The following is a 72,089-nucleotide window of genomic DNA, read 5'->3' as shown; positions in this document are numbered from 1 at the left end:
CTTTTATTCTTGGTTTGCTTTTGTCAAAGTAGTTTTTATCTCTTTAGTTCTCTCAGTCTCAATGAATGATGTGGTGATAAGAAGGTCAGATATACCAGTGGGACATCTCTGCTTGTAGAACTTTATGACTTTTTAATGGGACTGCATTCACTCCAGCCTGCTTCAATCACAGCCAATTAGCAGCTCCTGCTCGTTAACACTGCTCACAACACTGCACTAATTCGAGGTTAATTTGGTTTGATTGAGAATTTTTTTTGAGATACGAGGGCGTGATGATAGATGACCGCAATCTTAAACATGCTTTAATTATTTTAGGGAAACACATGTGGGCGCCATGTTTGCGAAAGCATGTCTGTTTGGAGGGGATTATGGGAAGATATACTCCCTCAGCTCATGAACCATCATCCTACCACATCCTCAGGCAGGTATAAAGAGGTCCAGTCTCTCAATTTTCCTTCCATCAAAGGTCTGAAGAGTCAATACTTATACTGTTTCCACAGCCAGTATGTCACATGGACATGAAATGAAATACACAAGGTACATTTCACTAATATTCATCGCAGAAGTGATTTCACTTCCAGAAAATTATTAAAAAAAAAAAAAAAAAAAAAAGATGCAGTGTTTTTTTATTTAGTTTAGGAGATTGAGGCTTCTAATTTGGCTTGACTCAAAAATGTAGATAATTAATTTGCAATGATTGAATGTCAGGATTTGTATATCAGGAAAGAAAAATATTTGGATAATTTTGTGACTTTGTATCTGTAAGCACCTTAAATAGTTCAATTTGAGGCTGGTCTGCTCAGTAGTCTATAACACTCAAAGTGTCAAAATTATTGAAATGAACGATCAAATCAAAGAAGGTGGGCTTTACTGTTCACAGAAGCCAATCATGAATTCCAGAATGACACTTCAGTTTTAACTATTTTATAATGTAAGCAGCAAAACATTTCATATTTGATAACTGTTTTATGATAGAAAAGTTAAATGACGGAGTGTAATATCCTGTAATCCAAACCACTCAACTTTTTTGTTACATTTTGCTCTTTTGAATTGAAAATATAGGCAATTATTTATGAATATGATTCATGCTATTCATTTTAATGAAACAAGAAACCATTTGCCGTTTTATGTTTATTCATTATTTGGCATACAAATAGGAATGAATGTGTGCATATATTAAAATACAAATATTTGCATATAATTGGATGACTTTACGATAAATTATAGTTATTTTACTGATCTTCTTTAATTTTCTTTATTTCCTTTTAAATTATTCAATTATTTAATGCAATGTGTGTGTGTGTATATATATATATATATATATATATATATATAGATAGATAGAGAGAGGAAGACCACACTGCTAGATGATTGATTGAAAAGTGGACAATTTGTTTGATGTCCTCAGATTTTTGGCAAGATAGGATCAAATATATACAGTAGTAACAGAAAGTATTCAGACCCCCTTAAATTTTTCACTCGGTTATATTGAAGCTATTTGTAAAATCATTCATGTTCATTTTTTTCCTCAATAATGTACACACAGTACCCCATATTGACAGAAAAACACAGAATTGTTGACATTTTGCACATTTATTAAAAAAGAAAAACTGAAATATCACATGGTCCTAAGTATTCAGACCCTTTGCTCAGTGTTTAGTAGAAGCACCCTTCTGATCTAATACAGCCACGAGTCTTTTTGGGAAAGATGCAACAAGTTTTTCACACCTGGATTTGGGGATCCCCTGCCATTTCCCCTGGCAGATCCTCTCCATTTCTTTCAGGTTGTATGGTAAATATTGGTGGACAGCCATTTTCTCTCCAGAGATGCTCAATTGGGTTTAGGTCAGGGCTCTGGCTGGCCATTCAAGAACAGTCACAGAGTTGTTGTGAAGCCACTCCTTTGTTATTTTAACTGTGTGCTTAGGGTCATTGTCTTGTTGGAAGGTGAACCTTCGGCCCAGTCTGAGGTCCTGGGCACTCTGGTCCAGGATGTCCCTGTTCTTGGCCGCATTCATCTTTCCCTCGATTGCAACCAGTCGTCCTGTCCCAGCAGCTGAAAAACACCCCCACAGCATGAAGCTGCCACCACCATGCTTCACTGTTGGGACTGTATTGGACAGGTGATGAGCAGTGCCTGGTTTTCTCCACAAATACCGCTCAGAATTAAGGCCAGAAAGTTATATCTTGGTCTCATCAGACCAGAGACCTTCAGGTGTTTTTTTTTTAGCAAACTACATGGGGGCTTCCATATGTCTTGCACAGAGGGAGAGGCTTCCGTTGGGCCACTCAGCCATAAAGCCCCGACTGGTGGAGGGCTGCAGTGATGATTGACTTTCTACAACTTTCTCCCACCGCCCGACTGCATCTCTGGAGCTCAGCCACAGTGATCTTTGGGTTCTTCTTCACCTCTCTCACCAAGGCTCTTCTCCCCTGATAGCTCAGTTTGGCCAAACGGCCAGCTCTAGGAAGGGTTCTGGTCGTCCCAAATCTCTTCCATTTAAGTAATATGGAGTCCAATTTGCTCTTAGGAACCTTAAGTTCAGCAGAAATTTTTTCGTAACCTTGGCCAGATCTGTTGACCTCATGATTCTCATTTGCTCTGACATGCACTGTGAGCTGTAAGGTCTTATATAGACAGGTGTGTGGCTTTCCTAATCAAGTACAATCAGTATAATCAAACACTGCTGGACTCACATGAAGGTGTAGAACCATCTCAAGAACGATCAGAAGAAATGGACAGCACCTGAGTTAAATATATGAGTGTCACAGCAAAGGGTCTGAATACTTAGGACCATGTGATATTTCATTAATGAGGAAAAAATGAACATAAATTATTTTAGCAAATGGCTGCAATATAACAAAGAGCGAAAAATTTAAGGGGGTCTGAATACGTTCCGTACCCACTGTATTTATATAGAGGTCCAAATAAAAGTTCAGATTGATAAACAGTGAAAAATACTAAACTGAAACATTAAATGTTTCATTATCATAATAATTCATTGAAGTCTTGTTTCCTGTTGCCTGTGGCACGAGAATCAACAAGCGACAGACATTATAAGCAAGTGTGTACGATCATATGGTCGTTATCTAAAAATAAACCTGACAGAGTCATCAGGAGGCATCTTGTACTTAAATAGGTATATTATGGTATAATTATCATGTAACATTATCTCACTTATTACACAGCTACTTATGGAATATATAAATTAATAGACAGGAAAAAAATAAATTTGACACACACATTTCACACACACACACACACACACACACACACACACACACACACACACACACCCAAATAAATATCTCTCTATATATATAAACACTATTTTTTTTTTTATTATGTTAATTTATGAAAAGTTTTTACCAGAGGCAATCTGGATGTGCATCGCGATCTACTAATTGGTGACCTCTGTTCTAAAGGCTTGTGGCTGAGGCTTGAGTTTTAAAGAGAGAAATCACAGCTGTTATATGAATGAGACTGGGCTTCCGTTCAGCCCACAGAAAACTGCCTGTGAATGAGACAATGAGCAGGTTCAGCCAACTGTGACAATCACACCAGTTGTTCAGCAGACTGTCAGATCATAAACTTCATGATTTGTGTTTACACACACACGTTTTCGCATGCATGCGCCCAGCCTTGGCTTTTCTTTTAGTCGGTCATTTGCAGCAGACAAAAAGGTTGCATAAATCAAAACAGATGAGTATCATAAATGTCATTTTTAAAATGCCAGTGGAAATAATGCACTTTTTCTCAGTGATGCTAGAGATCTGCGACTTCTGAAAGTGCTGAGCTGATATACCACTGAGGTCAGAGGTCAAGTTTTTAATTGTATTTTTGATGACAGGTGGGGTTTTGCATATGCAAATTCTCACATTTCTCCCTATGCAAAGAGAGCGATAGACTTGACATGTGGTGGGAGGCTAGATAAATGGCAATGAGGAGTAACAGAAAGACAGTTCTTTGACATAGTGTTTTAGTGTAAGCACTGAATTTTGAAGTTTACATGTCATGGTCCCTGTAGGCTTCAGTGTGTGTGTGTTTCCAGAAGACAGGCAGCATTTAGAGCAGAAACCTAATCTAAGACTATGTTTTTCTGATGTTTTGGATAAATAAATAACATCCACGCTGGTATCTTTTTGTTACTTTTTCCCTTATTGAATTCTGTCCCTCGTCTTCAGATATTATGTTCTGTTTCCCTTTTAAAGGGAATAATTAAATATGTAAAAAATATGTAAATAAATATGTAAAATATTTTTTTTTTTTTTTTTTTTTACAAAAGTTACCTACAGCACCTTTAATCAGAGAGTAAAAAGCTCTGAATCACACACACGCTCCTGTGGAGTCAACGAGAGAAGTAAAGGTCATCTTAAACAAGTGTGTCCCTTGCGGTTTCTGATTTTTCCATTTGTGGTAAATTTGGGTCTCTTTCTCATTTTCTTTCTTATTTCATCTTGTTGTCACTGTCTTCTCTAGTAAACAGGTTTAATAAATAATTGGTTAATTATTCAAGTGACCCAGGGAAGAGAGCACATCTTTATCCTCTCTATTCCTCTCGTTTTTTTTCTTTCACCAGTCTTGTAGAGTTAATCTAAGATAAATGTAATGTTCCTTGGATTTTATTCTTAATTTGACTAAAATTGATGTGGATTAAATATAAACATTTTATAAAGCAGGTCAAGATGGAATCTGTACAGTCCTCTGCCCCCCACATTTTCTGCCCTGATTCTAGGAGTAAATATGCAGAATTCTGCAGAATGAAAAAAAGTCATTTGAAAAATACAAAAACATAAATAAAAATGGGTGCCCATTGTTGCACTCTATTCTGCATAGTGTTGTGCAGAATTCTGCAGGTACAGATTTTGCCCAATAACCCTCTGCAGAACATTCCTGTGCAGTGTGTCCGACTCTTGCAGTGATAATAACCAGTCCGTGACACTCCTCAGGAGGTGAGGCGGTTTTCAGGTGGATTGTTTTTATGCGTGTATTCGTTGGAGGGGGATGTTATCGGATCTGTGGGGTATCCGGATCTCTAACAGAACTGCCATTCTTAACATTCCCTTAAACCCCTGAGACTGGAGGAGAGGGTGGCTGTTAGAAACTCATCGATTGAACAGAGCCACCTGATGGGACTGCAAACTAATCAATAAACCACCATGTAACCCCTGTGAAAATAGGAACAGAGGAATGTAGGAGAGGAGTGTGTACTCCCACAGGAGTGTCTGATCTTATTTCTGTCCATTTACATGGGTCACCTGACCTCTCACTTTAATTCACACTGGTTTGTTTAACTTTCACTTTTCTGTCCAACTTTGTTCTCTCCTTAATGACTTGGTGATAAAATTTGAGCAAGAGAGAGAGTCTGGTCTAACATCCCCGCTTCTCCAAATTTTCAGATGCTTGTTGCACTTTTATTTATTTCTTTTTGTTTTTTTAGCTTTGCTGAGATTGTAGGCCTCAAAAAGTAATGACATTTTGTAGATTGGAAGTCACTTGCAGAATGCTGAAACCTTCTATTGATTTCCATTAAGAATGCAATCAAACATTTCATGATGTCTGATACGTGAGTGAGGGAACTTTTGCAAAAAATAAAATAAAAATAAAAACTCTTATTGGCACTTCTATCTTTTCTGTTTTGCTGTTTTGAGGAATGGTGAAAGTGATGGGCTGTGTGTCTGTAAATGTAAGTATGTATGGTTGTGACGAGTGGGGCGGGGCCGAGAGATGTGGGAACAAGGAGTGAGGCCAGGTGTAGTGATTGGAGAATTGGCGCGGAGAGAGCGGAGAAACGGAAGCATTGTCCCCTCCGGCAGCCACAAACCCCGCCCCCCTGGGCAGGGCCCTGGGACTCGCGAAATGGCCTTGGTCAGACCCGCCCCGCCCTGCCCCCATCGCGAAGGGTCGACCGGAACCGCTGGCGGTGTTGTTCGGGCGACCGCCCGACCCGCTGGATGACGGCCCTCTTTAGGTCGTCAAAGACCAGGAGGTTCGCCACCGGAAGTTGTTGGGCGGCCACCTGGGCCTCTCCGGAGAGCAGGGGAATGAGGCGCACCCAGTGGAATGAGTCCACTGCTCTCGGGGCCACCCGCAGGCCTCTGCCGACTTCTCGAATAGCTCCAGGAAGGCCTCTGGATCGTCCTGGGGCCCCATCTTGTGCAGCGGTAGATGCATGGGCGCGGCGGGCGGCCCGACGGCCACGGCGCGAACCTCACGATCGATCCAGCTCTGGAACCTCTCGCGGTCCTCCTGCTGGGCCTGGACAATGGTCTGGAAACGCCTCTCCTGATCAGTCCTCAGGTCCAGCAGGGCCTGGTGTTGTTCCCGGTGAAGGACCGTGAATGAGGCGATGATGTCCGCAAGCGGCATGGCGGCCGGACTTTGCATGGCGGCGGCGACGGTCCTACTTCTTCTCGGGTTTCGGCACCAGTGTAGCAATAATAACTCCATAATCGTCAGGAAGAAGGAGGCGGGAACGAGCGCACCATCAAATGAAACTTTAATAATCACAAAGTAAACAAAACAGCGCATCAGCCCCTCACGGACGACTGATGCGCGCAAATAAAAAGCAAAACATAAAATAAAGGCCCAGGCCTGGTCCTCTCTCGTCCTTCACGGTCGTCGCTCCAGTTTTATATCCTTCCATCTCCTACGTGGGACTCGAGACCGGCGGTGGGGCGCAGGTGCAGCGCATCTCCAATCACTACACCTGGCCTCACTCCTTTTTCCCACGTCTCTCGGCCCCGCCCCACTCGTCACAATAGTATAGGCTTGTTTAATAACCCATTCATAGCTTTAAAAATGGCATGTTTCTTTATTTGAATGGGATCAGTTTTTTAATTTTATAGCTTTCAAGTACATGTTTTCTACTGTTCAAAGGTTTGGGGTCAATAAGATTTTTAAATATTTTTGAAAGAGATATCTGATGCTCATCAATGTGGCATTTATCTTTTTTTTTCTTTTTTTTTTTTTACCAAATACATTAAATATATATATATTGTGAAATATTAAGATAACAATATTTTATTAAGAAGCACGATTCAATTTCAATAATGGTATATATATATATATATATATATATATATATATATATATATATATATATATATATATATATATATATATATATATATAAGAAGAGCCTTTATTTGAATTAAGTCTTTTGTAACATTATAAAAATCTTTACTGTTACTTTCGATCAATTTAATTTAATGCATTCATTTCATCCATCCTTGAAACTTCAGTTTCCTCAAAGATATATTCTTACTGACCCTATCTTTTGTATAGTACGGTATGCATGTAATAAGGCAATCTATAATGAAAGTTTACAAAACTGATGAGAGAGAGAGAGAGAAAAACACATTTAGAGTGAAGAATAGGGTCTTTTTCTTATTGGAAAGTGGACCAAATTTTTTAAGACTCATCCTACTCAACACAACCTGTGTCTGTTCAAATAACGGTTTCATTGGATCTTCAATATTGTGTAAGTTTAGTATAAATATCTTTAGGGTTTCCAGTCTGTTCAATTATTCAGTCTTATGAATATGAAAAATTTGTTATGCGTGAATGGGATTTTATTCATTCTAAATCTCTGTTTATGCAACATTTTGAACAGTCTGCAGTTGCTTTTTAGATAATCACTCTGAATCTACTGACTAAACCCATAAATCAACTCCTGTATAAAGTCTGGACAGTAGGGAGCCATGAATCGATCCTCATATTAGCCCTGAGTCGATGGTTTTAAGCTGCGAATCAACTCTCTGCTTGTTCGCGAGTCGATTGTGTGAACCATGAATCTCCCCGGAGCAAGAGCTTGACTATCTGCTTCAGGGCCAAAACATTCTTGTCCCAGTAAGCCATGGCAAGAGTTATAATATGTGACAGAGAGGAGGGGAGAATGGTATTAAGCATTTAATATTTTGGCAGGTCATCTAGCGGTGGAATGGATGATTCTGCTCATGTACATTTCTCTCTCTTATCCCTCACTCCAAGCCTCATTCCTACCCTTTGCAGTCTCACCCTGGCCTGTCCATCACCATGTTGCTGTGGCGAAATAAACATTTTTGGGTTTCTTCCATGCTCAGGCAATAAAACAACATTAAAATATTACATCTTTTCATCAACCCCCCTCATAAATAAAGCCATAAATTACCACTCGTCTCATAAATGAAGGAGAGACAGAAGATAGAGGTTTATGGGGAGGTGGTGCCGATGTGGCAGTTTCACACTCTGATGGCCATCACTCCTTTCTACATATCCTTTTTATTTCTCCAGCGACACTTGGCAGACAAGATGCTAATGTGTGAAGGTCATAGTGCTCTGTTGTATGCATTATTAACAGTCTGTGCTTGTTTTAACTGTGGCTGTATGATCTATTTGATTTGCTGTTCTATAAACATTGTTGTTCTCAATTAGATATTTTTTTGTTTTACACCGTTGTAAAATTTAAACGATTCTTCTGTCATCTCTAGTGCAACCAATTCAAATGGGAAGACATAGAAATTGTTAAATTGGTGTATGTTGTGGATTGAAACTTATTGGGATGGTTGTAGTATAAAGGAAAATTCTGGATGATCCAGCTTCTGTTCAGTCAATATTATGGCATAGAAGTAAAATGAAAGCTTCAAGCAACACAGTGAAAAAATGTACTGTAAATAAAAATATTTTATTTAAATCCATAATTAAGACGTGAAAAGAGTGCAGCACAGCTGTAAATAGTGTTGTGAGGGTAGAAATTAAAATGAGTTTGGAAGTACTGGAGGGAAACCTGATATCCTTGGGTAAAGAACAGCGTCTGTTCAACCCGTGGTATCGTCTAATAGCCAAGCTCACTCATCCCTGCCACATTGCCGTAGTGATCAGAAGCAGGAATGAAGAGGCAGGATGAGAAGAGCTTTGCCCATGATTAACACACCTCGGTGTGCAAATCGGGGAAAAAAGGCAGCCTGCTGCCATCCACCAGAATGAGGAGGAGCAGGGAACGTGGGGACTCCTGTCGGCTGCCCAAACACGGAGGAGCTGTCGCGTCCACCGAGCAGCGGAGGGGTGTCGTGCCATCCACTGTGGGCCATCCAGTGCTGCCACCAGGGGGAGTTTATGATTATGAAGTGCCAACTGTTCTGTCTACACAGCCATAATGCTCGTTGCTCTATATATCCCTCCCAGCTCTTTAACAGGAACTAGGAACTAAATGAACTGTACAAGCTCATCAGTGAGCAGCAGACAGCCCACCCTGATGCTTTTCTTATCCTATTTGTGGGATTTCAACCACTCAGACTTAAAGAGTGTGTTCCCAAAAATACACCAACACATTGACTTTCCAACACGGGGGAACAACACTCTGGACTTTGTTTACACTAGGGCTGTCACCTTTAGTTCGAAAATCGTTTGCACAATCGATCGGACTGTAACAAGGTTCAATGATCAAAGAGGAAGGAGACCGGGATCGGCGTTCTGAGGCTCGTGGGTATTTATTGAATAATTTAAAAAGAAACAGAAAATAAAATCACGCCACATGCGCACACGTTTAACGTCTTTTCACTCTATGTGACTGCTGTCTACTTTGAGGCTTCTCCAGCTCGCCTCTGCTCGGATTCCCCACGAGTCCTCAGCTCTCTCGCTCTTTTCTGGATGTCGTGCGGCTTAAATACCGGTTCCCCACGCCAATCACTGCAATGAGATCCAGCTGTTAATCGTTTCTCACCTGAACCACTTACCACCGCTCGTCTCTTCATTTGCTCTCCCGTTGCAGACTTCGCTAAACCACGCCTCCGCCGCCACATACCCCCACTCACCGACTCAGGCCGGGGAGCCATCCGGCCTGCAGCCCCCCCCCTATTCCTGGAGAGAAAGTCGGCCACAGCCATCTGCGCCCCCAGCCTGTGAATCACCTTGAACTTAAATGGCTGTAAAGCTAGATACCAACGGGTGATTCACGCGTTGGTATCCTTCATGCGGTGGAGCCACTGAAGGGGTGCGTGGTCCGAGCAGAGGGTGAACTCCCGTCCCAGGAGGTAATAGCAAAGGGTGAGAACCGCCCACCTGATGGCCAAACACTCCTTCTCTATGGTGCTGTACTTAGTCTCTCTCTTTGAGAGCTTCCGACTAATGTACAGCACCGGTCGGTCGTCCCCCTCCACCTCCTGGGACAGGACCGTGCCCAGCCCCCTGTCCGACGCATCCGTCTGCAAGAAAAAGGGGAGAGAGAAATTAGGAGAGTGCAGGAGCGGCCCGCCACAGAGGGCAGCCTTAACTCAGGTAAAGGCCTGTTGGCACTGCTCCGTCCACTGGACCGTATCTGGTACCTCCTTTTTAGTGAGGTCAGTCAACGGGCTGGTGAGGTCCGAATAACGAAGAATAAACCTCCAGTAATATCCCGCCAGCCCCAAGAACTGCCTCACCTCCTTTTTGGTCTTGGGCCTGAGGCAGGTTGCAATTGCTGCCGTCTTATCAATTTGGGGACGCACCTGCCCTTGGCCCAAGTGGAAGCCCAGATACTTTACCTCCACCTGCCCAACTGCACACTTCTTCGGGTTGACCGTCAGCCCAGCCCGTCTCAGCGCCCTGAGGACCGCCCTCACATGCTCCATATGCTGCGGCCAGTCCCCACTATAGATGATAATATCATCCAAGTAGGCCGCGGCATATGCAGCATGGGGCCGCAGCACTCGATCCATGAGGCGCTGAAACGTAGCTGGGGCCCCGAACAAGCCGAAAGGGAGCATAACAAATTGGTGTAATCCGAACGGCGTGGTGAAGGCTGTCTTTTCTTTGGACATGGGAGATAAGGGGATCTGCCTATATCCCTTTGTTAAGTCCAATGTCGAGTAAAAGTGAGCCATGCCTAACTGATCGAACAACTCGTCAATTCGCGGCATTGGATAAGCATCAAATTTAGATACTGCATTCACCCTGCGATAGTCTACACAAAACCGCACCGAGCCGTCCGTTTTAGGTACCAAAACTATCGGGCTCGCCCAATCACTGTGTGACTCCTCGATTACTCCCATCCCCAGCATGGCCTCTAATTCAGTCTGAACTACTTTTTTATTGCGTTCAGGTAACCTTTATGGCCGGCTGCGAACTATGACACCCGGCTCTGTCTCAATGTGGTGCTGAATCAGGTCAGACCGACCAGGTAGGGGCAAAAACACGTCTGCAAATTCTACCTGCAAACGCGCAATGTCAGTGAGCTGCGAGTGCAAGAGGTGATCTCCCCCTAGGGCCAGTGCGAGGGATTTCTTTTTGTAACCGCCTCTGGCCCGAGATCCTCCTCCCCACTCACTGCCGTCGCTAGCAGCACTGACTCACTGACAGGAGGTTGAGGTGGTAGATTTGCCGTGAGTTGCCTCGATCTGTTCATACTACCTCATATTTGAGATCTCCTATCAGCCGTGTGACCTCAAAGGGTCCTTGCCACTTGGCTAATAATTTGGAGCTAGAGGTTGGCAGTAATACGAGCACTTTATCTCCCGGTGCAAATTCTCGCAGCTTAGTCCCCCGGTTATACAGCTGGTTTTGTCTGTCCTGGGCCTTAAGCAAATTCTCCATAGATAGCCGCCCCAGTGTATGGAGTTTTGCTCGCAGGTCTAGGACGTATTGAATTTCATTTTTGCTATCCGAGCGTCCGTCCTCCCAAGTTTCATTCAGGACGTCCAACACCCCCCGGGCTGACGTCCGTAAAGAAGCTCGAAGGAGGAAACCCCGTGGAGGCTTGGGGGGCCTCATGCACAGCGAATAAGAGGGGTTCTAGCCAACAGTACCAATTTTCCGCGTCTTCTTGTACGAACTTCCGGATCGTTCGACCAGGCCGTCCGTTTGTGGGTGATAGATGCTGGTACGCACTGCTTTAGTGCCCAACAATCCATACAATTCGCTTAATGTGCGTGACATAAACGTGGTGCCCTGGTCCGTTAGAATCTCCTTTGGGCTTCCCACGCGGGAGATTAAGCGAAACAGGGCGTCCGCCACACTCTTCGCCGAGATGTTGCGGAGCGCCACTGCTTCAGGATATCGTGTCGCGTAATCCACTAAGACCAACACGAAACGATGTCCCCTTGCCGATCGTTCTAACGGCCCGATGAGGTCCATACCAATTCGTTCGAAGGGGACCTGCACTAGCAGAATAGGGCGCAATGGCGCTTTTGGGGTGGCCGGTGGGTTTACCAGCTGACATTCCCGACAAGACGCGCACCACCTGCGCACGTTCTCATGAATGCCCAGCCAAAAGAGTCAGGTCGTTAGACGATTTAGTGTCGCCGTTACTCCTAAGTGCCCTGCCATAGGATTACAGTGCGCCGTCTGGAAAAGCATTTCCCGACGGCTCAGAGGTACTAACAATTGGGTTGTATCTTCTTTTGTCTGAGCGTCGCGGGTCACTCGTTTTAACCGATCCTTGATAATGGCAAAATACGGATGGGCTAGCGGGTGCTCAGGATGGAGGACCTGCCCATCGATAGAACGGACCTGCTCGAACGCATGTTTGAGAGTCTCGTCTTGGGATTGTTCCAGGGGAAAGTCATCGCGACTGGAAAGGTTTAGCCTCACCACGCCGCTCGGATCCCCTGAGACCACCCCGCTAGGTCCTAGTACAGATTCTCCCACCTGAGCGCTCGCCCTGCCCCCCGGCCGGTTCTTCCCCCCGATGGCATCCACTGTTAAACACCCCAATAATTGCTGAAACGCTGGCCAATTAGTTCCCAAGATTAACGGATGCCGGAGGCGCGGACTAACGGCTACCTCCACATTATGCTTTTGGCCCCTAAATTTAATGGCTATGGCCTTTACGGGGTATTCCACTATATCGCCGTGCACACACCTTACCTTAACCATGCAGCCTGTATCCAATGCCCCGGATTGTATCAGGCTTTGATGGATGGAGGTTTGGTTACAACCTGAATCCACCAAAGCCTGATAGGAACCCCCCTTAATACTCACAGGTATTTGGTATAGCCCGGCTTGATCGGGGGCGGCCTGCGGGTCATCCAGAATCCAGACCAGCGTCCCCACCTCCATGACCGGGCACCTATCCACAAAGTGACCCGGATCCCAGGCCTCCCCGCCGCCCTAGTGGCCAGAAGTGGTTTGGGGAATTGGCGTGGGGAAGCAGCAGAGGGCTCCTCCGTCACCCTTCGTTGGGGCGTGGCCATCGTGCCCCGGCTGTGGGCTCCATCCCCATCCTCCAGCGGGTGCCGGACCTCGGTGGCCCCACCCAATGGGACCTAGGTAGAGGGACAGATTTCGGGGTGGGGGGGGGGAGGGGGAGACAGGGGAAGAGAGAGAGGGAGAGAGAGACAGCAGGAAGGGCCTCGCCGACCCCGGAACACGCCGCCAGCTGGTCTTCCGCCAGTTGGATGGCCAGATCCAACGACGCCGGGCGGTGGCACTGGACCCACTGGGCGGTCTTCTTTGGAAGGCGGGAGATGAACTGCTCCAGCACCACCGCGTTGATGATGGACTCGGCGTCGCTGCCTCCGGCCAACAGCCACTTGCGGCACGAGTCCCGGAGCTGCTGTGCCAATACAAAGGACCGGCCCGCTTCGCTCAGCTCCAGCGACCTGAAGCGCTGCCTGTGTTGTTCGGGGCTGAGGCCGACCCTCTGGAGGATGGCTCTTTTCAGGTTGGCATAGACCAGGAGGTTCGGGACGGGCAGTTGTTGAGCTGCCTTCTGGGCCTCCCCCGACAGCAGTGGGATCACCCGGACGGGCCAGCTGTCCATCGGCCACCCACATGCCTCGGCCGTCCTCTCAAATAGGTCCAGGAACGCCTCTGGGTCATCTGTGGGCCTCATTTTCACGAGCGGCATGTGGGGGGTGGGGCCAGCGCTGGGGGAGGCCACACCCATCCGACCCTCCTGGGCCAGCAAGCTCCGGAACAGATCGCGGTCCTCCTGTTGGACCTGCATCATGGCCTGGAAGCAATGGTCATGGTCGGCTCGCTGATCCAGCAGGGCCTGATTATGTTCCTGGTGCAGGCCCGCGAGCGATGTTATAATGTCCGCAAATGGCGTAGGCGATGGTCCTGACGGAGACTGCATGGTGGGAGTGTTCTCCTTCCTCCCGGGTTTCGGCACCAGTGTAACAAGGTTCAATGATCAAAGAGGAAGGAGACCGGGATCGGCGTTCTGAGGCTCGTGGGTATTTATTGAATAATTTAAAAAGAAACAGAAAATAAAGTTGCACCACATGCGCACACGTTTAACGTCTTTTCACTCTATGAGACTGCTGTCTGCTTTGAGGCTTCTCCAGCTCGCCTCCGCTCGGATTCCCCACACTTACCACCGCTCGTCTCTTCATTTGCTCTCCTGTTGCAGACTTTGCTAAACCACGCCTCCGCCACCACACGGACCAACCAAAAAAAGTTTCAAAAATGAAAATAGGGAATTGATTTTAACCAAATATGTACTCTATTAATTTTGAAATAATAAAAAAATATAGATGCAACAAAACTCACAAACAAGCACAAAAAGAAAACAAAGAATTCCGAAAGTGCGAAAAAGTGCTTGCGAAAGCTAGTCAGAAAATACCAGCAATTTTATGCACCTATAAGACCCAGTGATGTCGAAAGCGACCTTTTATGCTGTGTTCACAGCAAACGCGAATGATTAAGTCAATGTAAAACGCGTTTACGCGCATTTGGAGGTCTCACGGTGTGGGGGACGCGAATTCGCCTCATTTGCGCATCTAGTTACAGGAGATAGGCTGCGGGTTTCGTATGAGATCTTGAAAGACAGCTTGTTTAAATATCAAAAAACTGTAAAAATGGAAAAGTCAAGGTATTTCTCAAATGTCATCGCAAATAATTCTCATAAACCTTGTGTTCTGTTCAACACTATTAATTCTGTTTTAAATACATCTCAACAAACAAGTTTGGAATTTTCCAAAGAAACATGTGAAAACTTTTTGCAGTTTTTTAATGACAAGATTGTGACTGTTAGAGCCAATATTGTTCACCCTTCTTCTTTCTCTGTGTGCTCCTTTGTATTCAATCAGTTTGAGCCAGTGTCTCTTGCTTGTTTAAAAGACATCACTGACAAAATTAATCCATCTGTTTGTCCCACAGACATTATTTCCCCAGATTTCCGAAAAAAGGTTTTTGAAACCCCTGGCCCTAAAATACTAATGGTTGTAAATAGTAGTCTCATTCATGGAGTTGTACCCCTACATTTTAAACACACAATAGTGGAACCACTGATGAAAAAACCCAACCTGGATTAATCAGTTCTTGCAAATTTTAGGCCCATTTCGAAACTCCTGTTTCTTTCCAAAATATTGGAAAAAGTTGTTTTTAAATTAATTACTGTCCTTTCTAGACTTGCATCATTTGCAATAAAATTATCAATCTGGTTTTAAATCACTTCACAGCACAGAAACGGCCCTGTTAAAAGTTAATAATGATTTATTATTGGCCACTGACACAGGTAACTATGCTGTTCTTATGCTGTTAGATCTTAATGCTGCTTTTGACACCATAGATCACAATATACTGATCTCTCGTCTTGAGCATTGTGTTGGTGTAAAGGGTGCCGCGTTACAATGGTTTAGATCTTATCTGGGTGAAAGAACTTTCTTGGTACCTCTTGGGGAATTTGTGTCTTCTACTGCATCTCTTGTATGTGGAGTCCCTTAGGGTTCCATTCTTGGACCCATTTTATTTTCTTTATATATATTACCTTAAGGGTCCATATTTAGGAAACATGGCATCTCGTTTCACTGTAATGCAGATGACTCGCAACTCTATCTGCCTTTGAAACGTAACAATGCAAACTCTATAACTCCTTTGTTGAGATGTCTTTGGGATATTAAAGCCTGGATGGACTCCAATTTCTTAAAGTTCAATGAAGATAAAACTGAAATCATTTTGTTTCAACCTGGTGGTACCATCAATACCCCTGATGTAGATCTTGGCGACCTAAAGTCATATGTGAAGCCCGTTGTAAAAAACCTAGGTGTTTTAATGGACGGTGACTTTAAACTAGATAAACAGATTAATTTGGTGGTTAAATCATGTTTTTATCAGTTAAGACAATTATCTAAAGTCAAGTCATTTGTATCTTTTACTGATTTTGAGAAGGTCATCCATGCTTTTATATCATCCTGTCTGGACTATTGTAATAGTCCCTATGTTGGCATTGGTGAGGCATCTTTAACACGTTTGCAGAGGGTACAAAACGCGGCTGCACGTTTATTAACAGGGACACGCGAAGAAGACCACATTACACCTATATTAGCTTCCCTTCACTGGTTGCCAGTTCGTTTTAGAATTGATTTCAAGATTTTACTTTTAGTTTTTAAATCATTAAATAACACTGCTCCTAAATACCTCTCAGATCTATTACAGCCATATGCTCCATCCAGAGCACTTAGGTCTGCTGGGTAACTGCTTTTAGTCTCCCCCAATGCAAGATTAAAGAGCAGAGGTGACCGTGCCTTTGCAGTAGCGGCCCGAAACCGAATAATTTACCTTTGTACATTAGGCAGGCACCTTCACTTGCTGTTTTTAAATTACATTTAAAAACATATTTATATAGTACTGCATATAACACAGTATGAGATTTACCTGTTAGGAGTTCTTTTTAAGTGTTTGTTATAAATCATTATTGTATGTATTGCATATTTTATTGTGTTTTTATTTATTTTATTTTTATTCTTTTAAGTTTTACTGTTTATTTTATATTGTATGTACAGCACTTTGGTTAACACCTGCTGTTTTAAAAAGGTGCTCTATGAATAAAATTTGTATTGAACTTTGAATTGAATTGAGATTCTGAGTTATGAAAAGGACCATTGCAAGCTGACAGCCTTTGTGATGGAAAATTTGCAGTAATATCCCCACCTTGCGCAGCTGTACGTGAGTGTCCCTGGAACATCAGTGCTGTTGAAGCACGTCTTCTCAACAGCTGGACATAAGTTTAATTTTTTTGAACAGTTGTGTGAAATGGATTGAATCATTATTTAAAATAATCTTGGAGATTTTTGAATTGCCTAAATCATAAATGCAGCCGGGTTGAAGCCTGCAGTGATGTTTTTCTTTTGTTATGGCAGCCGTCCTCTCTGCATATATATTTTTTTCGAGAAAGTTGTACTCCTGTTGCTGTTTGTTATTCTGCACGAAACTTCATGCCAATAAATAAGAAATATTGCTGATTTGTGCGTTTCCAGCACTCTCTTTACGTTCTTCCTTTATTTGACGTTGAAAAAGGAAAAAGTACATCTTTTTGTACTTTAGACATGGAAAATCGATTTTACAATCGAGTCAATGAACACTTATGTCTTAAAAATCGAAAATGATTTTTTTCACAAAAGTGACAGCCCTAGTTTACACCACACAGAAAGCAGCCTACAAAGCCCTCCACCAGCTTGGTGCCTAAGACCACATCACTGTTATGCTAATGCCTCCATCCAGACTGCTCGTTAAAGTCACCAAACCAGTCCACAAACAAATACAAGTGTGACCGGAAGGGTCGTCAGAGGCTCTTCGAAGCTGCTTTGACACCACTGACTGAAATATGTTTAAGCAGGCTGCCACATACAATAACACCACAGACCTCCAAGAGTACTCTGAGACTGTCACTGCCTACATGTGTATTGATGATGTAACAGTCACAAAGACCATCACTGTCCGGACCAACCAGAAGCCGTGGATGACAGGGGAGGTCTACAGACTCATGAAGGGTCGGGATCCTGCCTTACTGCACAGAAGACTCCACCTCCTCCCAGTGACCAGGTGATGACACTTGTCCCCAGACAACGTGAGGAGATCCCGCAGCAGGATCAAAGCTGAAAAAGCTCCGGGTCCTGACAAAATTCCTGGGCGTGTACTGAGAGACTTCACAGACATTTTCTACATCTTGCTGAGTCAGGCATGTTGTCCCCACATGCTTCAAAGCTACCACCATCATGCCAGACCGGAAGAAGCCATCACCATCCATCCATCCACCATCCAGCTTCAATGACTACCATCCAGTTGCACTTACTCCTACTCTCATGAAGTGCTTTGAATGGCTAGTCAGGCACCATATCAGGTCATCCCCCCCCATCCCTGCCATCCACTCAGCACTCACACATCTAGAGAAAAAAGACTCATGTCAGAATGCTGTTCATAGACTTCAGTCAGCATCCAACACAATCATCCCTCAACAGCTCATTCACAAACTAGTCCAACTGGGGCTCAACACTTTGCTCTGCAACTGGCTGTTGGACTTTCTGACTGGAAGACCTCAGGCAGTATGAATTGGCAGTAACACATCCAGCACCATCACACTGAACTCCAGGCCAGGACCAGCTGAACTCCCTCCAAACCTTGCCTCTCCTCCACTCTTTTGCCCCAGTCACCACTGAACTCTAAACCCCACCCCAGCTCCCACATTCCCAGGTCCTTCCACACCCACAAACTCTGACATGCACCGATCACTTTGTGCAGCATTGGTCTGCTCACTACCTCATTCAACTACCTCTTCATTTTAGTTTAAATAAAGAACTGCTCTCTGAGCTTTTTGTCACTTTATATCACTCTGAATAAGCTCTTTGCGCAACAATCATTTTATATGCACTGTTTGTTTACTTCACTGCTTTGCACTCTATCTGCAATGTGCCTTGTGCTGCTTTATTTAACTGTATTGTATTTTTATTATTATTTTTTGAACATGACCTTATTTGTATAGTTGTGTTTTATATTTAATTTGTATCTCTCTGTATTTTATGCTCTGCTGTTAGTGTTATCTGTATGTACCAAGGGTCTGAGAATAACGTAATTTAAATTCTCTGTATGTATGTATGTGCTGTACATGTGGAAGAATTGACAATAAAACCAGGCTTGACTTGACTTGATTTTACCTTATCATCATCTCGGATGTCTTTATTTGTCATTGACCCTCAGCTGAAATATTCACTCCCCCCGACACCATCAGCATTTCTGCAAAGGCGACAGCGCAAACACACACACACACACACACACACACACACACACACACACACACACACACACACACACACACACACACACACACACACTGTCTGTTTAGTATGCTTGATAGTCTGCCATTGGTGAAAGTGTCTTGTTCCTATGAGACCAGCGGAGGGTGGCAGCCCCTCTAAATCTTCCCGTCCACTGGTGCTCCTGTCATTTTTCTCCTTCTCTTTCTGTTGCATCTCTCCTTCGAATTACTTGCTCCCCAGCCTGCATCTCTCCTTCCCTCTCCCACTGACGATCTGTCCATCCTATCTCTCTCTCTTTGGTTAATTAGAATAGGGGGCAGAGGCACACTTGAGTAAGCTCACTATCAGATGATTAATTGCTGGGGATAAAGGGATGGAGCAGAGGGACTCAGTGCTGAAGAGAACACAAGGTTACTTATTCACGATCTCCCTCTCTTTTTCCCTCTCTCTGTCTCTCGCTCAATGAGTCTTTTTCAATGCATTTCATTATAGATTTATTTGTGGAGTTGTCGACATAACAGCATTCGCAAAACAATTAACAAGAGAGGTGTGCACGTGAATGATAAACTCAAGAAAATGAACTGATAAATTTGCACTTGTTTTGTTGCTGTTGTAAAAGTTGAAGAATTCAAATATCATTTTCCTGTTATTGTGTGTTTTGTTTCTTCCTGCTGATTTCTCCCCTTATGCTTACCAAGGCTGACTTTTTCATAAAAAATACAGTGAAAAATATTGATATATTGAGAAATATTATTAGAATTTAAGATAACTGTATTCTGTTTGTCACATGATCCTTCAGAAATGACTTTAATATGCTTAATTGTTTTTTCGAGAAACATTTATCATAAGTGAAAATAGTTGTGCAGTATTTTCTTTTTTTTTCTTTTGGAAACATTATACATTTTTTCAGAATGCTTTGATGAATAGCAAGTTCAAAAGAACAACATTTATTTGAAATGTGTGTGTTTGTGTGTAACAAAATATTCACTGTCATTTCCAAGAATGTAATGCATCCTTGCTGAATAAAGATTTTTTTTTTTAAATGAAGAAAAAAAGGTCATGTTGTGTTAAGTATTTTTGTTTACCTTTGGCATGTCTCATTGCAATCCCACAATAACAGTTAGCAACAAAATATCCTTCTTTCATATTCCATATTAGCATTTCTCTGCCCATCTGCTTTTTTCTTTTCCGAAAAGTAGATTGGTGTTATTTGTCCTTGACATTTCAGGCTAATTTTGTTGTCCGTCTCTATGTGGCATTCGCTATGCCTCAGTTTCTCCTTGTTTGGAGAGTGTTTTGACCGCTTTTTGGTCATTCATTTTCACAGAACTCAGCCACACTGCTTTTATATATATATGTATATAAAAATGTCTGTTTGCAAACATGCTCAAAATTTGTTTTGACAACCTGAAAAACACAAGTGAACAAACTTTTGTCTGTTATTGCTCCTCATTTTTACTCTGTAGTGCTGTTAATTTTATTCATTCCCACTTGTCCTTTTTGTTATATTTCTGTTCTGTAATTTTTCACCAGTCTTTTATTTGTGCAGGACTCTCCTGTCCCTCTCTCCTTTGCCTGTCACCCCTCTCCCCATCGCTCTCGCTTTATTATTTGATGGATGATCTGTGTGTAGGAGGACATTCTGGCTGTAATAGACAGACACGGACAGCTAAATGTTAAGGGCCTCATAAAATGTGCTTGGCCTCCCCAATGTTCTCCATCCTTTAACCTGCTCCTAGCGTCCCTCCATAACTCGTTTTCTCAATTTCACGTCCCCTATTCCTCCTCATCATCTCTCTTTTGCTTGTCCATTCTTTTGCAACCTTATTTTTGGATATGAGTGTTCATTGCAGATGATATTGATTGTCATTGATTTCAGGAATTACAACTACATTAGAATATGGGAATGAATCCCTTAAATTATCGCACTAAAAGGTGAATTGACAACCGAATTTAGCCGCATGAGAAAAAATGCTTTGTTTTGGATTTTTAGTATAAATTAAAATTTACCACAATATTTGTTGTTACAAATTGCAGTATATCACAAGTACAGAGTGACAAGCTGTACTGAAAAATAAACACCAATTTCAGTTGTTTTGTCTCTCTTTTGCTTAAGAATCCATAAACTCTATAAGTTTGTGTAAAATCTGATGATTTGATGTTCTAAGAGCAGCTTAAGCTTCAGTCGAAGCAATAATATTGGACTTTTTCAAATATTCAGTCATTTTATTCAAGACAGAGCCTTGAAGAATTGTAAACAATATGTGTATTATACCATCTAATATTACACACATACCAGTATACATGTTATATTAATAAATATACATTTTATAGCATTATTTTGTAGGGTTTGTTCTGGGATTTTCAACTTTCAATGTAAACATTTATATGCAAAAGTGACACAGTAATGCAAAATATATGGTAGGTGTGTGCTTTCAAAGTGTTTGTGTGTGTTTGTGTGTGTATGTGTACATATACTGTATAAATGCTTTTATAGCCGGTGGGGACTTGTTGCTTTTCTATCTCATGACTTGTGTCACCTTTAAATTGAGGTCCTCATGGAGAAACAAGCTTATAATTCATACAGAATGGGTTTTTTTAAAATGTAAAAATACCTGTAGTTTGTGTGAGAGGAAGGTTGGTTTAGGGTTAGTGTAAAGGGATAGAAAATACAGTTTATAAAGTATAAAAACTATTACGTCTATGGAGAGTCCCTAAGGATAGTGAACCAAACATGTGTGTGTTTGCATGTACTGTGAAGAAGTGTATTATTTGATGTGAATCAGTGATCTCACTATTAATCCCTTTATAATTTATAATGTATGAGCACTGCTATATGTGTGTGTGTGTGGAGTATAAATGTGTGTATGCTTCATATCACTGTGAATACAATTACACTCAACCCTTCTTCACCTATTTTACTCTGCCCCTGTTGCATTTCTCTCTAATGTCTTCAGTTACCTTTGCTTCATTTCCGTTTTCAAATCTTTTTAGACCTGTATTTTTATTTCTATGGGATTAATTTTTTCCCTTATTGGCTAGAGGAAGAGCTGTCAGTCTAGAACTAGTGGACCAATGATGATGCTTAAGCCCATATATATATATATACATAAGTTTGCATTAATATTTCAGTTTTGTGCAATATGATTTTAAATGTTTAAATGATTCATGCTTATTATTTTGAATGTGTTATTAAATTTGTACATAACAATGTAATAATAATGGCTGCATGCTAAAGCCTGATGCTGATAAGAGCTATGACTTATGGGATTGTGTGCAGTGAGGATGATGGAATGGAGGCATGAACCAGGTTTATTTTAGTGAATCACAAAAAATGATTGTGGTGTTGTGCATTAGGGGTATTATATGACTAGTATCTCCCTCTCTGTGTTGTCTTTGGGTTTTTAACATACTTCATCATTATTCTGACAAAATTCTATGGTTTAGTGATAATTCAAACCAGGAACAAAACAGATGCCATGCAACAACAGTCATTAAAACATTCTAATCTGAAGAAAAGATCTCAACCATTTGCTCAACTGTCCCTTCACCTGCCCTTCCATCCTGGGGTGCTATTGTGCTTTTTCACTTTTCAACATTAGTTAGTCTTTATTGTTTCTGTTTGAGCATAAAAAATATCTGCAAAGTTGCAAAGCTCAAAACCCAATTCAAAAGAAATCAGAAATCACTTTCCAAAAACTACAACGCACGGCTCGTTTGCACTACAATGTATATTTTCCGGGATTTGTAATATCACAAATACTGATGAATGGGATGAAGCTGCATGAAGACAATGAGTGTTATCACTATGTCAAAAAAGAATCAAGAATCAATAGAAACAGAAGAGCATAATGAGAAGAATTGGTGTAGCTGCTGTTCATAGATTTTCAGGAAAAATATGATGTGTATTTGGTTTAATTTCATCAGATATAAATACAGTACAAGTTCACGAGAATCATTATCTATTATCTATAAAGACTTTAGCATCTCGTCGTCTCTGTGTCAGGGGTGTGAGTCAACATTGCCTGAGTTAATATAAAACATTAACACTCAATTTCTCGCAAGCAGCTCTCAGAGCTCGAAAGAAAGCGAGCGACAGTGTGAAAAAACCTTTAATGTGCTCTTTGATTCTTTTCTGCTGTGCCAAATGTTCTCTGTTTCTCTCTATTATTCACACGCATCTCTCCTCGTCCATGGGATTTCACACCTTCACATGAAGCCTATGACAACTCACCTTATTCTCAAAATGAGTCATGTCACTTTCAGACTGTCAAGACATCTTGAACCACGCTGACAACACAGAGCTCAGCGTGTGCTGCAGTTTTTCGTGGCTGTCACAGGTGGTGACATTTGTGCAGACAGGCAGGTTGGTGGTTTCTTACGGCTTCATTAGAAGTTACAAGGATACATAAGACTGTCATGAGCATTTTACTTGTACATATCTTTTGTATGTATTTTCATATCCTTCCTTCTTTTCTCATTCTTGCACAGCATTGTGTTGTTATTAAGACGGAGCTGGCCCTGCACCCCAAGGTGCCATGTGAGATTCTGTTTATTAGGAAAGAGGACCAATGGAGGGAATTGATGGGGAAAGACTAGAGAGATAAGACGAGGAGTGTTTTACTTGAGGGATTTTGACGGTCACCCATTAAAGAGGAGGAAAGATGGTGAGGGAGGATGGGATGTGCAGAGTGAGAGAAAATGAAGATTGATTGAGGGATGTAGAAGGAGGAGGGGAGAGAAACACACAGTGGATGCTGAGTTGGCATATCGAAGCAGCTATGAAGGAAATAACTGAGGTACTATTGTGTGCAGAAATAATAAAATAAACACAAACATTTTCTTGAGTCAGAAAAAAGCACAAAAAGACACTTTTTCATTTCTTTATGCCTTCCTTTCTATTTTTGTTTTGTCCTGACGTTTTTGCTCTGCTCCTAAACTACAGAGGCAGCATTATAAGGTATCATGGGCATGTCCCTGACGTGATGGCAACGAGGTACGCAACTTAATTATTTTAGACAAATTCTATGTCAGCGCTGCTGCATCATTAGTGAACAAGCTGTTGAAAAATAAGTCCAAAATGAAGGATGAGGCGAGAGAAATCTCAATTATAAATGAACTTGCATTTCATTCAATTCTTTAAGGTATTGATGAACAAACAGTCCAGTGTAATTAAAAATTGATTATTTCACCCAATATGTGTGTGATATATTTTATGCTTATTGGAGAATTGTGCTATAGGCTTAACAAGGTGTTAAAATCAGGTGCTTGTGAGGTTATGGTGCTGCCTGTGTAGTACTGGGGTTTGGAACAATGCCTGTTTTCCTGCCTCAGTAGTTCTTGTAGGCAACATTTATACACACATTTTTATATACAGTAGTTGGATATACAGTACCTTGTATACAAGGTACAATATTGATGTGTTAACAGCATCAAAAACTTAAAAGCATGTGTATAGAAATGTTTTAATTATGTAGTTGTTTTGTTTTTGAGGCGCTGAGGCTCTAAACCTGATCACATCTCAACAATATAACAATATAATAGAAAGATAAATTTTTTTGTTAAACAATAATGTTATATGTCTGTTTAAATAATTATCATTCCTTAAATACAATAAATTCATCATATTCGTTCAATTTTCTATAAGCTTTAACACAGTTATAAACATTTTTTAAGTTGCTCAGATGTAAAATACGTATTATTTAGAAGCTAAAGTTGATCAGAAGAGACAGTAAAGACATTTATAATGTTGAGTAAGATTTTTTTTCCTAATAAATGCTGTTCTTTTGATCTTTCTATTCATCAAGGAATTCTAAAAAATTAATTGCAAAAAATATTAAGCAGCACAACTGTTATCAGCACTGATAATTATAAGAAAAATGCAGCAAATAAGCATATTAGAATGAATTCTGAAGGACCATGTGACGCTGAAGACTGGAGTTTATGATGCTGAAAATTTCTGTGACAACTTTGCTATCACAGGAAAAAAAAAATACATTAAAATAGAAAACAGTTAATTTCATTTGTAATAATATTTCACAGCATTAGTGTTTTCTGATGTATTTTGATTAAATAAACGCAGCCTGTTTGAGCATATAAGAAAAAAGAGAAAGACAATTTTGACCACAAACTTTTGAATGTAAATGTATATGTACGTAATATACAGGGTATATTTAACTGACCTCTGACTTTACAGTACATACACAGTCAGTGTGTTTATACAGTATCAGTCGTAGTTGTATACTGTATATCACTACACACATATACAGTTGAGAAAGACAGCATGAGGAGCTAGAGAGAGACATGTGTGGAGGAAGTGGTGCCCTGAGGAACTGTCACGTGTGTGTCTGAAGCACGGCTTCCCAATAAATGTCACTTCCCATCATGCAGTAGGGCTGTCACTGTTTCTGACTACTACTGAAACTATGCCACTTTATTTCATAAAAGAGAGAGAGAAACGAACAAAAGAGAGGTAAATAAAAAAGGGGTGTCCTGAGGAGGGTGGGGAGAAAAATAGCACAAAAGAAAACGAACGTGACTGACAGATAGAAGAGGATGAGAGAAAGAAAGAAGGGCCACTGTAAATGTGTGGTCATTCTGCAGATGTTTATTCAAAGAGACAGTGAGCTTACAAGATGGAGAGATGGATGGATTGATGATAAAAACGGGATAAGGAGGCAGATATTGTCTGACTTCAGGTATAGACTTTCTCTGTCTTCTGTATCTTTCCCTTAAAAAAAAACATATTTTTTTTCTGTATAGTGAATCATTTGTCTTTCATGTTCTTGACCTCTTCCTTCAATCCTTGTGTCCTCCATACCTTCCTTCCTTCCCTACTTCCTCTCTTCCTTCCATTTACATTCCTTCCTTTTTTTGTTTAGCTCTGATCTCTAACACTCATTCTTTCTCTTTCCTTAGTGGATGTGTAGAGAGTTCCTAATGGGCCGGGACTCAAATGTAAAAAAAGGGCATATAAGTCCCTAGCATGTTTTTGAGCTTGAACTGCTTACACTTCACATAATAGACCTGTTGATTGGTGGCATCTGTTAATCAACTATAGCTAGAGTTTTGAGCCATTCATTACTGTTTTCTACACACATTGTCATAATAATTATAATTCAAATGCATTTTGAGTTCACTCTTCATTCGCTCGCTATTGTTCTTTTTTTTTTTTTTCTTTGTTCTTCGCAAGTTTAGGGACAGTAAGGCTTTTTTTTAACAATTCATACTCTTAATTTATCAAGGATGCATTAAATTAATTAAAATTGAAAGTAAAGACTTTCAGAAACATTTAGAAACATATTATAATGATTTCTGTGACATCACTAAAATAAATTAAATTCTAAAGTATATTAAAATAGAAAAATAAAGGTTCTTTAAAATGTTTTAAATATTTCCCAATATTACTTTTTTTCTATATATTTTATAAAAAAAAATGCAGCCTTAGTGAGCATTAGAGCTTCTTTCAAAATATAAAAAAAATCTTCCTGAGCTCAAACGTCTTTTTATTTTTATTTTTTCAATTTTTTTGTTACAACATACTGTATACTGCAGAGGCTTCACAAACATTCATTAATTATGGAGCACTATATACTCACCTCTGCCTATAAACAAGCACACCCAATAACAAGTGCATACTCAAAAGAAATCCCTTCACTCAGATACAAAATTCATAGTATGTCTCTTTCCACGCACTCGCTCACGCACCTAGGCTTCTTTAGTCGAGTGAATAATTACTTTGCCAAAGGGCACAGCTATGATCCCAGGCTGGCATTTAAAGTCCTGTCAGTGCATTTAAATCACTTCCTCTGATTCACAGCACCTCACTCTGAAGTGGAGATGTCCTTTACAACTGTCCCACTGAGAGAGAGAAAGAGATCTGTACTGTTGTCACAATGATTGACTCACGATGCCTGTTTTAGCTTTGTATGTCTGGAGGCATGTAGGTGTGGGGTGTGAGATTGCAGCGCTGTCATAGGTTCTGCCTGACGCAATGTAAAGCTTGTCCAGGTGAGTATAAAGACAGGTTGCTTTAAAACGGATAATTCAATGTCAGGAGACACACTTAAAAATTGATCATTCCATTTCTGCAAAATCTACTTTAATTTACAACTTTCTATGTTGTAAAATCTTTTTTTTTTTTTTTTTTTTTTTGGACTAACCTACATCTTTCAGGCAATATAATGCTAATAAATACATAATACAAACAAATTAGATTATTATTGCACACACTATTTCCTCAATGCATAAAAATTTATTTAAGGTTAAAAATATTTCATTAACAAGGATGTTGGAAGAAATGATTATGTGCTGCTCTGAACCATCTGTTACAATACTCGTGCCTTTTTAGGTTTAAAAAGGTTTCAGATCTTTTGACGGCAAGATTAAACTCTTCATTATTACAATTTAATTCATCCCATTATGTCCATTGATAGTTCGAGTTTTCAGAGCAATGGAATATTGCACTTGTACTGTATAATCCAGCCATTAATTTAATTTAGCAAGGTCTGTGGCAGATTTTTCTAATTAAATTAGAATGATTAGTTTATTCATGTCATCTTATTCTGGCCTCTGGAACTATTTCTCTTCCTTTATTCCTAACAGCCTCGCAGATGCTCTTTTATTTTGTTTTCTCACACCAGATCTCTCTCTCTCTCTCTCTCTCTCTCTCTCTCTCTCTCGGGCTCTCATATTTTTTCATTGAGTTTTTGGTCTTCCTCTCCATCCATTCCACTTTCTGGCCAACTAAAACATAGTGCTGTGCTTTCTCTCTCTCTCTCTCTCTCTCTCTCTATCTTCTGGTGTGTGTTTGAGTAAATATTGAGTATTGAGAAAGGGCTTCAAGTAGCAGTTGGATTCAGTGGTGACTTTATCTTTGTAAGCCCAGGCTGTGCTAATCTCTGTTGTTGACGTCACAGTCATCTATCCCTGTTTTGACACTTTTCTGGCGTCATGTCGATCTGGAGAATCTATTAAAATGCCCATACATGGAAACCCTTCTGAAATGTTTGTGCTCAACGTTTTGTTGTCTGCTCACAATATTATTACTGATAGAACAAGAGAGAAAACAAATATTCACACATATTTGAATTTGATGAGCAGAGCTATGCTAATGACTAGCCTCTGGACTATTTTGGTTTCCAGGTAACTGTTCTCATAATTGGTTTCCATTGGCATGGAGGTCTTCGTCTTCCTACTCATTTTGCTCAGTCTCTCTTTCTTTCTTTTTTTCAGAATTGGACTGCTTTTCGTTTGATGCCTTTTTTCTTTGAGAATTTGTGAACCTTTTTGTGGATCCTTCAAGTTGGATCATAAACTAGAGAGAGCACATCAATATTGATGATTCGTTATGAAAATCAGGCCAACAACTCATTGCAAATGAAAAATAGCACACACCACCAGATTCTGCGTTCTTATCATCTCTATTCCTGCAGGTCAAAATTCATAACAGACTAGACTAGTCTTTAGTTTCCATATGAATACTTACAAATAATAACAATTATTAGCATCTTCTGCCATGGTCTTATATTAATGGGATAGTTTACCCTAATATCATTTCTTTTCTTTCTGCTGATGCATCTGTTTCTATTGTGTGCCCTGCTGTTTGAGTTTGGATCCCTTGGATCTTTGCAAGAGATTATTGGTCAAATGAAACCATCTTCTTGTAGCCTGGACATTATTCCTCCTTGGAAAAAAAAAAAAGCTTTTGAAACCAATTGGATTCAAAATTCAAACTTTTTTTAATAGTAGTCTTGCTTCGGGAGTGGTACCTCGTTTAAACATGCAGTTGTGGAACCAGTGATCAAAAACATAATTTGGATTCATTGGCCCTTGCTAAGTTTAGGGCCATTTTAAAACTTCTGTTTCTTCTCAAGATACTGGAGAAAGTTGTATTTACACAACTGTACTCATTTTTTAATTTACAAGGTCTCCATGATGTATTTCAGTCTGGTTTTAAATCCCTACACAGTACAGAGACAGCCCTATTGTAAGTTTTTAATGATCTGACTCGGGTGACTATGCTGTTCTTATGCTCTTAGATCTAACTGCTGCATTAAACACTGTAGACCATAACATCTTGATCTCTCGTATGGAGCACTGAGTCAACATTAAGGGTACTGTGTTAAAATGGTTTCGATCATATTTGTCTGGCAGAAGCTATTCTGTTCGCCTTGGGGATTTTATGTCCTGTTCTGTGTGTTTCTCCTGTGGGGTCCCCCATGGCTCCATTTTGGGGCCTGTTCTATTTTCTTTATATATACTTCCTCTAGGATCCATTCTCTGGAAGTATAATATTTTGTTTCATTGTTATGCAGATGATACACAATTATATCTGCCACTGAAACAAAAACATCCAAATTATATAGCGCCACATTTGTGTTGCCTTGAGGAAATTAAAGCCTAGATTTTTTAAAATTGTATGAGGAAAAGACGGAAGTTATATTGTTTACTTCAGGGGGTGTTTGTGGGTCTCCTGACCTGGATCTAGGTGTTTTAAAATAATTTGTGAAGCACTATGTAAAAAACTTGGGTGTTTCAATGGATAGTGCTTTTAAACTTGATAAACAGATTAATGGGGTAATTAAATCTAGTTTTTTTTTCTAGCTGAGGCAACTTTCTAAGCTTAATATTTTCTGAGTTTCAAAGATTTTGAAAGAATTATACACATTTTTATTTCATCCCGTCTTGACTACTGTAATGGACTTTATGTAGGCATTAGTCAGGCCTTTCTCACCAGACTGCAGAAGGTTCAGAATGCTGCAGCTCGTTTGCTAACGGGAACACGAACGCAGGAACATATTACTCCAATATTGGCCTCTCTTCATTTGATTCCTGTGCATTTTAGAATTGATTTTAAGATTTTAATCTTAGTTTTTAAATCATTGAATGGTCTGGCACAAACATATCGCTCAGACTTAATACAGCCATATACTCAGTCGAGAGGACTTAGGTCCACAGACCCTTCATTGTTGGTTGTGCCTCATGCAAGGCTGAAGTGCCGGGGTGACGGTGCGTTTGCAGTGGTGGGCCCTAGACATTTGGAATAATTTGCTTTTACATGTTAGAAAAGCCCAAACACTTACTGTTTTTAAGTCTAGCTTAAAAACCTACAGTACTTTTATAATATGGCATTTAACACTGTGTGAGAGCTGCTATTTTATTTTATTTTATTCTATATTATTTTATTATTTTCTATAATATACAATTTTTTTTATTTTGGTATTCTATTTGTCAAAAAAAAGTGCTTTATAAATAAACTTGACTTGAAAATGAAAATTCTGTGATCGTTTACTCACCCTCAAGTTGCCACAAACATGTATGAGGTTTCACATGCATCCATTTAAAGTAATGTTCTGGATTGAATATAAGTTGGTCTTAAGCAACAGCATTTGTACCATAATGTCTATACCACAAGGCATATTTTTAACATGTTCCAGATTGTAGACAGATCCGTACAGGCCAAAAAATTCTTACAATGAAAATGAACTGAGCCAGTGGTTCTAGAAGGTTTGAAAGGAGAAATGTGAAGCCCATATATTGGTACATCCTTTAGTGAATTATTCATTAAAACCAGTTTATTGTTTGAATTTATTTTTTCAGTCAAGCTTCTTTAGTTGGCAGCACTTTACACTTTTTGAGGTGGAATGAAAAATGTGGTTATGCATAGTGAAGATTTCATAGAGTTCTGCACATTCAAGGTCACAAAGCAATTCTGTTTCGTGCCAATGTGCATAATATTAATCTAGTGTTTATATTTTTCAAACTGTGTATTTATTGTTTATTGGTCTGTATACTTCCAAGTGACTTTAATTGTAATTTAACCATTCAGACCAGGGACAATAGCTATTTAGACAACAACAATGATAACTATTAACGTCCAAAATAATGCATGATAACATGCTGCTTATGATAAGTATACACTGACGTTTTGTCATCTGTCACTTTAAATGCTCAAGCTCTTTAAAGCACGATGAATTCTGATTAGCTGTCAATGTATTTTATCATTCATCAGCTAATATATATATATAAAGATTCTGTGATTTAGTGGATGTACCAACCATTATCATCAGCCTGTGTAGTACCATCCAACAGATTTGTGCATAATAATGTGTACTAATGTTTTAGTTTACTGAGCATCTTTCTTATGATCGTCTGAAAGTGCTTCTCACAGATGCTTCAAGGCCTGCCTGTAATTGTTGTTGCGGGCTTCCTCTCGATGCGCTCTGCAGGATGTAGTGTTATTCCTGATTTCACACCTTTTTTTTTTTGCTTCATGCTTTATGGACAGGTTTTATACTTTGTGAAATATATATTTATATGTCAAAGTTGTTAATGCTTTTAGATGAACTTCATAATTATAACCAGTTTATTAAAGGCCTGGTACATTTCTCCAGTGGCAAAGCTGACAGCTTTTTTTTAAATTGTAAAATATATGCATTATTATTATTTTATCTTTTTTTTCTTGTAATGTCAATGTAAAAAAAGATGTTTCTTGTGATCAGAATTGTATCATGATTTTCTTGATTTTCTCCCCATTGTCCTGGCCTATTGCAAAGCATTTAATTGACGCCTCAGTCTCTTGAGTTGACTAACAGTAAAACTCACCACTTGTTCAGGGTGCCTGTAGTGTCTACAATGGTAACGTTAAATTTGAAGTGGTTTATCACTTACAGACATGAGGCAGATTTTATATTGCACTTAGTAATGGCTTTTGTGACCTCCAGAACAAGAGAAAACAAAATAGTAAGGAATAAAACTTATATAAAGGCATATTTCACTCAAAAATTTAAATTCTGTCATGTATTACTCACCCTCATGTCATTCCAAACCTGTAAGACCTTTGTTTGTCTTATTAAGACAAATTAAGATATTTTTATGAAATCCAAGAGCTTTCTGATCCTACATGAAGCTCTTAAATTTCATAAAACATATCTTAATTTGTGTTAAAAGGTCTTAAAGGTTTGGAATTACATTTTTGGTTGAACTAGGCTGAATCCAATTTTGCTTAGATCTGGGAAAAAAAGTATCTTATCTTACTTGTTTTTGAATCACTAAAAAATGAATAATAAGACCATAATAAATAATAAGAAACATCTCTGCATTAGGAATTCTGTATGGCTGCTTTTAAACTTGAATGGTTGATGAATGATTGTATTCTTAAAACATACTGTAACATCTTATTGATCATGTTTCTTCAATAAATGTATATGAATGATGTCTGTCCCCAATTGGAAGTGACCAGAAACAAAATTGTATTACATCAAATTCCGTTTCTGAAGGCTGCTCATTTGTACAAGTTGCTCTCTTATCATCAGATTGCTTCCAGATTCATTTAATGATCGTAGGCCTTGTCGTAAAACTGCTGGATTATGCAAAGGCAATAACCCAAAGTGGCAGTCTGATATTCTGTTATTTATTGATTGTGTAGATCTTTAAGAAATATTTCAACTATGTTCAATAGCCCACTGTCTTTCTTTGCTCACCTCCTGTATTTGTTGTACTCCTTCCCCCTTTAAACTTGTTTATCTCCCTCTTATCTTGTACTATTTTGTCAGTCTTTCTTCATCTGTTTTGTTCTTGCTTGCTTTGTGATGTGCTGTGGGGCGCCACTGCTGCTTTGTTTTGAATTATGTTATTAACGTTGGGTTGAGCGGGAGCACACAGCCCAAATTAGAGCAGTTTCATCACTCTCTCCAAGGTTATCCTTAGGCAGGCTGTGCAAGAGACCGGATTGGGAGATGAGAGGAAAGATGAGAGACGAGAGAGCGGAGGACGTTTAGGGACATAACAACAAAACAACATATACAGTATAAAGACATAATGAACAGAAGGGGGAGCTGAAGCTGTTGTCGTGTTGTAATGGATCTGCTTTACGACAACATTATTTAAGGTCATTTTCATGCTATGGAATGTCAAGTTTAATTGTGATCCTGGACACATTTGAAGCCAATTATGTCCAAGAACTAAAAGAAAGTAAGAAACTTTGTAGCAGTAGATGATTTGGGTTCATGGTGACACTAAGTGTAATTTTAGTTTCATTGTTTCAGTATTTCTGTCATCTCTTTTTCTCTCATTCCATCTCTTTTTCCATGTCCCTGTGGACTGTTGCCTCCTGTTTTCCCCGCTTCTTGCCATAGGCACTGAATACAAGTCATGCGCATGACATCCCCTTTGTCAATCAGCAGTCAAAACAAGACGAGACCTGAGACGACAGTCACTTTAGCACTCTGAGCTCGGGAGCCAAACTCAGTGCTTTCCTTCTAATTTATTCTTTTTCTCTTTCTTTTTTTTTTTTTGTCAGATGTCAGAAAACCACAATAAATGCCACCATTGTCATCCATACACTATATCAACATGACACGCACGTAAAATAAACAATGTAAAAATATAGAAATAAACTGTAAACCTCAAATGAACCAGAGAAAAGTCCACTGTATGTCTGACATGAAATACAGCTTCATCCAGTTCCAGGGAGTTGGATTATTGTATACATCTGTATTCATATATATAAATATTTCATATGTATATTTATAAATATTCATTTATTTATATATTTATGTGCAGTATATGTCTGTTCAGTATGTTGTACTGCATTTCATTATACAATTTGTTGCTTACAGAGGCTGCTAGCTCAGTTCTGGTTCTCCGGATTGACCAGGTGTCCGATGCTCCATCCAAACCCGACAGGCCAGCCAAAGATCCTGTCGCTATGACAACTGAAGAGTTCTTCCACTTCAACTTTTATCCTTGCCTTGGCAACGCCCAGCAGTGCGTGACAGTGTAGTCTCCTTTTCCCTCTTCTGCAGTCAGAGGGAGATTCTGAGTTGTTTTGGAGACATTTTCCCAGGATATAATGGTATCTGTTCCTGTAGGGGACTGTGTTGTGTGTGGGTATTGACAGATTTGCAGCCAGCTTTGTGGGTAAGTAGCATTCAAAGTGCTACCAATTATACCTGAAAGCAATTATAGAAGCAAATTAGAATTGATTTCCAAACTGTACAGTTTAGTGCAGCCCTCTTGTGCTAATGTTCAGTGGTTTAATATAGACGCACAATAGTCAGCAAACTCTTGTATGAAATCACCACAGGAACACTTAATGTTATGTTGTTAGCTAAGTGTGAGAGCAGTATAGAGGAGGGCTCCAAAACATCCTGCGACCATGAGAAGAGTGAAGGGAACCACTAGGGGTTTGCTGAAGATGTTACTTGAGGATCAGACAGAAAGAGAGAGAGAGAGAGAGAGAAAGAGAGACAATGTGAACGGGAAAAAGAGAAAGAAGCAAGAGTGAATGAAGGAAATTGAAAAATGGAAGGAATGAAGGAAGAAGAATGACACAGAGAAAAAAGAACAAAATGTTAGCTCAGAAGAAACTGCAACAGGAAGTAAACAAAAAAATATATAAAGATTGAGCAAAAAAAGAAATTTTCTTTATATTTTAAATAGAAAGAGGGAGAGAAGGAAGGAAGGTTGAACTGAAGAAAGTGAAAGAAGGAAAGAGAAAAATGAAGGAAGATCAAATGATAGAAAAATTTATTTGAAGGGAAAAAAACTAATTTAAGTGAACAAATGAAAAGATAATGAACGAATGCAAAAGAAAGTGAATGAACAAACAAAAGAGAGAGGAAGAATAAACGTTAAAAGCCAACAAGTAACATGACTGAAATAATGAACTAATGAATGAGAAACAATGGATTAAATGAAACTGAACAGACAAACAAAAATAAAAAAAGAGAATTATCAAAGGAAAGAATGAAGGAAAATGAGTTACACTGTTGAACGACTGAAAGAATACGAACAAAATGGAACCATTAAAAAAGAATGAAAGATTCCTGCAAGTTGAGCAATTACACCATTATGCGTGTGTGTGCACTTGTGTGCAGGCAGTAGTGTAGTTAAGCTGCAGGAGATTAGGAAGCTCAGTCCAGACCAGCACCTGAGGGAGAAGAGAGCAGAGAGCTGTGAGCCCCAGCACTCAGTTCACCAGCAGGGCAGACGGGACATGCTGAACTGAGCAAAGCCTGGAGCACTGACAGAGGGCTTTCATTTTCATGTGTCTGGCTGAGAATTAGACTGAGGCAAATTTGATATGTCCAGTCTGGCCAAACATTTCTAAACGGTTTAGGAAGCAACAGAGACAGATCAGAGCATCAAAGTGTGGATCAAACGTTCAGTTACACAGATCAGACACAGACCTGTTAGGGCAGTCACAGGTGACTCTTCTTCTACCTTCTTTAGTGATTACAGGATACAAACTCTGAGTCAGACTGTAAGAATTATAGTCAGATATAAGTGATGTAAAATCAAATCATCTACTAAGCTGAATGGTGATAATGACTTTTCATCATCATACATGTAACTGTTTTATTTTTATTTATTGCTGTTTTACCAAGAGATGGAAACCAGCTTATATATGATGCTCCAAGTTTCCAGATGACCTGCTGGTGATACTGTCGGGTAATTTTGCCCTTGTTATTAGAGTAAGGACCCTACACACAATGACAGTGGTACACAGGATATTGTCAAGGTATTGTGCAGCTTTGCCTGCATGTAAAACAATATATTTCAGGTCAGAAGGAGATGAAAACATGGATAAACTCATCTATCCAGCATGATATTTCTCTCTAAATTACGTGGAAACCCACAGGGATATTCACTATACTGAATTTAACTTCAGACAAAGATTTATTTTTTTTACCTTACCTTTGTGGGTTCATAAACAATCCCCCCCCCCCCCCCCGCACCGAACTCTCTCAGTGAGTCGACACTTTGATGTTCCCTATTGTGCTTTTATGTTACTCTATTTAGCATCCTGAGTTTGTTTTTCAGTCTTTTCTATGATTCTCTCCTCTTCCTCTCCCCTGTACTCATTCTTCCCTTTCTCATCCGTTTGTTCCCAGGCCAAGGCCCCATATCCTCATTCATTCTCCTCTTCACTCTGTCTTGTTCACCTGCTCATCACTGCAGACGTCATAACTCCCACTGCTGTCTTTTACATTCCATCCTTCCTCTCTGTCTTTGCTCTTCCGTCATTTCTCCTCTGAACTCGGTCTTGATTTGGCTGGTAACATAAAAGGTTTGCCCATGTTTGATCTAAATCCACTTGAATTTTATATTACTGATTTCCCTTCACAATAATTATCAATAAACAGTGTCTTCAGTGAAGGTCAGGTTGAATGCTGTTCATCTAATGTGGTAATTTTACATCCAGAGAAGTTATTAGCCAGGTAAATCTCAGAATGTTATGCAAGCTTTCCCAGTGTAGTATGAGTAAATTATGCAAAATTAACAATTGTATTTTTCTTTTTTCTCAATGATAAACCAGCTGACTGTTAGGGAATGTTCAAACAAGGATGAAGCAATTGTGCATTCAGCAGAACAGTTATCACAGCACAAAGTCAGGAATCCTGACCAAACAAAACATCTTTTCTGCTCTTCCCTAACAGTCAGAACAATAGAGAGATTGGGCTCAATGCAGACTCAACATCTCTTTTTTGGAGCTGTACTTTTAATTAAAGTGCTTTCTGTCCTGTTTAAATTCTTTCTCATTTATATTATGGACGGAAGGCTTTTATCTTTTTGTGAAATCTGGTAATTTTGCTCTTAGACTTTTGCATTTTGCATTTACAGCACTGGCTTTTTTGTGTCATCCTTTTTCTTTTTTTGTGCGTAATATACAAAGGTGAAAAAAAGTGTCATCGAGGCATGCTGCTTTAATTTAGTGTGTTAGCTATTTGTTTTTGGAAAAACAAGCTACACTCTTAAAAGTAAAGGTTCAAAAGGGGATTTGTAGCAATGCCATAGATCAACAGTTTTTGGTTCATCAAAGAACCTTCAAGTGATTTGTTCTTTTTTCTTTAATAATTTAAAGAACCCTTTTCCACTCTAAAGAACCAGTGCAATGGAAACGTTCATTGGATATTAAAGAACCACTGATGCCATAGAACCACAGGTGCTTAAAAAAAATTACCATTATTTTTTAAGAGTGTACACCAAATCAGCAAGCTCTTCCACCTCTGCATAACAGCCTGTGGTGACCACCATATTTTCTTGTTCCAATGTGTTAATTAGAAGACCATAACACTGGCCACTGATAAGCACAGCCAATCAGGTACTCAGACTGATGTAGCCAACACTCCCACCCTGAGCACCTGGGCCTGACCATTTGGTTTTGCATAATTATGTTTTTGCAGGTCACATTTGCCAGGTTGCTTAAGAGGTTCTTCCAGACATCAACTGCAGCACATCGAATACTGTACATTCACCTTTTAGAGAACCAACTTTGATGTTCAGGTCATGAGGGGGGTGTTCCATATCAGCTCAATGATAAGTTTCTGAAGAGTCTTTAGTTAAGGACTTCTGCATCCTTCAAAAAAAACCTCCTAAATCAGCATTTCGCATTCATCTTCACATCCATTATATATCTGTTCCTTTGTATACCAACCCCCCCCCTCCCCCAACCAATCCTCCTTGCCCCAGTCAATTGCTCCACAAAGCTCTAGCCTGAGGGCAGGTAGGGCAACTCATTGTGGTAATTATAGTCTGGACAGACTTTCTGCACCAGACGGTAGTCTGTGCTGTAGAAGGAAATGTAGATACAAATGACCTTAAAGGGTTTGGAGCAGATCCAGGACACGTGGCTCTGTGTCTGCTCCTGGAAGCAGGTCTTGGAGGGGTCATAGTTGCAGAGCGATGTGCGTTTGCTACGGTCCACCTTCTCGTAGTCAACGCGGCAGTTGAAGATCTTTGAGTCTTTAGGATAGACCACACTCTGGCGCTCCAAGTCAAACTCCACTGCCTTCACTGGAGGTACCAGGCTCACTGAGATGTTCCCCTGACCGGTGGAATTGTGACGGAAGTAGACGCTGAAGGTGCCATTCCCGTGATCCACTATCTTACCCGTGATAAGCAGGTTGAGGCGCACCGTTTTGATGTTGGAGTAGAAGTCACCCCAGCCAAACATTTTCTTAAATTTGCCAGTTTTGACGATCGGTGGGTGCCGCTTGACACGCGGGTTCCCTGATGCATCCGTGTCAGATTTCAGGAGATCGCTGCCTAGCATTTCCCAAAATTCCTGTTTGGAAAAGGGCTCCGGCGATCGATAGGGGAGCTCCATTGTGGAAGTGTTGGCAGCACGGTTGCGGCTGTGCATCACCCAGCGACTCAGGGGTGAAATCGAGCCCTGAGATCCCAGAACCCCCAGAGTTTTTGAGGAGTCTGCTGAGGAGGAGGACTTAGACGTAGATGAGGAGAAGGAAGAAGATAACGAGTGGGTATCTTCCTGTCCTAGAGCCAACTGGAGGATAGAAAAACAGGAGCAAGAGTGAGCCGGTGACTGAAAGTATAATAGAGAAGATGAAAAATGTGACATTTAAAGAGAGAGGAGGTTACACAGACAGGAATTTGAATAGGATCTAGATTTGCATTTCCTAAAGGAAATACTGGTGTTTGCATAGCAGCAAAAGAAGAGTGTTTCCATTTAAATATAGGCTTAGGTTTTAGACTTCATTTCTGCATAACTTTGATGTTGTCATGATGTTCAGCCTCTGCCTTGTTTTCTGTTGACTGGTTCAAGCTGAATTGATTGAATAAAATTGTAGAGAAAATTTAGAAAAATGTGTTTGAGGAATAGCAAAGAGAACAGCGATACATCCTCAGCACTTGAATCAACATTCATCCATGGCGAAGCATCATTGACACCTCACTAAATTGTCCAGGCCACATTAGACTGCCGTCAACAGGAATGAATCTCCATGGTCTGACCGGTACTCTACATTCATTGGTTTATGATATTGCTCTAGATATTGCATGGAAATTATTTGATCCCTTTATGTCTTATCTATCTTTTACATGAGATCTCTAGGACTCCCAGAGCTAATTTAACTAAGTGAGAGTGAGAGAGATTGTGAGATTTGAACTCCTTCATTATCAAGAAACACATAAATCTTGTATTCAAATTAGCACTAATAAATGAATTTTAATGTATTTTAACAGTTTATTTATTAAGGACCTACTAGACATAAACATACAGAAAACATACAATAGAGAGAGGAAGAGCTCTGGAGTTGAATGGAGGTAGTGCAGAAAGCATGTAGTATGTTGTTAGATGATATAGTGTGTGTTTGTCTCATTGTTTGTACAGTATATATAGAGAGCTGTGGAGGTGGATGAGATGCCTCTCTACGTGGGCTCATGGATGGGCAAAGAGCCCCAGAGTAGGTGTAACTGGTAATTACTAAATGGTAATGATATATTTGAAACACCTCATACACAGATGATCCAACAAGAGCTCTTATACCTTGGATCAAACTGTTGGATGTGACTCTTCACAGGTTTGGTTTGTGTGTGTGTGTGTGTGTGTGTGTGTTGCAGAGTGTCAGAGAACAATGCTTTGATGTATTGTTTATTATCTGATGAGCTCTAAATTCTGTTTGGTCTGTTTCTCTGAGCCATGGGCCTGAGCTGCATTGTATCCGCACTGTCAGGTTCAAAGCTGAAACTCCCCCAAAAGACACATTCAATTCTAGGAAACAGTCTTATGCGGTACAGAAGCTCTCTGACTTCGCCAGAGACAGAACTCACTTCCTGGTTTATGGATTGCAGAGACCTTGCGTGTTGTGGTGGCATGGACCACAACCAAGAAAATTAATTCCCACTTTCAATGGTGTCCTAGTCAACTGATGCCATCTCACATAACCTTAAGTCATGTGACCTTTCGTCTTCACCTCCATCTGTTCCAGGAAATAAAAATATAACTTGATATAACAGAGACTTGCCTCTGGAGTGTGAAGTGTCTCTGAACCTGAGGTAGGTTTAAAGAGAGGACACAGATTTAGTAAGCCATTTTTATTTTATTTCTTTTGGATTCTCTAAGGTGAATTTGTTTTATGATGTTGACAAGTTTGATTCATTTTAGCAAAGCAATTTGTTTAGATGGTGAGTTTCAGTTGCTGAAAAATTATTCATCTATTTTACTGCCATTACTTGCTTTACATGCTTTTTATTTTTTTTGTATTGAAAAAAGTTAAGTGCCAAAAGACTAAATTAGAATTTATGTTTTTAAAAAAAGTTACGTAATTTGTGTGAAGTGTTGTTTACGGTTCCATCAGGTCATACTGCAAAAATCCATAAGAAATTCACGTTTACTTCTATTTTGAATTACACATTGCATTGTGTTGCCTTTTAGTTATCAGGGTTAGGGTTACAAAAACGTCTGTAAACTTTTCCTGTAATGGTGTGGAGGATGTTTTCTTGGCACACTTTTTGGGCATTGTTTAATTTCCACGGCCTACCTGAGCATTGTTTCTGACCATGTCTATCCCTTTATGACCACCATGTACCCATCCTCTGATGGCTACTTCCAGCAGGATAATGCACCACGTCACAAAGCTCGATCATTTCAAATTGGTTTCTTGAACATGACAATGAGTTCACTGTACTAAAATGGCCCCCACAGTCACCAGATCTCAACCCAATAGAGCATCTTTGGGATGTGGTGGAACGGGAGCTTTGTGCCCTGGATGTGCATCCCACAAATCTCCATCAACTGCAGGATGCTATCCTATCAATATGAGCCAACATTTCTAAAGACTGAAAGCCAAAGGGGGTCAAACACAGTATTAGTATGGTGTTCCTAATAATCCTTTAGGTGAGTGTATATATGTATATTGTTAATATTAATAATAATCCACATTGATCTATCATTGCTCACAAGACATAGGCATGAATGAGAACATTGATATATAGTGAGAGAGTGTAGAGCTGTAAAACTGTTGTGGGTAGCATACCTGGTTTGGTAAAACTTTGATGTGAAATGTTCATTTCAATTGCATTCTTTTAGCGAAACTGAGCACAGTTTGAGACATTGTTGAGATCCCTAGAGAAATTACTGGTGTGTTTTTCTCAGGACTAATATGTTATTACTATTATGTCCCCCAGTTATTCTTGTTGTTTACTAAACACAATTGAGATATTAAAGATATATTAAAGAGATGTGTGATTTTCCTTTTATATGTAGATATGTGGTATGTTGGTTTTTTAAGTGTAGAGTGTGAAAAGGAAAATCAGTGAAGTGAAGTGAAGTGACATTCAGCCAAGTATGGTGACCCATACTCAGAATTTGTGCTCTGCATTTAACCCATCCGAAATGCACACACACAGAGCAGTGAACACACACACACACACACTGTGAGCACACACCCGGAGCAGTGGGCAGCCATTTATGCTGCGGCGCCCGGGGAGCAGTTGGGGGTTCGATGCCTTGCTCAAGGGCACCTTAGTCGTGGTATTGAAGGTGGAGAGAGAACTGTACATGCACTCCCCCCACCTACAATTCCGTCCGGCCCGAGACTAGAACCCACAACCCTTCAATTGGGAGTCCAACTCTCTAACCATTAGGCCACGACTTCCATAGAAGTAAAGAAAGAAAAGAATAAGGTAGTGCGTTAAGATACCTTATTTGAAACCTGTCTTTATCTCTCAGCATGTTGGATTTATATTCCAACCAGAATATATGCCAGTCCACCCTCAAAGTAAATGTATGCAGTCATAGTCAGTTTTTGAGGATTCTTTGTGTGTGTGTGTGTGTGTGTGTGTGTGTGAGAGAGAGATATCCCTGCCAGACTATATAACCATGTATATTCAGACAGTGTGTAAGTGTGTGTGTGTGTGTGTATGTGTGTGTGTATGAGAGAGAGAGATCGCTGCCAGACTATATAAACATGTATATTCAGACAGTGTGTAAGTGTATGTTGTGTGTGTGTGTGTGTATATGAGTCTGTTCTCACTGTCAGGACAGGCCTGATCCACTGAGCTTAAGAATCTCTCTCCTCCATAATGCATGCTGTCCTGTCTAAACCCTGATCTTTTAGCCCCCTCTGATGCTTCACGGCCATCTCATCTCGTCTTATGCAGGCTTATTCTGGCTTAATCAGGCTTACTCATGCCTGATACTCATTTTACTTTACTCTAAGTGCCTATCTCCAATCTTGGTAAGGCAGATTTTATACAGTGCGGATTAGCGCAACATGCTCTGGCTAATTCAGTCTTCCGTAGCCGTGCTCGTTTTGCTCTGGGCTCTCAGTCACTTTGCTTGGATCTTGTGTGGACTTCTTTGTGCCTCTATAAAAGAATGCGTGGATTAATAACTGTCCTTGACGAGCATACAACGCCTTTTCAGACTGAATAATTCTACATTAGCTCCGTTGCAGATCTGCTAATCTGCTCAGCAGCTATGCAGAGTGGGTCCTGCATGAATGTCATGCTGGCTAATTGGGAGTATAAATATTAAAATGCATTATTCTGCTTATAAATACCTGTCTCGACAAGCCTATCTATTTAGTGCACATACAGAATGGACTAAAAGTTTGTCAAATTCTACCAAAACTTTACGAAAGAGTCTATCTTATTTATTTTCAATTTATTTTAGCACCTCCCAATTACACTGTCAGTGTTTATTTTGTTTTAATTTTAATTTATTTTAATGACCAGCTAACTGTACAGTTACTGTCAGTCTGAATTAAGGGTTTATGGTATTGATTGAATGCCATATGTGTGACTACAGTGTGATGAGTCTATGTTACAGTCTATTTGGCAGCCTTCAGTTAATTTCAGATCTGTTTGTAAGAATTTCTTAAAAACACTCATTTCTTTTTATATCTAATATTGGGTTAAAAACAACTACTGCTTATAAATGGCTCACATACACACACACACACACACACACACACAGTCACACATGCTCTTTGCTGTATCCCTGTGCTGAATGACGCAATGTTGTTTTCACCAACTAAAAGCTTTGTTCTCCATCCCATCATCCTCTGAGGAGTAAACACTCTAGTCTGGATACACTATTCTGATCAGTCAAGTGTTGTCACTTTCTTCCAGAAGGCAGAAGTAATTCCATAATGTCCAGTAAAAGCAATTAATCAGTCAGTCCCAGTTCTTCATCTCTATGAATCCTTTTCTTTTTCTGTGCTTTTTTTCTTTTCTTTTTTCACTTGTTCTTCTAAAACCACCATAAAAAAACGGCACACAGTAGGCCCAGCAAGTGAATCCCATTTCTCCCATATCTCCCTGGAGAAGCATCTCGGCCCCAGATTAATAAAGAACAAAAATCAAAAGCAGGTAGACATATTGATTTTAATCTATTCAGACTTCACTCTCATTTTTTTCTCTATCTTTTTTCCTCACAGAAGAGAGGATGAATGTGAGGCGGGTTCAAGAGAGGAAGGGTGAGGAGGACCAAACGTACCATTACCCCTTGTTCCTATAACCTGATCTCTGTCTCTCTCTCTCTCTCTCTCTTTCTATGTGTATGTCATTTACTCCCCATATGTTGGGAAATAGTTGACTTCAAATATAGATTTATGGCAAGTTTTCTCCAACAGGCTTGCAAGCCTTGACCTCATCAAGAGCAAGTGGAAAGCTGAATAAGAAAGAAAAGTTAAGATTTTAGAAATGTCAAAAAATGTTTGTTAAGTTTAATAGGAACAATTAATTACTTATCACGTCATACACTTTCCTTGTTTTAAAAGCTGTAACTTTGCTAATAATAGCACTTTTGAGCACTGCTAAATTTACTTATTCTCAAACTTACTGTATTTGCTGTACACAATGCCAAGTTTAGAAGATTAGATTAGTACACATGCTCGAGCAGAAAAAATTTAACGCAAAAAAACAAAAACAAAGATAAGATTGTGTGGTTAATACTTCACAAAAAAAGTGGTGCAACTGTTTAGTGAAGAGACAGGTGTAAAAAGTGCTTCCTGGGTCTTAAACAGAGACTTCCTTTTTCATTTTTGGTTACGGAAACTTTATTTCTAGGGCTCTGTTGACAAATTTCCAACCGTAAATAAATAACATGGAGGGGACTGAAGGGAATTGACAGGATATTATTATCCACACTATACTGTATATCAAGTAACCGAAGGAAAGCATCTCTGAATGAGATGAATTGGATTTTATAACTTCTTTGCCCTCCATGTGAAATTAATGACATGATTTATCCAGTCTTCTGCACCTCTTAACAGGGATGTTCCTCTGTCTTTCATTAATAAGATTTGTAACTACATCAACTATATCCTCTCCCTGCAGACTTGATGTGGTTTTAACTTCATTCCTTTCCTTGTACCATTTAAAGTTAATGGTGCATGGCAGCTGAGACATTCTAAACACTGCGGATAGAATAACACAGTATGTTTTTTGCCAAATGAAACACTCATGAGAGGGGAAGACTGCAGCTGGAGGCGTTGGTAGCATACACAGGACTGAAAGTGTAACGGCTGTCTAGACTGTCCAGCTCTCTAATCCTACACTCGACTTTCATGTGGATTATGGTGGGTCGAGAAAGAAAAAAATACTAGATGTGAAAAACAAAGGCAGGGAAAGACAAGACATCTTTAAATTATATCATACCGCTCATGATAATACCGTTATAGATTTGTAAATGATAAAAAAAAAGATTAATATCATGATATCAATGTTATAGCAATGCAATGACGTATGGTGGATATACGTTCCCTAGCGTGCACAACAAAAACACCACAAACTCAATAGTGTGTTCGACTTGAAGCATCGCTTTGTTGTGAATGAAAACAAAGTATCGCGAGGGGGGTTCTAGAGTATATTTGAGCACACTCTTACCTTCACAAATAGGCGAGGAGCTTATATTTAGTAAAGCAGCGTGGAGAGAGGGGAGTTGGCCAATGACTTCCGCCGACTGCCTCAGGCCAGTGCAAAAAGACGGCCTGGCGCCATCACGAAAGCTTATCAATTGCACGTTTTAAGCTTTGCCAATTTAAATGTTCAAAACAAAATTCAAGAATTAAGAATTCAAACAGCAGACACGGAAAAACTCAACAGAGAGTTTGTGCCCCGAGTTTGTTGTGCATACAGAGCGCCGCGCAAACACCAAACTGAGCTCTTCTTCGCTTCATCACATGCCTGAATAAACGAATATACTTCGCCAGTTTAAACATACAACCACAACAAGACATGAAAAACTTAATTCAGCACCCGCGCGTTTTTCGGTGCGTATAGTGTTCATGCAGAGAGCTGCGGCTACAGCCATTAAACACCAAAATGTCTCTTCTTGCTCTTGAAACGACAAATACATACAAAATTGACACCTCGAAAGTAACCCGGAAAAAACGGTCAGTTATGTCTTGAGTGAAAGTAAACAGTTGCGAAAGAAATGGAATGTGTATAGACTATGCAATGCTATTTACATTGATTATTCAGTTTCTGTACCTGGACACCTATAAACTTGGAAAAACGTAAATGTTGTTTAAATTTTATATTTGTTTATTTGTGCTAGTTACACAATTTCAAACAGGACCACCGGTAAAACCTGTACCAGAGCCCCATAAACCCCAGCTACGGCCCTATACAATGATCAGTCTGCTTCAAGTCGAACACACAGCTGCTGCTGCCACCTTATGACAATAGATTTACACTTTAAATAAGGTAGTCTGTCATCAATGACAGTAGCTCATTGGGAAAGGATTGAACATACCCTTCATTTTGTTTGCACTTATACATGCTGCTGCCTGCCAGCTGCAATCACAAATAAAACATTGTTCCGTGTTTTTATGAAAAAAATGAAAATTTATTAAATTATGAAAATTTTGAGGCTATATCGCCCACCCCTACTTTAATATAACAACAATGTGTGGTAAAAGCACACTGTGCTGAGCGCAGTAAATCCCATTTATTCATAGAGTATTAATTTGTATGAGTTCTTTATGCACCAGTGACTTGCTTACGGGATCCCAAGTAAATTTGGACTTTAATGAGTATATTGCTATAATAGTTGGCTTGAGCTGCAGAACTTGTTTTCTAAGAACTTATGCACAAGAACTAATGGCACATACATTTAAACACAATTAGTCTTTTTTTTTTTTTACACAATTTGTCTTTTTTTTTTCAGACAGGTAACGTTCTCCAGGTATATGCCAAACCCAGACTCAATTATACTGCTAAACAGACAAGCATGATTTGTCACTCCACAGAACAGGTTTCCACTTCTCCAGAGTCCAGTGTCAGCATGCTCTTTACGCAAACCTATTAAGAGGTGTGTCCAACTACTGTTGTCAATATAGTATAGATTGCAAAAGTACTGAAGAGGCAGTGATCGTGCAAAAGATAAAAGATTATAATGAATAAATGAAACTCACTTAAAGCGAGTAAATGAAACTGTGTTTATTAAGGGCTCCGGGTTTGGATGGTCAGCATGGTTCAATTAACCTCTGCTGGTACATTCTGTAACTACACCATAGTGTTTCTTTTGTGCTTTTAGCAATATAAGAGCCTCGCCAGTCTGTGTGTTTAAGGAGACCTAATGGATGATTCACTAGTTCACGCTTACATATAATTAGCTAAGGTGTGGTATGCGTGTTTGGCGTGCTGTCCGGGGAAGGGCTCTGAGCTCGGGAATGGCCCGAACCTAGAGTACCCCCCCTTTCCCATCTATTTATAAAGTGAACTCAAAGTGAGGAGATGGGGTGGAGGAGGGATGCTGATAAACTGTCAATGGATAGAGGTAAGTCAGCGATATTTATACTGTGGGATTGATTACTTGATTATGGTCCACCTGTGTCGATTAGGCTAAGTATCTGACGCGCTCCTCCCGAATCTTGTTAATAAAAACATCATTTAGCAGGGTGATAAAACAAAAAAGGAAAAGAGCACCGCTTTAGGCAGCAGATGGCGAATAGCTGATCAGAAGAAGGAAAAAAAGAATGAAAGAAGGAACTTAGCAACTGAGTCATAGTGCTAAAGGTTGCATAAGGAAACATGGAGGGGAGGGAAGAGAAGTAGAGAGTGAATACAAGCGCTTCTTTGGAGGTGAACTCATGTGGGCTTTGAGATTTGAAAAGATCTGCTATAATATTGACAAGTGCAAGGCTAGATCAGAACAGGTAACACCACAGAATCTCATTACACGCAACAAATCCAAGCACAGTGCAGGATGTGATGTGTAACTTCAAAACAGAGGAAAAGATTAGACTTCACAAATCATTTACTTTTTTCATATATGCACTTGGTAGACACTTTTGTATACAAATAACAACTTAAATTGCATTTAAAGTATGATTTTTTAACCTCATACTCTGCTGTTTGAGCTACAGGAATGCTATATCTATATTAGTCTATGTCTATTAACAGTTAGGTCACCAACTGTATGTGGTACAGCGAAAAATAACTAGCCATAAATAACTGTAATAGAATGAGCATTTTTATTTGTCCCACTCCAAATTTCAGTTTCAATAGAAAATACATCTAGAAAGAAAAATGTAATTGTAAAGCAATTTTATGGGGCGTTTAGGGTACGCACAATACGAATAATAAAAAAACTGAGCCAGTTGGCTGAAAACGGGTTGTATTTTTGCCGTCTGGTGTGTATCGTGTGAGTCAGTCAGGATGGATGCAATGAGGGTGGGGGGTTATTGTGGTAATTGTGACTCATTTAGAGTTATTTACAACAAGCCTTAGGTGCTTCTCCAGGCGACAAAAAGAGAAGATGTTTTTTTATGGTTTCATACTTTGGATGCAGGGATGAAGGAGTTGTTGAAGGAAGTGAAGAACCAAAAAGATGATAAAGAAATTGGTATACAAAAGTATTGCACATTACAGTATGTACACTAGAGTTAAAAAATTGTGCCTGGTAAGTTTTTTTTTTACTCTTTTGAAATAAATCTCTTATGCTCACCAAGGCTGCATTTATTTGATAAAATACTGTAATTACGTGATTGGTTAAAAACAGCAAAAATAGTCATATTCTAAAATATCATTACAATTTTAAACAGCTGTTATGTATTTACAGCTCCAGAGGCAATCTATTGTAGGTTATTATTATTTTTTTATTCCTGATGGCAAAGCTTAATGGATATTTGGTGATATTTTGGTGTTCATTTCTCTTCATTATCAATGTTGAATACATTGATAATGAAGAGAAATGAAAAATCACGAAAAATCACTTTTGTGAAAATCATTATAATTTTTTTAAAAATGGAAATCTTTTTGTAACAATGGAAAAATCTTCAGTCACTTATATAAATTGAACATATCTTTGCTCAATTTGATCCCCTACCCCTCTAGCTTTCAGTTCCTAGGTCCTTCTGATAAAAAGTGGATGATTCTCTGTTGTATTTCCCATTTGTAAGTCACTCTGGATAAAAGCAGCTATTAAACAAATAAATGTACAATAAATGCAAATTTGAAAAAAGTTCAACCAAAAATAATATAGTGCAGAAAAAGTAAGGCAATTGCAGTAGTGTAGTCTACATTTATACTGCACAGTTTTCACATCAAAAAATGTGTATACTATGCACATACTGCAAAGACAGTATAGTGCGGCTTTCCAAACATAGCCAGAGGGAGTGAAAATAAAAAGTGGAGAGAAGGTGGGATGAGCTGGAGGTACAGCATCTCCGATAATGAAGAAGGCATCCGGAGAGCAGGCAGACGACATTCAAAGCCAGAATGAGACAGACAAGTGTAGAAGACAGAGTGGGAGCTGGGAGAAAGAGAACAATGCGAGCAGTTTACAGAAGAGTAGGGAGATGACCGGTGTGGGCCTGACAGCTCCAGAGGCAATAAACAGGCATTTAAAGCGACAGATACACAGTTTCTACCCAGCCAATTAAAAACAGACTGGAACAACATTCTACCTGAGTCTCTTAAAGGGACAGCTACAGTGCTCTACTGAGGCCAATTAAAGAGAGGACAGCACCATTTTACTCAGCAGAGCTCAAGTGACTGCATCTGGGAATATATCACTGATTCTGCTGATTTATCCTTTAGGAGAATCTGTTACTGTTCTCAGTGCCATGAGGATCTGTATTCAATGGGCTCTTGTCTGAAAAGGTTGAATAACAGCTTTTCCGAATCACTTTACAATTGAGTAATGGGGTTTATTGTAGCTCTCTTATTGAATGTATGTCACAGATTAGGGTGTCATAAAAAAATACACAAAAAAAAATCAGATCAGCCATGAAAAAATAAATTGTGTGTAAATTGCAGAAAAAAACTTAACTAAAATTTGTTTTTTGGTTAAACAGTTTCAAACGGTTTTTCATTAAATGTGCATGCTTATTTTCATATTGTTATGAGAAATGATTGTTTGAGAGGAAAAAACCCAGAGCATATCATAAATTGTTGTCTTTGAAATGAATTTTTCAATTTGGATTTAAATAAGCCCCTATCAGAGGTAACCTTTTAAAACAGCAACCTTATGGCCTCAGAGGGCTGAAATATATTCCATAATAGTGTGTGAGAATGTGTAGCCAGCTCTGGCCCTTTGAATCACATCTCCCCTCGCAGAAGAACAGACAGATACACTATTACAGAGGTTCAGACTGATAGCACTGGAGAAAGAGGTGCATGTTTTTGCCTAGTCTTTTAAAGAAACAGGCACTGCAATTAATGTAAACCTTCCGGAAGGGAAGAGCCTGTGTCCACTGACTGAAATTTTGTTCTGAAACAAGGAATATGGTTGTTTGTTCCAATGTCCTATAAAGGAGTAGCTATTCAACTTTTGTTATATACTTTTTTTCAGGAGGCAACATGGAATCGAGGTTTATTGTAGAAATGTCTGTCTTACAGAGCACACTATACCAGAGTGTGTTATATTTCTCCTAATATAACCAGTGCTGGTGAAGAATAATATTGACCAGTAATTTCATAGCTTTCTTTTCACAAACCAGTCACCTAATTGATCAAGTCAAGGCTCACCCTGCATTTTTATTTAATCACCCTGGGACAATCTGATATTTATTTTGATAGTCCAAAGTGGAAATGAAGCCTAAAAAAATTCTGTTTAATTAAATAATGCATCACATTATGGAAATTCAATTTGTTGCAATTCCATTTTATAAAGTCAGTCGTCTTCTAACCCCCGGCCCCCTAGTGGTCCTACACTTTAGTATCTTTACCTGCAAACTTTTGAAAGGTAGTGTATTTAAAATTACAACACTTATTCATTCAAGTTTGTTAAACATACAGTAAAGCAAATGTGTTACTGTATATAAAAATTAGCATTGATAAATTAAGTAACACATATTAATTTTATTGTAAAGTCATACTATTTTGTCATATTGTGCCAAACTGTGAGCGTTTCTGGAAGTTGTGTTTTCCTAGATGTCCTCTATTGAATATAACTATTAAGTGTGTTGTTGTTTTTTTTAATACAGGTCCCTATTCCAGTGCATTTCTGTCAACCAGATAAAGTAAGTAACACCAGCCACTGCATATGAATCTTAGAAAAAAAGATATTGACAAGTAAGGCTCATGCTTTTTACAAATCTCCAAAGAGGAATGTAGAAAATAAATCAAGGTTACTGACAAGTATATGTCAATAAGTCTGACAATATGTCTTTAATTTAGTGCTAAGATTTGGATGAAAAAACTCCTCTGATCCTCTGAGTGTCAAGGTACTACACACGAACACACACACACACACACAGTGTTATGTCCCAGCGGAAACACTGCACTGTTAACCTCAGTGTTAAATTAAGTTTGAATATTATGCAGAAAACAATATGTATGAGATGAGATTTTCATTTTCTAAATCACTCCATATAATTGAGGGAGAGGATGGAAGCTACCTCCCTCTCTCTCTCTCTCTCTCTCTCTCTCTCTCACTCTCACTCTCCGTCTCTCTCTCTCTCTCTCTCTCTCTCTCTCTCTCTCTCGCTCTCACTCTCCATCTCTTTTGCTGTCTCTCAATAAGTGCCATGCACTCCTGTGTTTCCTCAGGCTGTTGGATTGAAATCTCCATCTCTAATATGACATCAATTTTTAATTAAAGGCCCCAGATCCCACTCAGATTCCTGAGTGTTCACCGACACATTTATTTCTCTCACTCTCTGCATCAGACCTCATCTGCTCACGCTGGGAGATTTCTCCTTCTGTTACATGATTAAAATCTGCAGACGGCTCTGCCCTTAGAACTAATTATTCCACACCAAGACAAGAGGCGCAAGGGAGAAAGAGAACACAAAGGGGAGAGAAAGGTAATTTCACAAGAAACAAACCGTTTGACTCTTATTGAATTATTTATGCCGGCTTCAATAGGGTCACAAAAGCCCAATAAGCAGCACCTAACACCCACACACGACCTCAGCCCCGGGTACTGGACAAATATCAGTCTCTTCCTCCCTTCTCCTCAAGTGGGCCATCCCACTTGAATTGACCATCTGAAATGATTTGGATGGGTTCAGTTCAGTGATGCTTGTTGAGCGAGGGCTAATTCGGTATTCACAGTGAAATGGCGGCACCTGAATTGGCTATCAAATTTGTGCATTATGCCGTATTGACAGAGAGAGAATTGCATATGGGTGCAAATCAGCACAATCTGGTCTGTGATAGGTGAGGCCGGTATATATGGGCTCGGGAGGAGTGAGGTGGGCTGGGAATTGAGAAAGAGGGTGTGTTAGCACAGACATAATTGTTCATAACATTTCTTTGATTATGGGGCCGTTGGTGGATTGTCGTTTTGTAACCATGAACTTAGCAAAACAAATACAAAACGGAACCTGCAGTACTGTACAAGTTAAAAAAATCCTAATGAAATGTGTCATGTTTATAATATATAAACAAATATAACTGATTTTAACTGTGATAATAATAACTGTTTCTTGAACAACAAATAGGTAGATTACAATGATTTCTGAAGGATCAGGTGACACTGAAGACTGGAGTAATGATGTTGAAATTTCAGCTTCGCCATCACACATTTTAAAATCTATTCAAACAGAAAGCCCTTATTTTAAATTGCAATAACCTTTCACAGTATTACTGTTTTTACTGTTATATTTGATCAAATGAATACAGTCTTGGTGAGCAGAAGAAATGCCCTTCAAAAAACTTTTGAATGGTAATTTATAATTAACATTTAAAAGGGAGGGAAAAACACTTTCTACATATTTGTTTCTATATATTATATATTTGTGTAAACATAAAAACCATAAATAAAAAATATATTGTTTAAACTAAATGTGTATATTTTGAGCTACTCGTTATCATCTGCTGAGAGCATGAAAACAATCGAAACTGTAAAAATGATGTATAAATTGTCATATTTAGTCTGTTATGTTAATTATGCACATTGTTGGGTCTGTTCTGTCTGATTCCTGAAGCAAAGCCAGTTGAGAGGCACTGTTCATTGTACCTACAAATATTTTGTCCCAGGCCCTTTGAATTTTTTTAGCGACTTCCCTGTAAGTTAAGAGAGGTGAAGGCTGGGGGATAAAGAGGGACACTGTATGATCCAACAAGGCTATGTGTGGCAGCGGTGCAAGACAGTCTAATGGGAGAGGTTTGATTCTATGTCATAGACACAAACACCATCCTAAACTACATCTGTTCTCTTTCCCTTCCTGCACGGCTGAGAGCACAGCTGATGCCCAAATTAATGGGATTCTCCATAGCACTATAGGACAGGCTCTAACAGGCCATTTAGATCTCATGACCCCATTTGCACTTGTTAGGATCATTCATGGAAAGCAATGAGAATCAGAAAGGGAGAGAGAGACACAGAGAGCAGGAGAAAAAGCAGGGTGTGGAATGAAATTGCTGAACTGACTCCTCTGATAAATTCTCTAATAGAAAACGTCATGTCTGGTATTGAGGGATCACTCTTTGAGTGATTCCATTTCAAAGGAAAAGTATAGTGAACTGGATAATTTTAGTGCTGTTACACCAGTGTTTTACATCATTAAGGAAAGCCTCAGGAACACCCACCACTTTCATGTTCTCCTCATCTAATAGCAAAAATCAAGGCTGAATTGAAAGTTTTTCCCCCGCTACAGTACGTTTGTTCAATATCCTACTGAAAGCGTTTTAAGCTATTTCTGATTGGGAAACAGTGATGCGCGGGTTGATCCAAAATGAGCGGGTGCCTGCGGTCACCCCACGGTTACGAGTCATTCAAAAACATTTTTTATGATATTCGGGTTCACAATCGATCGGGTCGTTTGAAATAAAGATGCCAATTAAACCTCTGTAGTTTATATAGTACTAGACACAATTTTGTAGGCCTATGCTTTATTGGCTGAATAACTGGCTAGAAGATGACGCACAAGATCTCAAAGCCTGTTTCACACATACTCCGTCTGCAGTGCGTATGCAGTCCGTGTGTGTGTTACGTGTTTGTGGTTTAGAAGCAGCACAGACTCATTGTGCTTTCACACAGGACGCGTTTGAACTCCGCTACTGATCCGCGGATGTTTAGTTCACAAACACAACATTTGCTCATTATTTAGATTTAAAATCATGAAAAAAAAAATAAATAAATAAAATATATATATCTATATATATATATATATATATATATATATATATTAATTTTCAGCATTGTGACTCTTTTATCACAGAACAGTAACAATCTTTCATAATCATAGATATTATTTTAAACTCAATAAAACAACAACATATTATTCATGCATTTGACTTCTAGGTTTGTAAGCTGCTCAAGCAGCACAGCAAAAATAGACTCGGTACATACACGATTGCTGCACTGCTCCTGGAACACACTGACGGACCGCAACCGCATGCAGTGTGAACACTCCTATCCTTTAACACAGGTGCGTAAAATAATACACAACGCACACGGACTGCAGACGGAGTATGTGTGAAACAGGTCAGTCTGCAGGTAAAGAACGAGGCGGCTGAAGACTGGGGAGTGGAAGCTCCGCAAATACACAAATAGAAAGAGCAAAGTGTGAGAGGCATTTGCAGAAATAATCAATGATGATGACCAAAGTGCTGGCTTTGACATGGCCCAATGACGCTACGATGAGCATTTACTACTTTTAAAAAATGCGGGTCAGGAAGCGGGTATATATATATATATTTTTTTTTTTTTTTTTTTTTTTTCCGGTCCGAGTTGTGGGCGGGTTAGTTGAAAACGTCGGTCAGGTGCGGGTTTTTTAATACATTGACCTGCGCATCACTGTTGGGAAATAAATAAAAGTTTAAACTGAGTAATTTTGTGTACATCTTTTCTTGCAATTAATTCAGCCATCAGTATACAGCGTACATTGCTGTCTAGACATCAGCTAATGAAAAGCCCCATACTAATCTTGATATTTTCAAAAAGTCTTTCTTAGAAGCCTCTGAGCTAATTCTTGAATTGACAGCTCACTTAGTAATTAAGGATTTTAGATTTCAAGAATTAAAACTACAATAGGGTACAATAGGAAAACGATAACCGTTTTCATCCAGCCTTTGCAGGCTTTACCAGCAGATGCCTATGTCACACCCTAATGATGTCAGCAGATGCCTTTGTCACACCCTGATGAGGTCACTGCAATGCTCTGCTAGTACTGTCTACTCTCACAGATGGAGACAGATGTCCATGCTTCAAATAAACTGGATGTAGCACTGCGTCCATGAAGAAACTCATCTTTGCCCCTCTCTACAGGTCTGTTTCTGATTGGGGAAACTATTCGAAGTGTAAAACCTCCTCCGACACAAATAAATCTGTCCTGCTTTCCAATCAGCTCATTTCTTTTAGATGAAAACTGATTGTTTTGTGTATTAATTAAAATCCACAATGTAGGTAAACCTTAAAGCATAATTTGTAGGTGTTTTATAAAGACTTATTTTATAAACTGTGTCAAGTTCATGTAGTTGAACACACAATGCTTTTACAGCGTTTATTAATCTTAGTTAATGGTCATTTTGTGCATGTAAAATATATTTTTAATATTAAAAGTTGTACATTAATTCTAGTTACCAAATTTTTAACTAATATCAACAATGAACAAAATGGTATAAATTAACATTTAATTTAAATATATAATTTAACTAATTTTATAAGTAAAATTCATAATTCACAAACCAATGTTAATGTAAAGAACATTATGTAGTGTTATTGAATTTATGAATATTTGTATGTGTGCTGACACTTTTGTTGTCTTACTCTACCTGTCATAAACTGATATTTCTGTCTGGTTTTGTTTATCTATGAGGAAACACATCAGATAGAAATTGTGAACTGTAAATGATGGTGATGTCAGTGATTTTACAATGCTAGCTATTTCAAGTAGATGGTTCTCTTTTAGGCCAGAAACATATCTGAGTACATAAACGCAGACGCTTCTTCCCACAAAAATTAGCAGGTATCAATGAATTTCAAAACAGTAATATTCATAATACAATACAAGTACATGTTGCTTCTCAGCTTTGTTGCATTGGCCGTAAATCAGGCGTTACCATAAAGGACCTGTTTCTATAGACAGATGCTATGTCAGGTCATCTACTGTCCTGATATGACTGTCTGCCTGAATAACAATACATCTGATTTAATGTCACAGACAAGACATGACAAAGGTAACTCTGTCGCCCCCTTGAGTACTGAGTTTTTTTTTTTTTAACAATAGTAATCCAAGGGCACATGCTCTTGCAATGCATTGTCTGTGTTATGTTTTTCTGGCTCAGGTCATAGCCCTAATTACAATGAAGAAAAAACACTGCAGAATCCACTTCTTTCCTTTTATGCTTAGTGTAATGCAGTTAGTTTCAATTAAGCAGTGCTTCAATGTTTATATAATAGCATTTAACTGAGATATAATTGGATGTTAAGAGTAGGAACTAATAATCTATGCATTAAAGCTGTGCTATTTTAGCTGTCCTGTGCTGTTCTCCAGCTTAACTTCAATGTGGAAATCCTGCAATGTCAATGATGCCCATTTCTGGGAAGGAGGCGGATGGGAAACCTACAGTACAATACATGGGCTCCTCCAGGGGACAGCCAGTCTGTGCTAATGAATCAAATTCTCAGTGTTTAACATCTGGGACACAGGTAGACCACAGTTTTTAAACATTATAAATGGACTTGGACTTCAACTGGACAATTAATTTGTCTGATTCTCGTGCGCAGAGGTGGTGTGCCCTTCTATGATGCTTTGTTACAGTATTTAATCCGGCCTGCCTGAACCCGTGGGCCTGCCTACCTGGCAGTGTTTGTGGTTTAGGTGCTGCAACTGGAGTGCCTGCGTTCCTGGCGGGAGTGTTTTGTGGCATGGTGAACTGCATTGTCGGGTTTTCCCAATTGCCATTTGGGGTCTGCTCTGCACTCCTTCGGGCTATGTGGAGGACGCCAAGTCATCGGGTGTTTCCTCTCAGGGTCCTGGAGTTTGCACTCCTTGTTGTGTTTATGTTTTGATCTTTAAAGCGTTTTGAGCTCCTGAAAAGCACTATATGAATAAAACATTATTGTAACATGCCCTTTTACTGTCTCAAGATGAACTGTGGGTCATTCTAGGGGAGAGTTTCAGAGTTTACTTGTACTGTAAATCTGACCAGACAAGGCAGCAGACCGTGAGGGACAGACGAGGGGAGTAGTTGAACACGTGAGTCATAGAATATTTGTCCATTAATGGCACGAAAACAAGATTTTTTAAGAGCTTAAAATCAAGCAATAATGTTAAAGTGACATAGTCATATTCGAATCCCGAATGGCTTCGGGTCTATTTTATTCTGGATTTTTTGTGATTTAGTTTAAGAAGAATGACTGTCCAATCAGAAACATCTCTCTAAACTCAGTGCGTCTAAAAGCACAAACAATTTTCATCAATATTGATCACATGCAGTTAAAGAAAGGTATGTTTTTTTTTAACTAAATTGTCTGTTTTATTATTATTATTATTATTATTATTATTACTATTGTTTCATTTCTGTTTATGCCAGAAACAAAGTTTACTGCACACGCCCAGACAGATGGACTGGAGTTGTCTGATTTTAACGGTGTGTATTTTCCATCATGACTGTGTACAGCCTGCTCTGAAAAATCACATCTTGTAACTGTATTAATTTAATGAGAATGATGCTGAGCCAATATCACTAGCATAAGCACGTTTAACGTGGTAAATGCCTGCAATAAGCTCTTAACTGCAATTACATTGTTCTGTGGAGAAATACTTAAATAATCACAAATCAGAAGAGAAAGAAGGTGAAAAAGATGGCCATTGCATATTGTATGCATGTACTTTTTTATTTTATATTAAATTATTGCATAGTGTATATAGTTGTGTTGTATATTGTTAACATTTTATATGGCTAATATTTTGTATTGTTTATATCGGGGTTACTAATTGTTTTATATTGTGCGAACTGACGTGTGCGGTACAGATCTGCTCAGTTTACATTCAGCTTCAGAAAAAAATACTCCCTATCTGAATATAACTCTGCAATATGTATGCGACCAGGATTTGGATGTTTCTAACCTCATAAACATCGGTTGATCAGTGGGTTTTCTTAGATGCTAAATTCAGTCATCTCATGGCACAGGCCATAGATTTAATGAAAGCTCAAAGGCTGGAAGGCTTTATTTAAGGCCCTTAGTTTCAACAAAGCTGATGAAAATTAAGGTTGATTATTAATCTGCTCTACATGTCTATTAATAATAGTGGCATAATAGTGTTTAATATGGGATAATTCATGGATTGCTCTATAATTTATCACTGTCACACAGCAAATGAATTTCCCACGATGCCCAATTGAGGTGTGTGAATGCGTAAGCCATTTTCTTGCGTCTGACTCTCCCTAAGGTTTAAGTAACGTGGCAGATAAATGACCTAATGCCATAAGCTAAATTGGATAATTACATTATTAGTGATTTCCTGATTCAAAGAATGGTTATATATCTGAAAGTATGCAGAGACAGCATTCTGCAAGCCACACAAAGCAGACTGTGTATGGTATTGTAATCAAATTTCTTATAACCTTCACCTGTAATTTTATGAGTCTGCTCTTTTCAGCCTGTTTCTTTTCTTGGCTGTATTTTTTCATTTAACTTAGAAATAGATAGAAAGTAATATATATATATATATCACTTTCATTTGGATACATTTCTTTAAGATTGTGTTTAATCTTTATTAAAATTTGTCAAGCCCAGAAGATTGGTGATGCCCTGGTATGTATGCTGTGTATTTCTCTCAGGACTGACCCCCCATCAAATCCAAATTTAAGACTTACAGACTGAAGGGAATGTGACCTTATTAAATTTCCTGGCAGCCCCTTCTCAGTAAATTACAAGTAGGTGTTTTGTAATTAATCTAGGGAAGATTTCTCATGGTTATTAGGTGTCCGCCCCCTTTCAAATGGACAAATGATAGTAGCCAAATGGGAGGCTTTACAGCAGGAAGCGGGGTTTGTACTAATGCAACATCCTACTGAAAGTTCCAGTATGTGGCATAATTAAACAGCAAATAAAGCAATGCTTGTTGTTTAGATTTCAAACTCCGATATGCTTCTCTTTGTTTGCCACATTAATGACAGCATTTTGTATCCCTGTAGAATAAAAGAGGATTAAAGCGTGTCAAAGAAGAAGTCATGAATTATTCCAGCTACACAGCAGATAATTGTAACACGGAGACTGCTAGAGGGGGATTAAATGTAGACTGCTATAACACCCTCAGCAGGTGCATAAAAAACAGGCAGCCGTATACAAACCTTTGCTCTAAAGTTAAACTAAGGATACCCTGGCATACTTTACCCATTAAAATCAGTACACCAAAGGCAGTGTAAGGCTTTGTACAGTGTGCCAAGATAAAAACTGACTCTTAAACACAGAGGACATATTCATTATAGTTATTGTTGTTATTTAATCGATTTTCCTATTGTTAAATCGAGTCACATCTCCCTCAAAAATAAATTCTGTTAATTTATAATACGACTGTAAAATCTTATTTCTAGAAATGTAAACGTTTTCTCTTTTGCTTTGACTTATTTAAAATTGTAGGTTATAGGTTGAGCATATTAACTTTTGTCTCCTTGCACTCTGAACAATTATATAATTATTTTACTCTTTTTAACTTCAGGCTTATATCAGATTGTCACACCACTTGTCTGTGGTTGTGTCTTTGCGGACTAGAATATGTGAGTGGTGCGGATTTAAGTTCTTATAAGAGCAATTTTCCAGAGTGTTTATTTTCCTCCTCGTTCCATCATCGTTTGAAGTCACAGAATGGAAAACCAGTGGAGTGTCTACAACACACACACTCTTCCATGCCATCTTTCAATGTGTGATTTGCTTAGTGATAGAAGCTTAACTTCTTATGGTCTTTTGTTCTGAAACTCAAGTTTCATGATATGAGTTACTTGTATTAAAACTAGTGTACAATAGCAACATAACACTCAGAGCTGTGCTGTAAAAATAACTATCAGCACTACCTCATGTGATACTGTTAAAATGTTTTCTACAAGTTTTAACATTGTTACATTGTGTGTTCGGATTAGAGTCTCTCTCTCTCTCTGTCTGTTTGTCCTGGTCCATCTACCTTTCACTGGTGCCCCCTTGAAAAATTAGGATCGTGACTCCTCTGAATTTTTTTTTTTTTTTTTTCTCACTGTATCGATCATTTTCCCCTCTCTTTCCATCACACACTCACACAAAATACACAGAATAGGCATGGGACCCCTTGCGCGCGAAGCGAACCGTGGCGTTCAAGAGACAATCAATAAACGCTCGAGCGCGCGGAACCATCCAGAGCTCGCGCCCTAAACTCTCGCCCTCAAGTGTGAAGCGCGAGCGCACGGCGGGAAGACGTTAACGGTCACCCCTTGACGCGCAAGTGACGGCCACTTGAAGCGCACAACTCAACCGTTGACAGAGACCCCGTTCGGTTAAGTAAACGCAATGCTTAAACTTAATATCACCTCTTAGACCTCAAATCACCCCCCTAGCCGCTCACCAAGCAAGCTGTCCCGTTGAGGAGCAGCAGAATGAAGCCGTGGTCGGAGCGCATCTCGTCGATGTCCTGTCTGTCGACAGCTCTCCGTTCAAGAAGACGCGGTTCCTCTGGTACCGTATCCAAAACAGTCGAGACCCGGTCCCATGTCCAACATAAAGTCAAGCACGAGCTCTCCTCTGAGTGGAATCCCACCTGCTGTTTGTCACGGTAAACTCCGCTACTTGGAGAGTGTCACATCCAAAGGTGTCTGGAAACTGACAGGATACTTCTTCGCTGCCATCTGCGTACACTTAGCTCCGATTCGTGTTGCTGTGTGAGGGGAATCATCACCGTTAGCCGCGCTTTTATGTGCTGGTGACAGTTAGGATCCCAGTGCGCGAGCCTGACCAGTGCACAAACTCCTCGAGGGTCGCACATATCAGTACATGCAAACTGGCAGCAGGGCTCCTACACGCGCTGACGTTTTAAACCCCCCTCTCTCTTTCTCTCTCCATCCTCAGAGCCCCCAATCTTCCTTTTGCACTCTTTCCCTCACTTTCCCATACTCTCTCTCTCTCTCTCTCTCTCTCTCTCTCTCTCTCTCTCTCTCTCTCTGTGTGTGTGTTTAGGCGCATGCGCGAGCGTGGTAGTTGGAAAGCAGGTGTGCAAACTGAGTCTCTTTCAGTCCCTTTTCTTTGTTTTCTCTTCTGGTGGCTTTGTATTAACTATAATATCAACAAGCTTTGTTGCTCGTTTCCCTTAAGCCATTTGCGTCGTTTTGTTGCGCGCCAGTATTGTGACTAATGACGCAACTAATGCTGCGTAATGAGTGCAGGTTAGTGGCACCAGCAACTAAAATATATAAAATGTGCCAACTTTCGTCTCAAATGAAGCTATTGTTCGAGTTAACTCGATATGGTAAAATTGCAAGTCCGTTCAGAACGATAATTTTGGCTTATAAAAACACATCACCTAAAGGGTTAGTTCACCCAAAAATGAAAATTAAAGGCATGAATGACTCACCCTGAAGTCATCCTGGGTGTATATGACTTTCATCTTTCAGAAGAATCCAGTTGGAGTTATTAAAAAAAAAAAAAAAAAAAGTCTTTGATCTTTCAAGCTGTTTGAGGGTTCTTGAGAGAAGTTTAATAAAAAGCGCATCCATTGAAAAAAATAGTGTCTGACCAGGCTCTGGGGGTGAACAAAAGGCCTCCTGTAGTGAATTGATGTGTTTTTGTAAGAAAAATATCCATGTTCAAAACATAATAATCATTGAAATCTAACTTACGCTTACAGTTGTAAACAAAGCAGTTCTGGGGGGAACTATATAAATATTTTACTGCGTTTTGAATATGGATAATTTTCTTATAAAAAACACATTGATTCACTACAGAAGGCCTTTGTTCACCCCCCGGAGCCGTGTGAGATACTTTTTAATGGATGCACTTTTTATTAAACTTCCCATGATGCGATGCAGTGCAACACTCTCTGAGTGGCAACAAACAGCTTGAAAGAACAAAGACCATTTTTAAAATAACTCCCGACTGAATTCACATGAAAGAAGAAAAAAATATACACCTAGGATGATTTCAGGGTGAGTAATTTATAGGCTAATTTTCAACTAATTTTAAAACTAAGCTTTTAAACATACATTATGTTTTAGAAGGCAGGTACTGATTGGATGTTTTTTTATGGTGCCCAGGGAGGGACATGGTTGGTTCACTTAGTTTTGTCGTGGCCTTGACATAACTTGTGGGAACATTATAATATGATGTGACCACAAGATATTAATTTGTGGGAACATCATATTAACTTTGGGAAACGTCATATTATGTTGTTACCATGAGATAATTTGGTCGAGTTAACGACATCCTTATGTCGTGGCCTTGCGATGCTATGTTGAGGGAACGACATGTTTTTCTCATGGCCACGAGTTTAATGTGTAAACAAACCGTGTCCATAGCAACCCAGGATTATCAAAAATGGATAAAACATTTTCATTAACATTAAACATTTAATTTGATATTTGTATATTATAATTATAATTATTAGGGCTATATTTTTATATTTATTGTTATATATATACTTATTTTTCCTTTCAATTTGTGTATTCACAACATACTGTGTGTTCATACATACTGTATGCAAGCACTGATAATACTGGTTTGTCTCAATCAGAAACGTTTCAGATTAAAAAAAACAAACAAACAAAACAAAAGCAGTTATGAAAAAAAGGAAAAAACAGTAAGAGGAAGGCCAAGAGGGGGGAAATCTAATAATTGACTATGGCTTATGTCTTTTTTCCTGTCTGTTTTCTTTCTAATCTCTCTTCCTTTGGAAACTTTGCGTTTTGGATCCCTAAACAGTAGTGGGATGGGGGACAGAAGGCTGACACTATTATAGAATTCATCAGGTTATCCATCAGGTTTTTTACAAGAAACTCAGTGAGTGCATTATGAGGTTGACTGTGGTAGATAAATGAATGAGTTCACTTCTTTCTAATAGGACCAGTATGAGTGTGTAACGATATAAACTTCCTATTCATCGGGAAGAAGGAGGCGGGAACCGGCGCACAATCAAAAGACATTTTAATAATCACAAAATAAATACAAAACAGCACACCAACCCCTCATGGACGACTGGTGCGCTCAAAATAAAAACCAAAACATAAAATAATGTCCCAGGCCTGGTCCTCTCTCGTCCTTCACTATAGTCGCTCCAGTTTTATATCCTTCCATCTCCTACGTGGGACTCGATACTGGCGGTGGGGCGCAGGTGTAGCTCATCTCCAATCACTACACCTGGCCTCACTCCTCGTTCCCATGCCTCTGTCTGCGGAACTAAAGAAGGCTTAAGATAAGGCAAGAAGTAGAACCCTAGTTCATTTCGGATCAGCTTTCCACACTGGAGAGAACTCAAGAAGCGGAAAGGCCAGGGATCCGATGCTGAGATTGCTTTGTTTCTTCTAAATAGGTGAGTAGCATTGGTTTTGCTCTGTTTCACAGAACTAATATATGCTGACTTTTGCTTGAATATGCTTGTGTGTCATGTTTGCTTGTTTGCTCATCTGCTTCAGTCCTTCAGTTATGATAAAGACACATTAATTTCCACACCCTATAAGTCTGGAGCCTCCACTGTCTGTTTCATGCGTCAGCTCCCAAAGTGTTTTGACTACCAGAAATCACTTACCCCACCTTCGGAGGGGTCTAGATAGATAGTAAATATTTAAAAATATGAAAAACACAGTGTACGTACAAACATTGTCCCTACACCATTTACTGACCATAAGCTTATAACTGTTTACTGTACATTGACCTCCAAAAGAAGTAGTAATGTTTTAATTTAAAACTGCTACAGAAAAACATTTTTGTTAAAGTTTTAAAGTTGAAACTTTTTTGGCAAACATGGAAAAGTGAGAAAAATAGATAGGGAGACATACCTTGCTGTGAAATAAGTAGGGTACATATAAAAGTGTTTTGTCAGCAGTATGCATTGGCATCCCATTCAAAGTTGTGTTCGAAAAGCACTTTGGAGTGGCTCCAAAAAGAAACCCTTGTCATTGAAAAGAACATGTTGGATGGAGATCTTTCTGCTTATTTACATACGTGGACTGAAAATAAATTAAAATTGAGCTTTGTTTTAAATGAGAAGGTTAAAGGTGCTCTTGTAAGAAGCAAGTTTTTATTATTGAAAAATATGGATGGACCTTTCTTTTTTCTGTCTCTTTTTTAACTTGGAACGCAAAAGTGTACAAGAACAACAAATGTACAGTTTGAAAACGAGTGATGGCCATGAAACAAGCGATCCTGCAGAAAATGCGCAGATTAACTGTGGACTTTTATTCTCACTTATACTCTGCTGACAAGACCGATACTCAGAGCCTGGATGAACTTTTAAAGAACCTACACTGTTTAACTGTTGAAGATAAGAATAATTTAGAATGTTGAGGTGCCTTTGAATAATTAAATACTGCAGTTATGGGACTTTCTTCAGGACATACCCCAGATAAAGATGGACTTTCTGATTAATTTTATAAACATGTTTGGTTTATAATTGGAGCTGCTCTATTTGAAGTGCTACAGGAATGCATTCGTACGGGTTCCCTGTCTAAGAGTTGCCAATGGGCAATTTTAACACTACTCTCAAAGAAAAGTGATCTAACCTCACTTAAGAACTGGAGACCAGTGGCAATTCTTTGCACTCTGTCTAGCCATCATTTTAAACAAAATATTGTGTAAAATAATACATAATGATCAATCCTATTGTATAAAAGAGATGCATTACTGAAAATCTGCATTTATTATGTCATTGATTATGTTATGAAAAATAACATCAATCTAGGATTGTTATCACTTGATCTAGAAAAAGCTTTCGATCGAGTTGATCAATGTCTTTTTAAAGTTTTAAAGACTATTGGTTTGGGGACAATTTAATCAATGATAAAATTGCTATATAATAATGCCACATGTATGATAAAGATGGCAGGTGGTCTTAGTGTCGCTGTCAAGATAAAGAGGGGAATAAGACAAGGGTGCCCTTTTCAGGTCAGCTTTATAGTTTGGTCATTGAACCTCTCTTCTGTAAGTTAAGTGCAAATGAATGGTTCTACAGGTTAATAATATCTCTTCAGATGAATGTGTGAAAATTCCAGCAGATGCTGATAATATCACTGTTGTTTTAAGAAATGAAAACAATGTTAAAGCCTTGGAAAATATTTTGGAGAGTTATGGGAAAGCCTCAACTGTTATTTTTGCAAAAAGTTATGCTCTGTGGTGTTGTGTCGATAACAAAAGTCCAGTACTTCCAGGAGATTTACTGTGGGGAAGAGCTGGTTTAAAGTGTTTTTTTTTTTTTTTTTATGAAGAGAGGAATATAGGAGAAAGAAATGGGAAGGCCTGAAGGAGACAGTGTGTGCTCTGTTATCTCGAAGGCAAAGCCTGCTACCCCAGCTTCATACAGGGGAAGAGTTTCAGTTTGCAACAACCTTGTAGGCTCTTCGTTGTGGCACAAAATGATTATCCTGGAACCTCCTTATGAACTGGTGGAAAAAAATTCAAAAATGTTTGGTAGACTTCTTTTGGTCTGGTCAACACTGGCTAAAAGCATCTTCATTATTTTTTACCCAGAAACGAAAGTGGTCAAGGATTGGTGGATTTTAAAGGTCCCCTTCTTTGTGATCCCATGTTTTAAACTTTAGTTAGTGTGTAATATTGTTGTTAGAGTATAAATAATATCTGTAAAATTCTAAAGCTCAAAGTTCAATGCCAAGGGAGATATATTTTTTTAAATAATTCGCCTACAAAAAATGATCCGTTTGGACTACATCCCTCTAGTTCCTGCAGTAATGACATCACTAAAACAGTGTTTTGACTAACCTCCGCCCACATGAATTCACAAACAGGGGGCGAGGTCTTGTCGCGCTCCGACAGAGAAGAAGGAAGAGCTGCATTTGTGTTTGCCATGTCTTTGAAACGCTGTTATTTTCATCTCTGAGTCCAATCATCTTTGTTTGGGCTTCCCAGGGAAGCTGTACTTGGAGATTAATGGTTACAATGTATGTTTAACTCGGTTCCCGAAAATTATAATCCACATGTAAAACTATGTTCATTTTGCTGAGGACAACTTCCTCAATCTCAATCAGTTTAATGCCGGATTCGCACAAAGATTATTCTTGAAAGATGGAGCAGTTCCCTCTTTGTCTGGAGAAGGCATTGTTTATGGACCACAACCGGTAAGTGTATTTTATTATTTAAGTTGGTGCGTTTAACAGTTTCTGTAACTTATTACACAAAGGGCAACGCTGTTTAGCTTTGTTAACTAGATGTTAGGGCTGTGCAAAAAAACGAATGCGATTTTCATGCGCATCTCGTCAGTAAAAACGCTCCTGTGACTATAAATACATCTCCAGCACGTGCGTTCAAGCCCAATTACGTTAGCAGGAGGGTAGTGCGCGCTCAGCTGCTGTAGAATCACAACACAGGAACCGCTGGCCCAATCAGAACTCGTTATGTATTTCTGAAGGAGGGACTTTATAGAACAAGGAAGTCATCAGCCCGTTTTTATGACAGTGAAAACAGCGGTATACAGATAGGTGAATTGTGTGAAAAATACTATTTTTTTACACGCGAAACATGAACACGTTATATTGTACACTGTAAACACAATCAAAGCTTCAAAAAAGTGCGAATAATGGGACCTTTAAAAGCAGATTAATGACTTTTAGATTTCAGACAGTGAAAAGGCTTCTTTATGGAGAGGATGTATGTTGGTCTGGCGTGGCTAGAGCAGGAGGGATGGGGATAGATCGATATATTTTTACTTATGAACATTCAAAATTGTTGACTCGTTTGGACTTACTTCATTTTATCTTTCGATGTTTAAAGCCTGGAGAATTTTTAATATCCCAAGGAATCTTAGGGGCGGGTGAGACCTTTTAGTTAGAGAGGAACCCCTACTGCATAATCATGTTGTGGTTTCAGAAATTTTAAAGTCATTATCTCTGAGAAATTCTTTAAAGAATGCAGAAGTTACAAAATGTGGACATTTAAAAACAACGGAAGGATAGATGTCTGCTGAAATGCTGTCCGCTGAACTTGCCGTTAGGTCAGTTCGCCTGACACAGAGACTGTTACATATTTTTTTAATGTGTACCCAAGAATTTTAAACATGTTTTGGAAACAGCTCATGAGGATACTGTTGTCCGTTTCCCAGAGTTTGGTATTTTACCTGGTGTGGGTTTTTTTAAGAGAAAAAGAGGGCCTTACTTACCTTCAGGACACCAGAATTAAATTTTTTTTTAATGAAACGGGCTAAAGGGCAATTTACATAACATGTGTCAACATTTTTTTAGAAGGACATCTAATCCAAATGGCAGGAGAATCTCGGTTCAGAAACCTTCCCTAAGGGGTGCTCAAGGACCTTGTACAAACCTCCAATTAAGAAAAGGTCTGGAGACCTTCAATATAGCCACAAGTCTTTTTGTGCATAGTTTAATAGCTACAAACAGATACAGAGCACACCTTGATCCACAGGTCGGGAGTGGTGTCCTTTTTGTGTTATTGCAGAAACTGTTTTTCAAAAAAGATATTCATGTTTTGCTAAATGTTTTATTTGGCCAAGAAAAGATGGCAATATGTTTATCATGTAAAGGTAGATTTAATGGTGTGGGCTCAATTGATGCAATGTTAATTTTAATGGGTTGCTCAAGTCAAGAGTAATGGTGGAATATGCCTACTATCAAATGGTTTAACTTTTTATTATTTTTGAGGAGTGAACTAGTGTTTGTGTGAAATTTATATTGATGGATCTTTGCAATTGTATGTGGGTTTTTACTTAGACTTATTACTTTTTTTATTAATTAATTTTAATTGTATTATTTATTTATTTTGGTTATTTCAAATAACCATTGAGATTTAATGGTTATTAATCCTTTTTTTTTTAAATAATAAATTGTTATAGAGTCTCTAAAAGTCTCTCTCTCTCTCAAAAAAAATAAAAAAAAAATTCCCACAGTGATGCATTGCTTGGTAAATACATCAGGATCAGTATTTTTTTGTAACAACATTCCTGTTGACCAATCAGTGGCCATTAATTTTAGGGTTATAGTTAAAAGGATGGTTCAAAAAGCTTAAATTCTGTTTTTGGTGTCCTCATATAATTTCAAACCTGCTTTCTTTCACCCTCTGTCTCCATTTGCTTTCATTGCCTCTTTTTCCCCCGCACTGAGAGTCAACTGAGTAAACTGTGAGTAAATTGTTATTTTGAATGTTTTTGGATAACCTATATCTGTACATTTATGATTGGTTTATTAAGTGACTGAAATGCATGCTGTTCCAGGAACATGTCCTTCTCACATTGTGCTGACAGCAGGAACATCACCGGTTATTAAACCTGATGCCAGCGGCACCTTTCCACAAGGTACAGGTTATTCTTATTGGTTTGTCTGCATCGATGCACCTCTGTTATCTGTTTTGGGTTAATGGTCTCTCTCTTTTTTCTTTTTCTTTTTCGTCACCAAAGATACTTTCCCCTCCACCTAACTGGTAATTGGCCCCAGGAGAGACCTACTGTGCGTATTGCGATGTGATTTGTTTAACTTTATTGAATTGAAACAGCCTGGTATCCTCTGCTTTACTCTGTGAGTGTAATATGAAATCAGATCACCTGCACTAGAGCCAACTGAGAGCACTTGATCGGTTGTCACATGTTTGTCAGGAGTCATAATTTAATTTCTTGTCTTTTTTTTGGGAGGGGGGGTTGGTGGACTCAGGGGTGGTAATTTCCCTCTTAATAAGCATCAAGTCTCCCTCTTTTTTGTCTTTTTTCCAGTTTCTATAAATCTGTTTTTTTTTTCTTCGTTTTTTTTTTTTCTTTTTTTTCTTTTTAATCCTCAAATTTTATGACCCAGACTCCGGGGTTTTCAATCAGAGAATTTGACCCTTTGCCCACTTGCTGCAAAATTAAAAAGAAAACATACTTCTACGTAATCATTCACGTACACACTGCTTTAATGCCCAAGATTAATATCTGACAGGGGATGTGAAGTGACTTTAGAGGGTCAAAGGTCACTTTCCTGTTGTTTCTAAGCATGCCCACACACAGAAGGTTGAAAACTTAAGCCACTTTCCCCCAAATAAGGCGTTTCCACAAACATAATGCTTAATTTATAAAACATACACTATTTATTGCTATTTGCTGTGAGATTTTTTTTGTGTTACTGTCAAAAAACCTGTCAAAAAAAAAAAAAAAATGTCCAGGTTATGTTTGGCCTTTCAATTGTGCCTTTAATATATGCTGATTTAAGAACACTTTCACATTCAGGCTATTGAAAATGGGAATAACTAAAAGAAAGAAATCAAAAATATATTTACGTCAAACATTTAAATGCATTAATGTAATGAGAATTTAAAGGGGAAAATATCTGTAATTTTCCTGAAGAGTTCACATTTTCTATACGCTTATTGGTCATAAAACGTTTTTAATTTTGATATGCAATATGTTTACATATATTTGTATATTAATATAATTTTCTTTTTTTTCTTTTGGAAGGAACTGTGAACCTTTTTTATTTTTTATGTGACTCATTCTTCTGTGTCACCAAATAAACCTCCTCTGCAGTATTCAGAAGTATAATGATAGTAATTATGCATAAGGATGATGTTACAAGTGTTGCAGAATTTGTGTATATGTGTATCAGTGATTGAAAGAGATAGTGTCTCTGTTTGTGTATGTCTGTGATCCTGCATTAGTGTAGGGATCAGGACCGAGGGCGTTAGTGGCTTTATCTTGTTTCACATTGCTAATGTCATTTGAGTGAGCTGTGTAGGAGACAACGGATAATTCAATGAGGAGACACTGCATGCCAGTAATGAACAGGTTACTGTAGAAAGGTCATTATCTCCATCTTGTGTTGAGTTTAGTTACTACAACCATTCTGGAGAAAATTGTCCAGTTGATTTTCAATGGATGTGTTTGAAATGACTAACAGCTGTTTTACTGCTTCGCCTGCTTCGTCGATGACACAAGTAAATATTTTATTAATACTATGCTTATAACTATATATATATATATATATATATATATATATATATATATATATATATATATATATATATATATATATATATAATTTTTATTTTATTTTATTATTATTATTATTATTATTATTATTATTATTATTATTTATCGGATGGCATTTTCATAGTTTCACCCAAAAGTTCACTCAGAATTGTGTAATATAAAGCAGTGAATGTCTTTGCTGCCTTCAAACAGCATCCAGATGAAGGTATCTTCATAGACATAAAGGCACAGCTGAATGTAATGTTCACATAACATCCTGTCTGTCTTCCATATACTTTCAGAGAAGCCAGCATTTTCTTTCTCAGGTTTGGTTGATGTTTTTATTTTAGTAAAGTAATGAGTATATTTATATGTGCATTCATGGCATCCTGGCTTTATTTCAGCAGAGATATATCTCAAGTTTTTGAAAAAGAAGGTGTGTTTTACTTATAGCAACTGAAGAGGGCACCATTGCTTTAAGGAAAATATATCAGCTTGTAATTCATATTCTCCATATCACTACAAAGTAGCTTGGAAGTTCAGTTTAATTCCATTCTCAGCAGCTGACACAGCATGGGCTTTTTTAAAGGTGGTTTGACATCAAACTGTAAGTGACATTTGCTCAGTTATTCCAGCTCAAATGATCCTCACCAGGGAATTATGAATGATATGATTTCATTCCACTGATTTGTCCCCCGTAGATTACATATCCCCCATGCAAAAGAAAGCAGAGAGAAACAGGATATAAATGAGAAGGGCAACCTGTCTGGGAGAATGAGGGTGGCCGAACCACCATCAGTTCCAGAAACATAATCACAGCTGCCTCTTACTGTTCAGGCAAGTTCAATTGGACATCATCCCTAAATCCACAGTGATTAACACTCATTATGAATGTAAACAATTTTGGATGAGGAAAAGAAAAATGTAGATCTCAAATGTAAACGTAATCAGCAAGAAAAAAAATGCATATGATTGGTGTTTGTTTTGAGCTGTTACAATTTGTGCAGAAATATACAACACAATCCCCCAACCTCCAATTCTCCACATGACCAGCATTTACTCAGCTTGGGTACTGTTTAAAAATGGTCAAAATTAAGCTTGTGACTTAAGAGAAATGTAGGATAAAATAGATAACATCAAGAAAAGGAACAGATGGGACGAAAAACATACAAATCAAACCCTCATTAAAGAAATACCATTTGAAGATGAAGGATGAAAGCAGTGCAGTGTCAGTAGAGAGCAGGGAAGAGAGCTGACCTGCAAAGGTCGAGTTCGCTTCTCTTTATGTTCTAGAGGATCAGGCTTATTCATCAGGGCCTTATTCATGCTTCTTTTCTTAGTTTCATCTGATGCCCCTTTTCTGAACGATGGCACGGAATCAAAAGAAATGCAAGCATCCAGTTTTTCTCTTTTTCACAAATAGTTTCATTGAGATTGATCCATTTGAATAGGCAGGCTCGTTACAGTGATGTGTGAGAGCTGATTGTCAGACGGTAATGATTGAAGGAATGGTTTATCCTGGTTTGAGTCCACCTACATTTAATCAATGAAATCTGATCTTTTGACAAACACTACTGATGAAACGTTTGGGGTCTTTCATATATTTTAAAGAAAATTCTGCAAGACTGCATTAAATTTGTCAAAAGTGAAAATTAAAGACTAAAGACTTACATTATTAATATATATAATGCTTTGAATATATTTTAATGATCTATTTGTTCATATTAGTACATAGTAGTATTTGTTGGTATTAACTTGAACTAAGATTAATAAATGTTTTAGAAATATTTTTAATTGTTGATTTATGTTAACTAAACAAATAGAACATTACTGTAAAGTGATACCAAAATGTTTCTTGAGCAGCAAATCAATGTATTAAAATGATTTTAAGTATCATGTGACACTGAAGACTGGAGTAATGATGCTGAAAACTCAGCTTTGCATCACAGGAATTAATTATAATTAAAAAATAGACAACAGTTATAATGTAAAAATATAAAACATTTCACAACATTACACTGTATATTTGATCAAATAAATGCAGTGTTGTTCAGCATAACATACTTCTTTCAAAAACAAAATCTTATCGACACATATTTGAACAGTACTTATATCTATTTTCTGTTCACATTTCCTTAAAACACAGTAGAATACATTAGTCCATGATTAAGATGCGTTTGGTATTGACAGATATCTTTTTATTAGTAACCCACATGTTTTTCTTTAACATACAGAATATCAGACGCCTCACCAGCCTAATCAGCGAAGGCCACAGGGGACCAGCCTGGAATCGGTGTGTATTTTGTCTTCCTCCATTGCTTTCATTTTGAAGCAATTGTTTCCAGAATTCATCAAAGCCAAGCCCACAACTCAGCAGTGTCCTCATCTTTTCACTTCCACCAAATTATCTTTCTCTCATTCTCTTGTTGTCTCTTCTTCAACAATACCCTTCTTTTAGTATTTCTGGTGGCTGCCATTTAAAGAGCAAGAAACAAATGAATAAATATGACCACGAGCCATTAGACTCCAGCATTTATTCCAATGACTGTCTTTTGGTTGAGTCTGAATCCAGCTGTGGATTTGATAATCTGATGAGGCTAGAGGGGCAAGCAGGTCTATCCTCTATGCCCTCCATTGATCGGAGCCTTTATAAGCAATCTCTGTGGCATATATATATATATATATAAGTGGCATATATATATATATATATATATATATATATATGTATGTATATATATATATATATATATATAAGGTCCCATTGATTGTAATCTCATATTAGTGTTCTCTTTTGTGTTCTGCGGAGGAAAGAAAGCCATTCGCTTTGGAACAACATTAAGGTCAGTAAATATTTTTTATCTTTTTATATGTGTTATCCCTTCAAGTTAAAACTGTTTTACTAGCATTTTATTCTGTTAT

At 38.8% G+C, this 72,089-nt stretch overlaps 1 protein-coding gene across 1 annotated transcript; it reads right to left on the bottom strand.

The window, feature by feature from the left end:
- Window positions 1-33,055: 33,055 nt before the first annotated feature.
- LOC113044226 (neurexophilin-1-like) lies at window positions 33,056-60,561 on the bottom strand. Its single transcript, XM_026204007.1, has 3 exons — window positions 59,634-60,561; window positions 37,200-38,230; window positions 33,056-33,890 (listed from the first exon to the last, which is right to left on the bottom strand). Exons 1-2 carry the CDS (start codon window positions 59,685-59,687, stop codon window positions 37,433-37,435), a joined length of 852 nt encoding a protein of 283 aa, XP_026059792.1. The 5' UTR covers window positions 59,688-60,561; the 3' UTR covers window positions 33,056-33,890; window positions 37,200-37,432.
- Window positions 60,562-72,089: the final 11,528 nt, after the last annotated feature.

The sequence above is a fragment of the Carassius auratus genome, chromosome 3 (assembly GCF_003368295.1).
Source record: "Carassius auratus strain Wakin chromosome 3, ASM336829v1, whole genome shotgun sequence".
Classification (NCBI taxonomy): domain Eukaryota; kingdom Metazoa; phylum Chordata; class Actinopteri; order Cypriniformes; family Cyprinidae; genus Carassius; species Carassius auratus.
This window is presented reverse-complemented; position numbering and strand designations above follow the sequence as displayed.

Coding starts and splice junctions, on each gene's coding strand:
- LOC113044226 (XM_026204007.1), bottom strand. CDS start 59,687: ATGCGCTCCGACCACGGCTTCATTCTGCTGCTCCTCAACGGGACAGCT. Junction 38,231..59,633: donor TCAACGGGACAGCTTGCTTG/GTGAGCGGCTAG, acceptor TCTATCCTCCAG/TTGGCTCTAGGACAGGAAGA.